The 72,089-nt window shown below is 41.2% G+C and overlaps 1 protein-coding gene across 3 annotated transcripts; it reads left to right on the top strand.

The window, feature by feature from the left end:
- Positions 1-22,164: 22,164 nt before the first annotated feature.
- CHRDL1 (chordin like 1) lies at positions 22,165-63,325 on the top strand. 3 transcript variants are annotated; one of them, XM_059824303.1, is made up of 11 exons: positions 22,165-22,261; positions 24,166-24,278; positions 28,208-28,301; positions 46,489-46,631; positions 47,639-47,732; positions 51,559-51,626; positions 52,900-53,074; positions 56,414-56,608; positions 58,370-58,537; positions 59,700-59,789; positions 61,055-63,325. In XM_059824303.1, the coding sequence occupies exons 1-11, from the start codon at positions 22,165-22,167 to the stop codon at positions 61,183-61,185; spliced, it is 1,368 nt and encodes a 455-aa protein (XP_059680286.1). In that variant the 3' UTR covers positions 61,186-63,325. The 3 variants fall into 3 exon arrangements, with proteins under 3 accessions (XP_059680286.1, XP_059680287.1, XP_009809720.1); XM_059824304.1 differs by having other exon boundaries at positions 46,486-46,631; positions 58,373-58,537; XM_009811418.2 differs by having other exon boundaries at positions 46,486-46,631.
- Positions 63,326-72,089: the final 8,764 nt, after the last annotated feature.

Raw genomic sequence — 72,089 nt, 5'->3', positions numbered from 1 at the left:
TTGCTGAGGTCTCTGTTGTCCCCAGAAGCCACCTGCTCACAGCATCATGGTGGAACTTAACCCCTGTAGAATTCTGGCGCTGCCCCTTCTTCCTTGTGGGAAAAGTGAAATGGTCAATGATGCTGACATCTATTTTGTCCAGTGGCACGTTTAGGACCTGCTGTTTTGAACTCTGCAGATTTGTCTCTGTGCTCAGTTTTGTGCTAAACATTTCCTTCACGTCCCAACAGCAACAGAGTTGTTTAGTCGGCTGGCTGCATCCATCCCACAGCCTCAGGGCGTCTGCGGCCTCCGCACTGCTAGTGGATGGCTGAACAGCCACGTCAGCAGAAATGCCCTCTTCCAAGGTGGGACTGGCCAGAAGATTGCACCTCATCCTAAGGAGTGCACGCCTGGACACACTGATGCATGAATTTGTGTCTTGCAGCTTAATTACTGCAACTCCCTATGCTTTGAAATAAACCACAGCTGGTGTAAAATACAGCAGATGTCTGCTTAGCAATGGAGAGCAGCCTGGTGCTTTGTTCACCCTAGTTTCTTACTAAGTACAGACTTAGGTTTTCTTTTCTGATGTTCAAAGCCCTTCATAATCTTCTTCCATAGCCAGCTCCTGGAGCACTGCAGCCATTGACAAAGGGGTAAGACAAGACTGGGGGAGTTTCATCTTTCCCAGGCAGTATTTCTGCACTATGGAACTTGTTTTGCCTTGCAGAGATACAAATAAACCAGATCTCAATGCATTCAGAAGTAAATGCAAAACTTCTCTTCTCAGCTTCATTTCTTCGCGCAGAAACATGCAGAGAATGCTAGTACCCGGCCCAACAAATCCAAGCCCTATAAACTAATCAAGCTATTCCTCTTATGGGCTAGATAGAAAGCAAGGCAGAGAAAGAAACAGCTTTTTTCTATTTTAAAATACTTGGGAGGCACACAAGTCCCACAGAGATGGGAGCCATCTAAATATATATAAAGACATAGCGAGATAAATGAATCCATCTGTTGTAATCTAGCAGTTTCATAAAACCAATGAAAAAAATTGACAGTTTCATGAAACCACTAAAGCGCTATTGATACTTTTGAGTTTTTAAAAATTCTTCTCCAATGTGTATGAATGTAGGAAATCAACCATCCCCTGTCGGATTCCTGAAATGAATAGAAAAGGAACAAGACTGTACATGAAGCTGATGCAAACAAATCCACAATGTGATTAAAGCAAATTGCCATTAACAGTCTAACACAGACTATTACAAATCCCTCCTCACACCCCAAAATACATTTCTGATTTCCATGATATGTCAGCACACACATCCACCACTAGCCTTCTTCCGTCCCAGGGATCTCAAAGCAGCTCACAGATGGTGCCTAAATGAAGCCTTACAACACCTCCATTCTATTTCTCTGCAGGGGAAACTGAGAGGCACAGAGATTTGCTTATTGACTAACAGCAAGTATTAAAACGTCCAGAAAGATGTAGGTGTCCTATCTGCACATATGCCTTGCTCTTACTACTAGATAGCACTTCCAGTGCAAGTCTGCTTGTAATTAGAGAAAATTGTTCTTTTAAAGACTGCACTAAGCAATCCGCTGACAGCTTTACAGGCAGAGAAGGGCAAAGAAATAGTGTTTTGCTTCATCCCAGTGAGTGATGCCTTTTCTCAGCTCTGTGTCTGAAGAGCCACGTGGCAGCTATGGAACAGCACTCATTAATATACTGTGAATTCACACCAGCTTTTGGTGGTTTCCAGTGTTCATATTTTGGTACAGCCAGGTGACAGGTATGGGAAACAGCCAAAGGTTTCCATGCATCAGGGAATCCTACAAAACATATAGGAAAAGAGTCACTGCATAAGCACCCAGTGTATCAGCCACCATCTCACAGGCATGTTGGTGTGTGCTCTGAGACCTTCCAGCAAAGCAGGCTAGTCTGGGAAGTGGGAAAACAAATGTGCATTAGCCAGCAAGCTGTACTAGGCCAGTGGAATACCCTTGGAAGTGTTTCCCATTAAATGTGCAAGCAGGTTCAGCTTCCTCCCTTCCCTCTCCTCTTCAATACATACACATACTCCATCTCAGTGTGATTTATGGTACAGTCCTGCTATGATTTTTCTCTGGGTAAACCTCTATGCCCAGAGTGCAAGCAGAGGGCATGACTCTGAGGAACAGGCAGCAGAGGAGATCTGACAGGCTGAGTCCTGAAAGATTTCCTCAGTTAAAGTACAGAGATACCCACGGGCCTCAGGGAGCTCCCAAAATACACATGTCCGACAACACTATCCATTAAAAAGGCACCAGCTGTACTACTCACTGTGTTCAGTTACTCTCCTTCTGGGAGAGAAGTGAAACTATACAACAATCAGTCCCACAGCCCGTAACACGAAGTCCTGACTAGGTATTATTGTACGTATAGAGCATTACGTACTGAATACAAGGCTACCCAGCACCTATGGGCATCATGTACGATATAATGACAGAGGGAGCTGGCAACAGCTGGTCACTTCTGGAGATCATGACTGGGTTACTATTTTAGCGTGCTCTTCTATTTTCCTTCTTTTTGTTTGAGTTTTTCTTCTAGAACTTGGTAACTGATGTCTCACTGTTATTATCAGTATTTTATTAATAATATACTGTCAGTGTGTATAAAAATTACATATTTCTCCCCACAAATGCTACAATATGAAAAAACAATCATCTGCTGTTAATAAAACAGAGACAAATGCCCAAAGGAAATTAATGCTTTTAAAAACCACTAACTTGAAGTAAAAAACCACTCTGCTGCATTTGAAGTAATTACAAGAGAAAAATGACAAAGATGGTTTCTCCTCAAAACTTGGCAATTTTTATGTCATGCTACTGATATTCTTAATGAAAAATGGTGCTTTTATTTGCTGCCACTTCTTTTCCTTTGGCCAATGCTGTAGCCAAACATCTGCTTGTTAAGTTAGTAAAATAAATTGATGGCTAGTAACTCATGAGTTCCTAAAGAAGATCTCCACAGACATTTCCAAAGGAAGACCCTCTCCAAAGCTTTGTAAGGATGCACTTAGGAGGGGAGAAGACTATGAAGAAACAGAAAGTTCCAGACAAAGCATCCATGTGAATGCTCAGACAGGTTGGGCTCTTCTCCTAAAAAGCCTCAATGGAGGTTTTGGGACAAGTTTTCAGCTGAAGGCATTCCAGAGCTCCAAGTGCAAGCTTCACGCTGAACCTGCCACTGTGACTGAAGAAAGCGGTGAGTGCAGGAAATGAGGCTAAAAGCAATGGTAAGGTAGCAGATAGTTCACTGCTCAAAGGAACCATTCCTTTCCCTTCTACCTTTAGAGAGCGGCAGGAGAAAAATAATCACGATTATTATAGTTACACATTCTGAGCCTCTTCCTGCTAACATGTTGACGCATCTCTACACTGGAAAAATTCTTAGAAGGCAACCCAGCTTCACCAAATATATCCCAACAGATGGAATCCTATATATCCAGGATTTAAGAGGCAAATCCCCAAAGAGCCTACTGTCCAAGCAGATACAATCCAGACAATCTTTAGCAAGTCTCCCAGGTCCTTGGCTTACACTATCTCTACATGCTGTGCCAGGGTAATTGAGAAGTGTCAGACTTTGGGACCGTCCAGGAGCAGGTACAAAAAAGGCATCATTATGTAGTCAGATTCTAGCAGCATCCCCACTGAATGCCTTTCCTTTCATATTGTTGACAATCTGTTATCACACGCCAGGGTTAAGACAAAAAAGTACTACTGGCAAAAAAATTGACAGAATAATGATTTGAAAAAGATCTCAAAGAAGCCACACAAATACATGTGTAAATAGTCTTACTGTCCTCACAAAGCAATCAGATCTATTAGGCTGAGGAGTAGAAAATGACGACTCCTCATTTTTTAAATGATAATGAGTTTCTTGCAGGCAAACTACACAGGCCTGGAGACCGAATCCTCAGACTATCCATAGACCACAGCAGCACAGAGAAAAAGAAGCAACTTTCTCCAGAGCAGTGCCTGAAGCCCAGGAATGCCTTCTCCCAAAGGCAGTGAAGAAGCCTGGGTGCCAAGACATTAGGAAACATTGTATGTTTTTGTCTGCCTGTGACACACTTGCACAAATGCACTCCAGCTTGTTTTCGGTTGCAATGGAAACTGAAGGTGTTAATTATTTTCTTACAGTATGGGGGTGTCAGACTGTGAGTTCAGCAGCACTGGTGTAAAAGTGAGGAGCTCACTGGGGTACGAATGATGTCGGGATCAAGTTCTGTACCTTTCAGCGTGTTCTGAAAATAAACCACCTCTGACTACTGCTGGCTTGCTCTTTTCAGACTCCATTAGTTATTGTACAATGGCAGGACGTAAGTCGAGGCTTTGCACGCTCTGTGCTGCTATTAATTGCTAGCAACAAAGACATTCATGACAACGTACACAGTAAGATGAACAAATAATTGTGCAACTATTTCCTAAGCAGTACTTCCTTACCACCACTAAGGGACAGTGTTTCCTACATTTCTACTAATAAGAATGACATATCTGCAAGTTCAATTTTAATTAGCAATGGTTAATGCCTCCTTTTAGTGCTTGAAGTGTTTTATATTCTGTGTTATGTTTGTTTAATAAGTTACTTCTTCATGACACAGTGAATTACAGGCCCATTTATTGTACTTTCACTACCACCAGCAGGCTACACTAATAAATCAAACAAGCGTATTAGTGAAGGTAATTCCTCCTATGAACTTACGAGCCTAAGAGGATGGCTAGTCTAAAATAACTGGTTTACAGTCAGGTTTCAATCAAAAGGCATAAACAGCTTTGCAAACCACATCACTTTTTGCATATTATTTTTTTCGAAATACATAATTTGTATCTGTGAAAACCTCATAAACTGCCCTCATCTGTGTTGGCAATTCAAATATTGGCAAATCTGCAACCCAATGCTCTTTGATAGGTACCGATTCTGTTTCCATTTATACCAGAGACACTTCTGCCATTGACTTCACTCAGAGTGAAGATAATGTCTGCTATATTCAGAGGCAAAACTTCACTAGCAGTCCCATTTCTTCAGGCATATTTTCTGTTCTAGAAAATAGTTTAATCGACTTGAAAGACTCCACTAAGTAACCTTCTCACCATCTGTGTTTCTGAAAAATACTCTGAAAGTCCCACTCTCACCAGAAAGTAATTCATATACTATAAGGCTGTGGCTTATTTACAAAAGGCGAAGATTTTATAGGACGATATAGCAGAGGTACCTGGTTATCCTTACTTTCACATTCATGCAACTAAGAAACGTCTGTGAAGTAGTTGTTACAGTGATAACATATGACTGTATCAAGCCCAGTGCTGTATGATTTCAAGACCATATTCCAACATCTTGTTTGGTGTCTCAAACATTCAAAGACATTCAAATTTGTTGGCTAAAAGATCAGTAGCTGTACAATCAAGTTGATACTGTAGCTGCACAACCAAAATGCAATCTCCTTGGTGTCCCTTCAGTGAGAGAAAGCACAAGGCACATCATATCCAATTACTAAAGAACAATTAAAAAGCCCCCAAAAAAATCATGAGTCCCATGAACAGAAGGCTGTCCAGATTCAGTATGCTGCTGAACAGTACATCTAACCTTATCTACACGGATAATCCAGTGCAGTTAGCCCACACCAGTGCTAGCAAGAGACAGTGGCATAGCCAAGCAACAGATATTTTTACTACCCATCGTCTAACCCTACCCTGTAATTAACTGCAGAGCCTGACAGATTTCTGCCTGATTAGCTGTTTCAACTAATGAGAGGCTCCAGACTTGGCTAACATGAAGCCTGAATTACCTGCCATTCATGGACTAGTCTTTGTGACTGCCGGGAGCGGATCGCAGGTGCAGAACTGTGCTGCAGAAGGGACACAAAGAGGAAAAGGGGGCACGCATACAAACTGTGCACAACTCCTCCGACTTCAGTCACACATATTGAATGTTTTGGATGGTTACGCACATGGGAGCAAAACCTGGCAGTTCCTGTATGGTCATTACTCAAGATATAAAATGTTTGGCTTTTAATTAAGATCTACAATATCAATGTCACAAAATGAGTCTGGAATTACAAGAGCTGGAGCTGATCTGATTGTAAAAAGCTCAGCTATTCTATTGAAGGCCAATGCTCGGTCATAACCAGAGAAAAGTTGAGGTCAGGAGTCCAAGTTTGGGAGTGGAGAAAATAAGAAGCTGAAGGAAACATTATATCCTCCAATAATCCTTGCAGGAGATATGATTTCAGCATGAAAGGATGCAGCCCAGCTTTAAAGTTTCCAAGCAAAAATCATTCTACTATAACTCCACTGTGAGATAAAAGCAGACATGTGATCTAGTAATAGTGGCCTCTTTCACTGGTGTTTTTATTGGTGCTGCCCTCCATATTAAAGAAAACAAACACTCTGCTTTTAATATTAAAGATAACTCCAACAGGTCTGCTTTAGAGAACCTTTCTGTGTTAATCCATTCCTTGTAATACAGTTAGCCTTGTGTACATTTGGAAGGTGGCCTGTAAAAGGAAAAGCAAACAGAGGATTGGCTCTTTTTAAAACTTTTACCCAGCTTTTGGGGGTTTTTGTTTGGGTGTTGGTTTTTTTTAATATCAGCTGCTTCTCCTTTCTCTTTTAAAGGGACATGGTAGAAGAATAAATAAGGCTGTGAGCTCATATGTGGTTCTCCCATTTCTTAACTGAGGAAGAGGGAGATTTGGATCGTCCTGAGACCTGAAATACCTGAAGGAATCCATAAATACATGAAAGAGCATGTTTATTGAGTAGAAATATCACGCGGTTGGTAGTACATCAAGCCGAAACTCAGGAGACAGGGTCTATTGCAATTCTACTCTGAGCCTGACGGGTACCTCCACACATAGCATTTCCTCTTACTGTGTCTCAGTTTCTCCATTTCTAAAAAAGATAACCTGAAATGTACACAAGTTTTGAAGTTCCTTCAGATACGACAGTGCAGTGTAATAGCAGTGCCAGCCATGAAATCACCAGATGAGGTAAGGTAAGATACCCCTCCTTGTCAGCAGAGTTCCCTGTCATCAGATGGGGCACATACGTTTTGGCAGTGCAACATGTAATGCTGAGCTGTGGAACTCCCGCTCCCTTCTCCCTCTTCATAATGTGGCTGGATTCAAATGGAAAGGATTTTTAAGGATGCTATAACAGTAGTAATTTTGCTCTCACTGTACTGCCAGTTGGTAATTTTCTTGTACTTAAATCACGCAATCAGTTATTGTTTAACATTCCTTAAACCAGTCTGTCAGCTAGTCAAAACTGTGGCACGGAAGGACCAAAAAGCAATCAATTGCTGACAGTTAATGAGTTCAAGCAGACTAAAGTGAAATTTTCCTGCCCGCTTCCACTAGCCATGAATTTGGCCTGCAAAATGTCTTATGATCAATCACTGGTATAATACTTGTATTTCTGAATGCACAGAAGAGGGTGGAGCCCTTTGGTGATAGAATCAGTAGGGAATTCTCCCCTCACAAAGCAAGATGAACACACTGACTGATAAATCACTTTTGTTATTGATATAATTCTGCTAACAGTTTAAGTTATCGAATGCTATAGAATAATGAACAGAAAACCAGGAAGTCTTGTGAGCAATAACAGGTGCCAGTGTCAACAGAAAAATAAGGTGTATTTGCTGAAACAGAAGTTATAAATATCTTCCTTTCTCTCTTTGGTCTGTGTTTGTCAGCTGCTTATAGCAATGGACATCATCATTTACCTCAGTTCTCACTGAGGAATACTTGGGTGAGCTGGGGTGCAAGATAGGGTTCTGTGGACCTGATCGTTTCTGCAACCAAAATAGGACACATATAACTTTGCAACATTAGTAACATCCAGATTCCAGTTTTCCACAATGGAGTCCTCATGTACTGCCTGAGGACAGAGTTTTACACTACATATTTGCCCATCAGGACAACAATCTGGGGCGAAGGCAAAGAATTAAGAAATTAAAACATTGAAGAACCATCTCCTCTTGGGTTTAGAGTACCACAGCTGCTGCCCCAAACCATATCCTCCTACAGGAGGGAGACATTGGCCTTGGTAATTAGCCAGACATCAAAACCTTCCTAGGGAATTCCTCCTCCTGAGAGGCACACGCAGATCAGAAGAGGACAGGCTGTCTAAACACAGCGAGCCTCCTCTCCCTTGCTGGGTTATTTTCTTTCTCCCTAGGCGAGCTCCAGCCAGGGGAAACTCCAGCTTTAACAGAAGGTGGCTTGGTTTCCTCCCTGTTTTTATAGCAAGAACAAGATATAAAGGCACCCTTTCGATAATGTCCAGTTCTTCAAAGCCAAGTTGTCTGCAGTACTGAAGCATTAGAAACTTCAGTTCTGCTTTCACTGCAGTTTTATCTAGCTGCTGTATTTCTTACGGACCTGGAACACTGGTACTTCTGAAGCATACTGGTGTCAAATAGCAACAGACATTTCATGACTCTTGATTCTCTGCACATTCCAAGGAAATGTCGAGATCCTCACTCACAAACAAAATACTGTATATGTTCAATGAGTCAGAGATGCAACATCAGTGGTCACCAGAGACCCAGTCTGGGCTTTCCAACTCCAGGAGAGACAGGGACCCAAAGGAATAAAGGTCTCACCTCCGAGGAGTTGGGCTCCAGACAGCTGATTGCTGAACTCCTGTCTGCTGCAGTTCAGATGCCATGCCTGAAGGTACTTATAGGGAAGTTGTATCAGCATTAAAAACATCAAACTTGGATTATACTTGGACACATGCTGACAAACTATTTGCAATGGATTCAGAATAGCTGGAGATTGGCCACATCCACATAATATTCCTAAAGTTGGATAAAATTTAACAGCAGTAAATTAGGAAACTTTGCCAAGTCCAAAGTACTACCTCAAACTTGGGCCAAAACGATGCACTGGCACTCAAATGCTCTAGAAGGATTTTTCCCTTCTGCCAAACGCTGTTGATCAGATAAGAAGAGCAGGGCTGTGGACCACAGGAACAGGGATGCTGTTGCTGGAGGAGGCTGGGCTTTGGAAAAGAGCCTTTGTGGCAAAAACTGAGGAAGTTGCAATCAAAAACTAAAATACTTGCAGAGCTCTGTGTAGAGGGCAAAGGAGCAGGGCTGCTGGGGCATCTGCAAGTCTCAGCTGAAGAGCACTCTGGACAGTGGATGTTGCTCAGAAGCTGCTTCTGCTGAGCTCTCCTTACCCACCACTGACAAATCCACAGAGCAAAATGGGAAAGTGAATTGTTATGGTACGTAAAAACGTTCCTTCCAGAGCGGTATTTGGAGCATGGTGAGGGGCGGGGAGGAGAGGAGGAGACAGAAAGAACAAAAAAAGTATTAAAGAGGAGACACAAGCCGTTGGCACCTATGTCTTTTGTCAGATCTCAGCCCTAGTGCCTAGTGAGCTAAACTGTGAAATTTGTATTTATCTCACAGACCTCAGGGAGACTGCTTATACACGACAGTGCTCCCCCCAAGGAACTACATGTTGCCCTGTCTGGCCCACTAGAACCCCACAAAACCACAAGACTGTAGGCAGCCACTCTGGAGGAGAAGCACAGCCTTGCAAGAACCCTTCCCTCTACTTCAGGATTATTCAATGTGATATTTAAAAGAGTCTCCCCATCTCTTAGAAGTGAAGGGGGAGGATCTGTCTGATTGTATCTGTGACCCTGGCAACTCTTCACAAGCAGAGACAGCTGAGTCACTAATATTTAGAAAAATAACATAATTGACTGTATTCAGCCCTGTGCAGGACCCCTGCCGGGTATTCACAGTTGAACATTAGCAACTCGGTCATTTCTGGCAGCCTTTGTGAAGGGTTGCCAGGGCTGTAGATTCAATTAGATGACCTCCGACAAACCGATTTCCACTGCAAATATCTTTAAAAAAATACATTAAATCCCAAATAAATACAGTGAAATTGGAGGAGACAGCCCTTCCTACCTCATTGAATGTCCCAAATCACCCTACAGCCCCAGCTAGATGTCTTGCCTGGATGTTATGCATGCACGGGCTCTATTATCACCACTGCCTAATGTGATTTAGCACTGTCTGCGGATTGCACTCTTTAAATCTGAGAATGTGACAGTGTCGCAGTTGGGTGCAGATTAGGATGCAAAATGATGTTGAAAAGGTAAAAGCATTTCCATGTATCTTTCTTTTCCTTTTCATTGGGCAGGGGTCGCTATTCTTTTACCACTACTTTTTTACCCTCAGGCAGGGTTTTTTCCATTACTAGCCATTGAATTATTTTGATGTAAGAGGAACTAAGACGAATTGCTAGATCCAGTGTTTTGTACTACCCATTACAATGCACTGCAGCAGCGCATTACACTGAGTTGGAATACTTACTTTCTTCTCAGTAATCGATACTAAAAGTGATTTATGTACCAGTAAGGCAACTAGAAATGAGATTTTAAAATTCTGTTTATGCGTAGGGTTTTATGACAAGCCCTACAATAAAACAACCAATGTGGACACTATTTGTTAACACTATCATAATGAAATCAGCTAACACCTTAATTACACCTTGTAATTGCTTCTCATAATGTGTAAGACATTTTTAATTCAACTTTTAAACATCCCATTTGTATAAGTTCCTGTCCATCTCCTCAGACTACAGGAATTCATGTCAGTCAACATATTCTGCCCTGGTAAATTGGTTCTTAGCTCAACTTTTTTGTTTGCTTTTTTTCTATCCTAAATAATTCTGAACAGCTACCAAACCCTCACCTTTCTTGCACACATCAATGTTTGAGGAAATATAAAGAAACAGAGAAGTGCTGGATTCTCAAGATGTCTCTCCAGAGAGAAGTTTAACAAAACAATGTTTTAAAATAATATATCCCATTGTTTGGGTTACAATAAGATATGAATTCGACAGTAAAAAATTATAACAGGATAAGACCTATTATGAAATTATTATCCAGAGAGCCATCAACTAGCATCTTCTCAAATGGCATTGTAATTATTCTTTGTACGTGGTGCAAAATAATATACTAAGGGTATTTACAGAGAGGAAACTTTTCTTTACACATAGTGTAAACTGGTATATGGAACAGAGACACTGCATGAAGTTTAGTCTGATTTTTTTTTTTTCTCAATGTTCCCTGCTGAGCAGTGCCACAATTAATCAAGCTTTCTAGGTTTTAGTTAATTGCTGGACCCCAATAAATTGGTTTGTACTGGCATTGGTCCAGGTCTGATAATTTCACAGCCTTGGTAACTGCTGCATGTTCACACAAAAACCTTGCAAGCAGGGAGCTGGGATAAAAAGAATAAAAGAAACTCTTGTTCTGTGAGGTTCCATTAATACTTAAAAAGCCAGCCCACTAGCAACAGTGTCTTCACTGTTTGTTTTTCTCCATATGTTTTATACCGATGTTTTTAATGATGAAATGAAATCCCCCCCTTTCCTTATTTTAAACTTTTTTGTGTAGATAGTTATTCAAAGAGCCATTTCTAATTTCACCAGTATCCTCTCGGAAATTTCCACTGTTCCCATTCTCTGTTGAAAATTCATTGTGGCTTATTGAGAGAGCTCAGCTATTTTTTTCCTTCTCTCCACAATTTTGTTCATGTAAGAGGATCACCATCTTCTTGTGAAGAAAAGTTCAAGACTGGCTTTATGAACTCGACAAGAGAGGCAGGTGGTCCCACAGCCTGGCCAGACTCAGTGCTGGTGAGTGCCCCTTACGGTCTGTTGGATGCTGTGAGACAGAGGACAACGTGGCTTTTCCTAAGCATGCAGTCAGAATCAAGCTGACTGGCGTCACAGTTTAGCGCAAGTCAACACGTTAGGGTCTGTTATGAGTAAATACATAATTTTGTTATCAATGTGAAAGACAGGTCCACAGCTATTAGTTCATTTTACAACTGGGCTCAGTTACATGAAGGACTTTGCGTCCTCAGCCTTCGCTGGTAGCAATGGGATTTGTGAGTGCTCAGCCCCTGGCAGGCTCTGGCTCCGTGCTGGCACACATTTGACTTTGTTCTCCCTAGAGAAGGCTCATTTGGCAAGTGCAGTTTTACTAATGGGTTTCAAAAGCACTCTCACCCCAGCAAGTTTCTGAGCAAAAGAATTACATAATACCCGAGGTGTTCGGTAAGCTCGTTGTTATTGTCTTTGGCTCACCAAGGCGAGATTAGCAGCACTAATCACGGTTTTATAAAAGTATATTTGAATTGCAATTGGAGCCTCATTCAGTCTGCCTTGACTCCTTCTGTCAGGCCTTGGAAGACAGAACTGACTGGGTTTATCTGGTGGATCTCAGCTGTAAAGAAATGCCTCAGCAAGTGGATCTTTATCATGGTATGATCAATCTGTAAGATTTGTTACTGCTTTTTCATCACTGTGATTCTTTTAAACTCCTGCAAATTTCTGCCAAGTGTGATTCTAGTCAACAACTCCAATGGCAGGGAAGAATGTCTGTTGTTTTTATGTGAACTATACCACCTTCTGCTGTTTTCAAGAATGTGTGGTACTGAGAAAACAGTGAAGGTGACACTCCTCCCAGAAAGCTGAAAGAATCACTTAGTAGGATTGTTTGACGCTGCTTTTCACTTGCTGAAAATAGTCACCAAGACGCTATTGCATGCTATGTAGTATTACACCTTGGTAGAAGCAGTAATTGTACGTTGTGCAGGCTTCCTGCCCACAACATGCTGTCCATACAAGAGTTACAGATGAGAGTTTAGACTGAAGATTTGGACTTGATATCTCGAGAAAAAAAATGCCCCTTTCAGTTTCCTCAAATATGTGGCATCAACTAGGCATTTAGAGCTCTATTTTCAACTGCTTTGTTAATGTTATGCCTCCAACACCCATTACATTTCAATACAAGATTAAACAATGCAAAAGAAATTAATTACTACTATTAATAATAGAAAAAGACAAAAAGCCAAATCTGGCATGACTAAATAATTTTTATTTCTTAAAAAAAGGTAAATCAGATGGATAAACATACAAAGGGGATAAACTGGAAAACAGTGGTTTCTGTCAAAGATTACAATGCACAACTGACAGTAAGATGTACCTCGTCAAGCATTTCTGAATTGGAAATTCAACTATCTGGATAAGAAGGTACAAGGAAAGACAGGACAGACAGGAAAACTTTCTGGGAATGTCACGGAGATCAGCCCTTTCACAATTTCATTGTAGTTTTTGTAGATTCCTTGGGCTCTTTTGAAAGTTTGAGTAATAATTGCTTCCACCTATCTTGGTGATGACACTTTACTATTATTTCACTCTCAGTAAACCACTGAATACTGGTGTATTGATGCACCACAGTGAAGCTCATGTAGCTCATGAATATACAAAAAATTCTGTATTCCTACAAATTGTCTCGCAGACTTTCTTTGACATTACAGGTATGAGAAAGAATTATAGGATCATAATTACAGCTGCGCACACACTGCGGTGGTGATAGGTATTTTATAAATACCTGGAATGGATTGGATTGGATTGGATTGGATTGGATTGGATTGGATTAGATTAGATTAGATTAGATTAGATTAGATTAGATTAGATTAGATTAGATTAGATTAGAAACAGCTGCAGATGAGCACTTTGAAATTAATGCAAAATTCAGGAGGGCCTCACCTCTGAGTGCATATATAACTATTCTATACCTATACATTGGTATTCTCAACACCCCACCTAGCAAGGCGTCATTTGCTCTAGGATGGAATGAAAAATTGTGTGGTTCCCCTCTCCTGCATTTTCATGTTTGCTACTGGCAGCTCTTGCGACTCTCTTCTTACCGTGAGATTTAGCGACGTGTATTTTATTTGCATCTTTTGACAGAACAATGAAAGATTTTCAGCTATTCTTCAGTCTCAGCTGAATATGTCCACATCAAGGTAATGAGGAATTGGGCTGCAATTTGACATTTTATGTAACGGTGGTGTTGTTGTTGTTTAGCAAACTCTATTGAAATCTCCGATTCACTACGTCCATCTGTCTCACTGCTAAAGAAGTAAATTAATTTCTAGTGCTAGAGGACTGAAACCCCACTGCGGATGAAGTCAGTGCTACAGAATGAACAGGAGGGTGGAGAATGGTCATGACCATCCTATGCCATAATCAGAAAATCATGCACATCTGAAGCCCTTTTTGTTTAACAGTTTATGTGAAGACTGCTTGATGAACATCCAGATTGTATTCCCAGTATGATAGTTGGAGGGCTGATCCAAACCACAAAAAGTAATTTAGAGATTTTTATAAAATCCTGGGAATAATATTTAGCATCTTAAGATAAATTTTCCAAAGGGCTCCACTGAATTTATAGGAATGCAAAAAACACAGGAATTCATTAGTTTAAGAATTTCCTTTCGTACTTTTTCAGAAGTGAAAATTTGACCATGGATAATAATTTTTTCATGAAGGCAAAGGAAAAAAAAAGACAGGGAGGTAAATGAAAGTTGTGTCATGTGTCTAACATCTCTCAAAGCTCAGTGTCTGTTCCAATTAAGAAAACTCCACATGGTGTATAAACATGTTAGCATTGGCACAAATCTTTTATCCTGTTTTTTTTTTCCCTCACAAGAACTCAGAAATAATAGCAGGACACCTACATACTGCTCAGTCACTGTGAGGCACAGCACAAGGAGACGGACTTCTACTGTCAGTGTCACAGTTTATTAGCTGCTTAGCTTCCATTATCTTTAATGATAATTACATGGCTAAATCTCTGTGCTTTTAAAAACTTAGGGCATCCTTGAATCTCTAATGCCCACTATCAGGAGCAATTCTTTCCGCTCCAGACACCAGGATGCAGAGCATACTCAAGCAGTGAGTTCTGCTTGGCAGCATGAAGGGTCAAAACTACGTATTTTGATGCTTCTCTGGAGCTCTCTGTCTAACACGTGTGCAGCAGCCCTGAACTTCACAAACTGCAGTAACAGCCCACTGCTGAGCAAGAGCACAGGGCAAGGTGTTTGCTAAGTCGTATCAGTGCTGTGGTCTAAGGGGAATAAGAAAGACTTCCTAACATGGGGCCGTATTGGCTGCGAGACAAGGCAAAGCATAATGGGCTGTGGCAAAACACAAAGAGTACTGGCTTTTAATTGTACTTACTCCTCAGTGATACTTAGGCAGACCTGGGAGAAGAGGAACAGCTTGGGCATGTGTGCAGCACTACCAAGATCCAAGGGCGCTGGCAAACCCTGCAAGCTCAGCAAGGGTCACTCACCACAAGGCCACCTGTGAACATTTCATTCATGCACAATGTCCAGTACGTGTCATGTTATCCTTTGACCTAACAGCCATAACACTTGGTGCGACACTCTGCCATGTGAAGATGTGTAACAAGAAACAGAGGCAGCCTTTGTACGTGACCAAGAAAGAAGCAGACCCTGACAATTTTAAACTGCATCATCTCTCAAAAGCCCTCAGGGACATCCCAGCAACTGATGAACAGCGCAGCCTGAACAGCAGGATCAGGACTAGGAGTAAGATGAGGGCATCCTGCCCTTGGAAATCTGGAGTTCCATCATGTTGCCCATTCAGTGAGTCCCAAGTCCTCACCTGAGAAAAAGGTTCTTTCAGCCAATTCTCTACAATCTAAATCTGCCAAAGAGTGGGAAAAGGGCTCCATTTTGTATATATCTATGTTCAGCAAAGATCTGACACCTGAATTGGTATCTCCAGAGACTGTCAGACAACATCATCTTCTGAAACAGTCTTACAGAATGCAGTAGAAAGTGCTGGCATCTATAGCAACGTTCCCAAGGCACTCTTCAGGCCAAATAAGGAATTTCTCTTCAAAGAATCTCTCTGCAAAAGAATTCAGGTCACAGAGTCTATAGAAAATATTTCATTTCTCATTACGACTATACTGACCGTGTAAAAAGTACTGGAACAATTACTGCTGTCTTTATCTACACACACTGGACTTTGTATCAGCACAGAGAAGGAAATACATGCGATGAATGCTGTCTAGAGGAAGTTTGACAGAGTTGAGTAGCTGTGTTGGATAAGTTGTTCTGGAGGATGTCTACACAGTAAAACTGAGCTCTGCCCAGGCCCAAAGCTGCACCTACCAAAGTCATGTAGGTGCTATAAAAACAAACTATCAAGCCTGACTACAAGGACCTGTAGATTCCTTCTCACAAAGACTTGCAATCTCTTTTCTTTTCTAGACAGAATTACAAATCGTGTATTTGGTCTTGAGTAACACTGAAGGAAACAGATACTCACATTCCCCGGGATGCTGAAAGTCTTCTGAAAATGACACCATATGCATGTTCACTTCGGCCACTGTTACCCATAAAGAGAACACAGCTTCTAATCAATGACATCAAAAACAGAACAAAAACCTTGCAGATTAGAGACACAGGATGGACAGCCCAGCCTTCATCCAACTGTAGTAACACGGGAATTCAGAAAATCAAAACATTCTACTGGAATTTGGACAGCCCGTGCAATGCCCCTTTTTTATAAAGAAATGACATTTTAATGATATTACTAAGGTCACTTTAATATCTCATTAACTCCTCTGAAAGCTGATGCCGTATCAATTTAGCTCTAACACTGTAGAGAATGGATTGATTTTTGATTTGGAAAAAAACCTACCACATGCGGAGTCACCACCACAACTTCAACCTCCTGTAAGGACAGCAGGACAAAAGTGCAGAGCTTCACTTGTAATTGCTGCACTAAATCCAAGAAACAACCCTGATGATGCAATCTAGTTTAAATTTAGAGCTATCAAGGGATGTACACAATCTACTGCATCTTGCTGGACTGTTCCAGTAACACACTCCTTTCCTTTCACAGTATGATCTTTATTTCATTTGACTTCATTTACCTTCGGTGTTACACCCTTCACTTCTACATTTCCTTGCGGTGTCTGAACTCAGTTTCTGAGACAAGATCAGTGGCACCGGTGAAGTAGTATTAGGGTAAGATTTACTACTACTCCCACACCCAGTGGGCTCCCAGGTAGCCAAAGGCAGCTCCTAGGAAAGTCCCTCCACCCTATGTCGATGTCAGCGGGAAGACTCTAACTGGCTTTGGGGCTAGGTCTTTGCAGAATGCAGCAGGGTCAGTTCAGTCGTAGATCTGAGTGCGGATGTTACTCACATGCAATTTATCTCACAGGCTGAGCCCACACAGTCTAACCCAGCACAACACCTAAAGGAATGACATTACTACGGCCCCACAATTTAGAAGCACATGTGTACATGCTTAACTCTTCCCTCCGTGAGCATGGATGTACCTCTGCGGGACCAGAGCTTGCACAGCTCAGATTCTCTGCCTTTTAAGTGCAAATTACTATCATATTTCTGATTCAGAGTTATCATTTGTTTTTCCATTTGCACATCCCTATCTCACACAGTGGCTCTTCCAAAACTATCAGCCTGCGGCAGTAGCCACCACATTCGGGACTAAGAGCTTTAAGTGGTGATTTTTCCTTAGGAACATGGATTACTGCCTGTGCATAGCAAGGCTAAGAGTGGAAGAGTGACACAGAAGTAGGCATGGAGCAGTGTTTTCAAAATGCTTAGCTACAGAATGCAGTTGCTTTCTCTTTTCCTTTTTTAATATTAAGAGTTACGAAGTCGCATTTTACTAACACACAGCCCTAGTTACTCATGAAGTCACATTACAAAACCTGTAGTAAGTCAACTATTCTTTCCTTAGGCTAATACAAGGTTTCACCATACACTCCGTTTTCAATGTTTTGTCCAGTTGAGTTACAATGGAAGAAATGAAAGTTCTGCTCAATTTTCATCCTTCTGAAAATATCTACCAAGCCCGGGAGGTGTATGACCTCCCAGCAGTGCTCCCCAAACACCCCGGTCCCAAACTAGGGGAAAGAGGTTGTAATTTGTTTCTCCACATGATGTCTTTTCATACCTCACCCTTTTTCTCAGATCATTTGTCAAGGGTTCACTGATCTCTTCTTATTAGTTACAGGGGCTACAACAAGACAGAAAAAGAATGTTTGACCAAGCATATAATGTCATGAGTCATGGGTTTAATTTAGTTCCACCAGAATCTCAATGTGACCTTGAAACCTTCTAACACAATAAATCAGAGCAGAGGGTATCAGCAGAGGGTGTCTGACAAATCCCAGCGGACGCTAACTCCATCGGGTCTGCTCAGGAGGGCACCCCGCGTGTGAAAAGCCCATTAAAGAGCCATCTCGGTGCAGAGCCCTCTCTCTAAGAAAACCGCCCCTGGGGGGCGGTCAGCGGGGAGGGAGCTACGGCCGGAGCGGGTTGCGTTCACCCAGCCCGCAGCTCCGTCTGAAGGCACCGGAGCGAGACCCCGCCCGCCGGGTGCGGGTCCTGCCGGCCCGCAGGTGGTTCCCGCACGGCGGGAGGGGAGACAGGAGGGCGGGCGCCGAGCCCCCTGCCCTGGAGAGCGCGCCTCTCACCCCGGCCCCCCTCGCCTTCCCCCCGGCCCCCCGTAGCGGAGCAAACTCCACCCCGGGCCGTGTCAGTCAAGCTGGTGTGCCGGGCGGCAGGAGCGGGGCGCGGGAGAGGAGGGGGCCGGGGCGGGAGGCGGACCGCCGGGGCGCGGGCTCCTCCACTCCTCCTCCCGCCGCCGCTCCAGTGCCGGCGGGGCTGCGGGGCAGGACCCGCCGCCGAGCATCCTCCGGCCGCGGGGCCTCGCTGCGCTCCCCGCTGGGGCAGGAGGCGGTGGCAGGTGTCCCAGGCCGGCCAGCCCGGGACCTTCCGGAGCGCCCGCCCCGCAGCGTCCCCGGAGCTCGGGCTTAGCGGATTCCTCCTTCCCCGCTCCCGTCCGTCAGTCGGGCGTCGGGGGCTGCCGCCGGCGGCGGCCGCAGGACCCGTCGGTCCCCTGCTTGCCCCCGCACCACCGCCACTGCGGGAGCGAAGGGGAGACCCAAAAGCCCGGGCGAGCCGCGGGAGAAGGTTATGGCAACGTGACTGGGAAGCGGAGCCGCCTGGCCGCAGCCCTCCCGTACCCCGGCGGAGCGGAGAGAGCGGAGCCGCGCGGCTCCCCCAGCCGAAGCCGCTATTCGCAGGCAGTCTCCAGGGCCCGCGGCTGAGCGGAGCGGCCTCCAGCCCTGCCCCAGGTTTGTGAGCTCTTCTTTCCTAGGCGAGACCCCGGGGAAGGCGCAGTCCCGCTGCCGGGGCTGCGCCCCTGGGCGCGGGCACTGGCCCGGCGGCTGGGGCTGCGGCACAGGCAGCCCCGCGGGGGTACCCGACGCCTCCCGCGCCTTCAGTCCGGCTTGCTTCGCCCTGCCGCTGGCAGGGGCCGGCCGCCGCCCCGCCGTCCCGCCGCCCCTTGCCTGGCACCGCCGGCACCTGGCCGGGCCCCGGCGTGCGCGCCGCGGCTCCGCGGCCGGGGCTCCAGGCAAGCGCCGCGGCTCGGAGCGGGGCTCCGCCGACGGCAGCCCTCCACCTAAAGTCCCCTCCCGGCCCCGGGCGGGGCTGCGGGGCGCTCCCGGGCTGGGCGCCCAGGGCGCGACTGTTCTGTTGGAGCAGCGAGAGCCAGGAGCCTCTGGCCGCGGCTGACTTGGAGACTCGCCTGCCTAAAAACAACCCCCTCGACGGCAGCAGTGCAGGCTTGCGGCAAGGCTGGCAGGAGTAACAGCCCTGGGGAGAGCGGCGGGAGATGCGGCCCCGGGAAAGCCGGGGAAAGCCCGCCCGTCCGGGCTGAGCGGCCGCGGCCTCCGCGCCCGGGCCCCCGGCGGATCGCCTCTCCGCCGCCGCCTGCTCGCCAGCCGCGGCCGGTGGCCCCGCTCCTTCACGGCGTCTGCCGGCGGGGCTCAGGCCTGCGGCTTTTGCATTAACCGTAAAACGTGGCGAGGCCGGACTCTGCCACTTGTCGTTACTAAAGCGGGCTCCTTGGAGGGCGAGGCGTTACAAAGACCCGTACGCCGTAGACAGAGGGTAACTCACGTAAGAAGTGGCTCGCTCTCATTGTTTCTACTAAGCAGAAAACACACCAATAATGAACAGGTTAATCCTAACTGAGATTATTTAAATCCAGGAATATTTTTAGGACGTTGCCCTTTGGGGAAATAAAGGGAGTGTGCTAATAGTGAAAAGTATGTGTTTATATTTGGAGTAACAACAATACAGAAATTAAAGAGAATTAAGAAAGACATCAAAAGTCCCCATCCCATTTCTGTTATTAACTCCTCCATTTCACATCACCGTGCAGCATTTCTGAGCATAAGCAGTCCAAGTTTTAAAATGTTCTTCCTTTTGAAGACCTGACATTTAAAATGGATGGGTTTCTGAGCCTTTCTACTTGAACTAACCAACCTAGCTAACAGGTAAAGTGCTGCACAGAGGATAATTGTGCTCCATTTATAAATACTGTTTGCTTAAGCAACCCCCAAGAAGGCCAGGATATTTAAACATTCACCTTTCTGCTAGTCCCAGTGATGTGCTACTGTTGTTCTCAATGCGTGCCTGATGTCCTGGGACTAAATTGCGAGGGTTTAATTTTAAACAAGTTTTTAAAAGGTTGGTTGGCTTAAAAATGTCCTTAGGTGATTTGAACATGTTGAAAGGAAAAAATGACTTACACTTTTCTTCTGAAGTTGGAATATTATTCTCAGCTTCCAAAATAAATGGAAAGTTTTGTTTTGTTACTGCATAGGGAGTGTGCTTTTAAAATAGCGTTATTTTTTTGAATGTTTTCAGATGCAATTTGCATTATTTTGAATGAGCTTACTGAGTACAGACAGAGTAGTTGCATAGATTTGATTAGTTAAGGAAGATGTCCGTTTTGGTTGTGGTTTGGGAACGTAGAGAACCCTTAAACAGTAAAGGCAATAAAAGCACTCTGATAAAATCAGATCACCCACCCTTTGTTACAGTATCCTAATCTCAACAGTCTTCTTAATCGGAAGATTTTCTTTTTAAGTGGTTGTTAACTTACTGTTTAGTTAATTTCTGTAAGTTATCCACCACTTAATTTTGAATATACATATATAAATTATTATTTCTGCTTTGGTTATCTGTGAGCTGAAACATATTTGTGTACAGTTCTATTATTTACATGAAATCTGAAGAGGTCAAATTAGTTTACAAGGCAGATGATTGTTTATTTTTCCAATACTGAATCTTTTTTTTTTTAATTTTTTTAAAAACTAATTGTGAATCCACATCAAAACTCTTAAAATCAAACCCAAATCTTTCTAACATTGTAAATTATGGACAAGCATACTCCGGGAAGATAATATTTTTGCAATGAATTCTGATAAACAGTAAAGCATCAACATATTTCTCAGTTTAGAATATTAGGTTGGCTATAAAAAATAAAGAAATTCTACCTTAGTTAATTATTTTCTCCCTTGTTTTTTTCATTCTAAAGTAATTCACCTTTTAAAAGCCAGAAAAAGATAAACAGAACGGCACATGCAGCAAGTACGATACCATCTCTGCACCACACAGAGAAGAATACATTAAGCTTTGCTCCGTACGCAAGATTTTGCCATTAAAGATCTACAAGAATAAAGATGACACGTCATTCCCCCATTCTACTTTCAGATGCCAAGGCAATGGAAGGGTTAACTCTAGAAAAATTAATTATACACAATCCCGGAACAATAGTAGTTGGGAGAGGGGAGGAGGGGTGAGTTGCGTAGTGGTGGAAGCCTGTTAGATGCATTGAGGAGAACTCCTGTTGACTACAGCATGGGCAGCGTTTCCCCCTAAGCGTGGGTTTCCATAGCGCAGGGCCAATACACTGAGTGTACCCAAGGTTAATTTTACGATGAGGCAAACATGTTACAACTGACACCTGTATTTCCTAAGTTACATCCAAAAGAGCTGCTCTACAAGAAAATCTCCCAAACCAGTTTCTTGTGAAAGAAGACTTTAAGAATTTAGATTGCTTACTTGCCAGATTTCTCTGCTTTGGAATAAAATCAGGACTTTATTAGAAGTAACATCCACTTTTCAGCTTTCATGAACGGGAATGTGGCCGCTTTTCCAAAAATGAAATGGTCTGAAGCCAGAGTTGTTTCCATGAAATGAGGATCCATGATATAGACGGATTTTTTGGTTCTGGCAGTTTAGGATTTCTGTGTGCTGGATGAAATCATGTCAGAGAATTTAAGTATCTTACAGGATTTTAGTTTAATTAATTTAATCTTTTCTTCCCAACAGTTCAACATTCTCTACTTTGGAGGCTCTTTCTTTTCCTTTTGTCGATAAAGATGAGAAAAAAGTGGATGTTGGAGGATTTTCATTTTATCTTTTTTGGTGTGCTCTGTCTCCTTTTCATAGATGGAGGTAAACTAGAACAAGTAAAACGTAAGTAGACTTCAAACAAAGCTGTCACACTCACCCAAATTTGACATTTTCCTTCTATTTGACAGATGTGGTTCAGACAAGAATGTCCTAAACTGTGGAACTGTGTTCAAAACCTTCTCTAACATTCTTCCTCCTTCTAATCCTACATGTAGTAGAATCAGGTCACACCCATGTTTGGGGCACATTTTCCTGAAGCTCTACAGGTTTCATTGCATCATAAAGAACATAACGCATCAATTTTAGAATCTGTTTTATTTCAAATATCCTGAATCAAGAGGGTGCTTAATTCCATTTTAGTGACTGCTGTAAACATCTGACGGGTTATCTGGATTTTGTCCCATGTGTAAGACTATTGTGCTGAAGTCTTCAGCTAGTGAAAGGTTGTACAAGACTGTTCTGTTGCATTCCAAAAACAACCTCATATGAACTGGATTAGATGCATCCTTTGAGAAAATTAAGAGTCTAAGCACTGTCAAAAACTTGATAAGAAGAATTGAAAAGAATACAAACAAAACAAAGGGAGTATTTCTACAAAGCCTGTCATCCGTGGGAGATGTTAACACATTTCAGAAAGCACAGCAAAGAGGAATAACTACCCAAATAAGTCTAGGAGTTATTGACTGCTACAGCCTTGTTACTAGCTCTCTGGAATGCTCTCCCCACCTGCACAGGGTGGGTTTTGGCCTTCTTCTTACAAAAGACATTGCCCTTGAGAAGTAGTTAAAATTTTCAGCCTCAGTATCAGCAGCTTCTGCTTCTAAGGAGGTAGATGCAAGAAAAAAAAAAAAAAGGAAAAAAAAGAGAGAGCGAGTTCCAAAAAGGCCGCCTTCTCCACTGAACTTGCTCACAAGAAAACAATGTGCAGGTACCCCTGTTCAAAGAAAGCCCAGTGTGAGAAATTATCAAACTCCACTTCAGCCATCTGCTTTTTCAGATCCTGCATTTCATTTGTCATGCTTTTGTGTCAAGTGAAAGCAGATCACTCCACAGTTGCTACTAATAATCCCTACCTCTTGCTACCTTCTTTTAGCCCAGTAAATGTGAAGAATGTCCCTTGCTTGGATTATCACTTGGAAGACACAGGTATTTTATTTGATACCCTAAAGTATCATCTATCCAGAGGGTGATGAATTAAGCTGAATTTGGACATCATTAAGGTAACAGGAAGGACTTCTCTCATGGAAACACGTAAGAAACACCCTCTTATTGAAGAGAGTTGAGTTTTCAGTGTGAAACCATCATGTGACAGGGAGAGACAGGGCAGTAGTGTCTGACAGATATCTGCAAAACTGCATCTGCAAGATTAGAAGTGCTTAACGAACAAAAAGATCTTAAAATATTTTGAGTGCTGATGCATATTTAAGTCAGCACAAATTTTTCTGAAATACTAGGACAAACTTCTTTTTTGTTAAGTTGTTAAAATAAGGAGATACTGAACATGCAGTCTAAATACACTGCATTTATCTTCCTTCTGCAGTCCCCTTGTTCAAAATCTCTCTGCTGTACAACCTGGGATTTTCCTGAGCTGAGCCAGTTGCTTTGGTTTTGCAATGAAAAGGTTTTGTCCTATAAACCTGTCTGAGCAATCAAACACTTTAATTTTGTTACCTAAATGGGATCTTAGCCTGCGTTTTTGCAGGTGAAAGGATAAACTCACCCTGTATGAAAGCCATTTTGTGAGCTATTTCAGGAGCTGCAGTTTTGGAAAGATGGGAGGCCACGTCATTTATTTTGGTTTGCGAGGTTAGAAACAACAGCATATGAAATTAAGGGCATTTCCTTTGTGTGATTCTCCAGGGAAAGAAAAAATAGTTTACAGAAAACACTGCACACCTAAAACCACTTTGTAAGCATGGAATGGGAACATTCATTCATAGCTCTTTCAATTCTTTACTGTTTTACAGATTCAGATACATACTGTGTGTTTCAAGATAAGAAGTATCGTGTAGGAGAAAGATGGCATCCTTACCTAGAACCCTATGGCCTTGTTTACTGCGTTAATTGTCTTTGCTCAGAGGTAGGACTGCTGAGTTATTGATCCTACAACTTCTTCTACTTGCTTAATTGACCAGAATCCTTTATGTTGTATCTACAATTTGACAAAGCCCAAACCTGTTTTCACTAGTGGGTCCTGATCATGCTGCAGGAAATAGAGGCAGGTGATCCTAGCAAAGGGAAAACAATTAACAGAGAAGGCCAATACTGGCAAAAAATACTTGCATGGAGTAGAGAAAACAGATCATCAACTAGCCAGAAGCTTTGTCAATGCTGAGCATTACATCTTGAATAATTGGACCCTGCTACCGAAATATAATCTTTGCAGTTCCATCGATATGGATGATTATCCTGAACCTGAATTTGTTAGTGTTTTGATCTATGTACATTGCCCACACCTTCAGAGGCATTTCCACAGTCAAAGCATCTGCTGCCCTGAAGTGCTGAAGGATATCACCGTTTGTAAAAATCTATGATAGAAGAATGAGATGATGAAAAATGAGAACAGGGTATGGGAAGCAGAGAGAATTGGGTAAGATGTGAAAGGACAGGTCCTTGGCTACCATCAGTCGACACCTGATACGAAGACACAGCAGTCATAGATCCATTAAGTGTGTCATATACAGCTGGGGGGGGGGGGCAGGAAAATGAGAACAGAATATATCCCTTGGAGTACTTTAAAATGACTCAACAATAAGGGATCTTAATCAGTAACACATGAGACACTCCAGATGCTGAGTTTTGTCTGCTGTATTTAATGCAGAATAAGGTTTTCTTGGCTATTTTCCCCCCTGCAAGTGTAAAATATTGGGCCCCTGTGCAGCATTTGCTCTGAGGGATCTGCTACTACAATTTAGTGCAGAGATGCACAAACAGTAGTCCTACAAGCTTGGCTGCATCTCAGATCTGAGCAGCAGAATGCATCTGAGAGAGAAAAAGCAATGTAGTAGGAAGAAAAGGAAAAGTCCCTGGCTATAGCAAAAAGGAGTTTCCACTCGCTTTTGCTGATCTATATGCAAAGTTGAAAACTCCCTCAGAGTCCGTGTGTGGTAAAACACTCATTAAATTGCTGGAAGGCTGTGTCTTGGGTGGGGATGAAATTCACTGGAAACCCTAGAGATCTGGATACAAATCATTGCTCAATGATTTTTAGGAAGATGTTAGACACTCTGGAGGGATGGAAAAGTGCATGGAATGCTCCTCTAGAGAACAGCACTGCTGTGATCTAGGCATATCCACATACTGTGAGGCTCCAACAAATAGAGTGTATTTTATTTCTTTCTTTCGAACATGGGCATGGAAGACCAGCATGACAGTTCAGGGCAACAAGGTTAGTAAAGAAGGAAGCTGCTTGTGGCAATTATCAGTACATGCAGCTCAGAAGTGGTTCTAGACTCTATTTCCTTGTTCGCTCTGTTTTACCTTTGTGGGGCCTCTGGGATGTGACTCTTGTTGCCTGGAAGGAAGACTCCAAATAACTACTGCAGCATCCAGCCATTCCTTTGAGCTTTGTCCTGGCCAAAAGAAATGCCCTCAGAACACTGACCTACAGTAAAAGCTCCAGATCATCAGGAAACTCTCAATAATTTATAATTTTAACAAAATCAAGGCTAGATAAAGCATTAGAAAACATGCCATGACATAGCACAAGCACAGACCTTAAACCAAATATTACAGCATAAAAACTGAAACTTAAGTGTCCCACAGACAGCAAATAGGAGAGACCTAAGTGTAACCCACCTATGATTCCTTGGCAGTAAATCAGTTAGGCAAAGGTTCTGTACAGAGTCTGAAGCAGCAACCTACTCCCTCACTGCAGAGAAAAGCAAAAAAATCCCCAGGGGTCTTCATCACCAGTGTGACGAGAATTTCTTTGCTGGCTTCAAAGATCATGATGCATGTGATCTCTGCACAAAACAAGTCATATCAGCCAGGCAACAGACTGAGATCTCCGCTCCAACTCCAAACAACAGTCTGTCCGTCCATCCCCCCAACACACACACTTTTAATGTTTACGAAAAAGGCGAGGCAAATTAACTAACTAAACAGAGGCCAAATTATTCAGCCTGGGATTAAAAAAAAAAAAAAAAAAAAGCCTTCCTGTTTTTGCATGTATGTAGTATTGTATTTTTACAAGTTACAATTTACATACTTAAACCAGAATAAAACTAAACATAATTCAGTGTTCTCACCCTGTTTCCCCTTTCTTTTACAACCCCTCCTCCCCCCCCCCGCCCCGCAATACACAGTGGAGACTGTTGACTGTTATTGTCAGGTAAACTGGAGCACTCACAATTTGTCAGATCATTATTTTACTCTTTAAAATACAGCAGCTTTTTGCTTGTGTTTGTAGTCAGAGCTGCAGACTTCAGGGGCTAAAATGAATGCTCTCCACACTTGGCACTGATAACGCAGCTTGGGAGGAGAGATGCATTGTTACTCTTTGGGTATCTGATGCAGAAATGCAAACCGTGGCCCTGACTCAGAGAGGCATACAGGAGCGTAAGTCCTACTCCAGTCTGTAGGGCTTGGTCTCCCAAATACCACTGTGAATCTAAGCGCAAGATCAGTCTTACCATGCACAAGATCAGTTAAAATGGTTCTGTCCTGCTGCAAACAGTGGAGTACTGCAGGCAGCACTGAGGAGCGAAGTCAGCCTGCAGAATTTTTATCATAGCTGATCATGCACGGAAAGTAAACATTCACCTCAGGAGATTTCACAGGACTAATAATTAAAAAGGGAGTGAGGCCTATGGAACAGGTCAAGTAAGCAATATGGAGCCAGGCCAGCAGGCAGTGCCAGCCTCTCTTCTACAGTAGTGCTTTACAGGCTCTCAGATGATGGTCTACCGGGCAAGGAGCTGTGCAGACCAGTCCCTGTCCTGCAAAGAGTCTACTGCCTAAAATTTGCTGCTCCTCTATAAAATCAGTATATTTAATTTCAATAATCATTTGAAACAGATGGTGATATAATTTTTAGTGTCTCTTTCCAAAGCAGATGCACAAATGTAGTTCGTGGGTAGTAATGATCTAACAGTATGATTCTAGCCCGTGGTCTGCAGTTATTTAGGAGTCAATGGATTATTTTGAAGAGATGGCTAGAAAAGCCTATACATATGCTATCTAAGGAAGTCTGCACCTCCACTGGAAACATTTCAGTGCTCCAGAAGGCATATGAAAATGAAGTGGGTTTATTCCTGACACCACCTAAAACTACAGTCGTAGCATAGTATCAGTGTTCATGCTGAAAGATCTTTCTTGCTATAAACATGAGCAACTCAGAGCTAAATTAGGAGGATGAATTATAGATGGGAAATGGGAATTTGAAATGGATAGTCTTTTCTGGTTACAGACACTGGAGAATGAAAAATCCCTGTGTTTTAATTATAAATCAAACTTAGATGTGGTCAAACAGAATATTATGTTAATGACATGAATAATGAACACTATTCCCTAGACTTGCTTGTATTTCTTCGAAAAATGACTACTTACCAACTGGTGTTTTTTGTCGACTGGGGAACCCATAAAATGAAAACAAAAGACTCTCCACAGTTTTCAGGAACAGTTACAGACCCTATTGTCTCTTGCGGTCTTGAACTAACCCTCAGTAGGGGATATCTCAGAGACCTACCATTCATTATCTGTGTCTTAGTTTTGGAAATGCAATTCCTAAGCATAATCTGCTCAAAAGAAAAACACAAATGAAGATTGTTGCAATCCATTTTTAGGCACTTCCTCTGATTTTAAGGTTTGTATGGATTTCTGCTACATTCTGATCTTCAGCATAAATTCAGTGGCAGTGAAAGTAGTCTGGGCTTACCCTGGTGTGAGTGAAATCAGAATGTTGTAAAAAGGCATTTGTTTTTAAAATATCTAGATGCAGAACAGAGAACACAGAAATTGGTAAGACAGCCCATTTCATTAAAGTATTGTATTATGTTCCACCTGCAGAATGGAAATGTACTGTGCAGCAGAATAAGATGCCCAAGTCTACACTGTCCTTCCCCTGTGCATGTACCACAGCTGTGCTGCCCACGATGCCCAGGTAATTCCTATTAATGACATATAGTCCTTTCTGAAATAGGTATTTAATATGCTGAGTAACAGCAATTCAAATGTCTGTGCTGGAAAACTTATGTGAAGTAAACATCCTTCTATATCCATTTAGGTCATGAGAGGCTTGTCCTACAGTAAGTTACAGTATTTCTTGTGGTGGTTTCTTTTTAGGAAATCAGAAGTATAGATTTGGGAAGGGATCAGGTAAGCTACCAAGTCCAGTCCCCTACAATCCAGGCAGAAGGTAGCAGAAGTTTCATTGATGGGGTCCATGAACTATCCGCTCCCCACTCCTTCCCTTATCTCTAAACTCCATCACAATAAAACACCATCCCACAAACTTCCTAGGTTTCTGCTTTTGGTGCTTTTCATAAGAGCAGGCTAAAATACGTGGTTATTTGCAATGGTTCTCTGTTAACAAGCAATTCAAAATTGCTGTGGCAAATGTGCATTTGTATAGTATCGCTGTACAACCAGTCTGGTAACATTTGCCTTTTACATCTCAAATCCAGGCATAGCTTCATAATTAGTAGAGACTGTTGTAAATCATAGAAGCAGTGCTGTAGAAGTTTATGACTATATAAATCCAATTGGATACTGTATAGTAAATTCCTCCAGACTGTACATTTATTATATGCTCATTATTAAGAGCCACTGTATGAAAGAGACTAAGCAGGATCTTTCACGAGGCTGTTACAACATTCCCGACATGGCCTAATGGCTGGTAGATTTGACTGGAGCTTTTCCCTAAATGTCTGTCTTAGTGGCACCCCTCATTTCCACTTATAAAAGAGTATTCATGCAGCATCATAGAAAGGGGGTTTATTTGGCTTTCTCCAGAGAGTTTCATTGTCTGAGGAAAACAGCTGTTCCCTGACCAAAACCTGGGAGCAGGAGGCAGTATGCAATGGTGGAGGGACATGAGCGCACAAGTCACTTTGCTGTTCAGCTGGGATTGGAGGGTGTTCATCGCACTTACCAGAGAATAAATGGCACCCACCCATCAATTTTTGGTAGGATTCATCTGTCCTGACAATTGCATACATCTGTCTATCAGATGTGTATATCAATATCTGATCTAGGTATCTAGAATCCTTTCTTCACTAATGATGAGGAAGAAGTATTTCAAGCGCATAACTCATCTAATGCTATGATGCCACTCTTCTTGTGTCCTGGGATGAGAATCATCCCATTCAACTTTCAATCTAATGTTTCAGCATCTAGCTGATGGTACAGTTTCATCCATGACGGTCTAATACATAAGAAAGAAAGTTTGTAAGGTAGTATGCTTTATTTGACCAACTAGTAGTGTTAGATTAAGTGGTAAGATGCCGGGAACACGAACCCCTCTTCTGTTTTCAGATCAAAAGAAGGACTGGTGTGCCAGTGTGCCCAAAATCTGGTCTGTTTTTCCAGCTAATCTAAACTTCAGTTGGCAAGGGAACCATCTAGATATCCTTCATCTAGATATCCAGCTGTTGGAAACATGCTGTCCCCAGAGGGGGATTCATCCTGTTACCCAGAACAAGAAGAATTTTTCCCTGGAGATGCCTGTCTCTCTCCACTGATTATTGAGGGAGCACAGGCAAATAGCTTACACTAGATGCTTACTTTTTTGACAGCTTAAGTTAAATCACAGAAATCCCACTCAGTATGTAACTGGCATTTGGGGTCAGAAACTTTTTCTGTTTTTTTTTTACTATCTCTGTACAGTATTTAGTATAGAAACATAAATGCTTTTAGATTGACTGGTTTTGCTTCAGGTGCTCTTTGGCAGTGAACTATTTGGCTTTTTTCTGTTCATGAGGCTGTAAATGGCATGATACCTATCAAGATTTTAAAACAGTCTACAATGACATAGTGAGGAAGAGTAAGGGCCCCTGCAAACTCTTAAGTCCTTATCAAATTAACTTCTTCCTATTCACAGTCTTCAGCTAGAATTTTGTACTGTGTTTAAACTGATAAATCTGGAAAATTACCATAATGAGCTCTTCCTGAATTGTGATCCGTTATCTTCTCTTAACTGCTCCTAGAGTCTATCTATAGTCTATCTGCTTCATATGGTGGGCCATTCAATTGCTAGCTGGGCAGCATCTCATTAAAAATGAGAGTCCCACTAAGGTTTATTTTATCCCTAATTGAATCTGTAATTCAGATAGATCTGCACCAATGTTAGGAAAAAGAGGACTGGGAATCTCCTGTTATTTCAAGGGTCATTTGCATTCTGCTTTCTGCAGTGATTATGCATATCATATTTGGTGCTCTGTCTTTAGTGGTAATGTTCATGCCTGATCTGAATAGGAATCTCAAGCGTTCTTGCACATCTTATGCCAGCTTTCCATTCCTATGTGTCTGGCATACAATGTCTTTTGTGCAGCATCCGATGATAGGCAGGAAATGCACTTCTCTGGTTTCCCTGGTTATTTTTTAATGGAATGTGCCAGAGCTCTGGCCATTAGCCATCCATTCGAATTACTCTCATAAATGCTCATTATATTCTGTCATGTATGTTTCCCCTCAGTTTCTCAAGCTGCATTTCAAAACTGAGTACTGCTAGTCACAGTGACTTTGGGCTCTTCCTCCTGCCTTTCTGCAGGCCTTGTAGAGTGTAACTGCCCAAATAACTGCCTCCTTATTTAATGAAGCAGAGGTAATGCCAGGAGGCAGCAACTTTCATTGGAAACTGAACTTCATAACTACCTGAGTGGAGGAGCTGTTGAAGGGATTCCTTTGAGAAAAGTTGGCACTGCTCTCCCCTTGGAATTAATGTCTCCTGCATCCACAGTGACACTGGACTTGCTGACACAAAGAGATGCAGTGTTTGTATCCTGTCTCCCTGGCACCAGCCACCATGAATCTTAAGTAGTTGTCAGACACATGTTATGAAGCATCTTCTACTTTACACCAGTGTTCAGTCCTACCAGCTTAGCAGATTCACTGCTAACTTTTTTTTTTTTTTTTTGAAACCTATTCTTTCTAGCATTGGCAAAATCCAGACCGTGTGTCTTATACAGAACTAGATATTCCCCCCTTTTGCAGCTCTGAAAAGTATTTTACTATCTGAATTAGATTCATATCATCACACATATGTAACCAAACATACTAGGTTCACATTCATTGGGACTCTTTTTACACATTAGTGAAATCCAAAAGCACATCACATGCTTCCAAGCTTCAACTCCTTCCTTCCACCTCAGGATGCTCCAGGCATCATCAGGGAAGAGGTGATTTACAGAGTCAGGGAGAGAATTCACCATCATTCTTAGAGCTGGGTCAGCTCTTGAGCTAGAGTGGACTTCCGACCTCCTGTCATGAAAATAAACATCATGTACAAGTTCTTCACGCATTTAGCTGCAGCTGTCTTTTATGGCACTACTATGGACAGTGCCTTTATAAATGGAACATTTATTGTAGATTGTATCATTTCTACATGGAACGATTGTGAATGAAAGCATTTGGAGTCTAGTTAAAGATCTAAAATTTTTGAGTACACTCTGGAATATGTGCATCTAAGATGGGGGAAGCTTACATCAGAAGCAAAAATGCACAATTGCGGGATTTAGAAGGGGTTTCCATATTTCACTGGCTGGTTTGATTTCTCAGCAGATAAGGCTGCACGCTGATGTATGAATCAGCCCATCTGGCTCCAGTATTTTTTAAGCTTGCTGCCCCGACTAAACACACTGGCTTCCAAGAACGTTCATGATTAGTAACACATTTAGGTTTAAGCTCCTTTGCTACTATGATTTTTCTGTATCAAATTCAAACCACTTTTCTGATGTACTTTTCATTGTTCTTTAGATATTGAAATAACAAAATGTGAGGTGGTACCTATATATATAGCTGGACTAAATACAAAGATGGACCAGATCAGGTATCTCACAACAGTGGTCTGAGAACATCACCTAAAAATAAAGGAGGCTATGTCTGCATGGTAGACTGCAGCATGACTTAGTAATACCTGTATCTTCGAACTAGCTATTTTAGATCCTGGAAGCAGCCTAGTTAGGACAGCGCAGAACTCACTGCACTGCAAAACAAGCTTAAGAAGCAGGAAAAACATGCCTGCAATGAGCTCAGTGCTACCTTCTCTCAATTCCTTCCAGTAACTGAGCTAGTCCAGGTAACACACTGCACTCTGTAGTGTAGATATTCTTAAAGACTCAGCCTTACAAGGTGCTGAGTATATACACCACCTGTTGACCTGATATACTTCTTATATGTAAACACAGAAGCATGTGTATAATACAATGCATCTTGCACTGAGTTACAACCAAAATCTTCAGCCTGGGCAGTTGGAATGCTCTGGTGGAATGATTTTCCTCTGCAGAATGCACACACAGTACACCATTTGATGAAGAGGTTTTGGGTTCTACCCAGCTCACACAGCAGAGCTCCCAGGCTCTCAGTTCTAGTCTTCTCACCCTTCCATTCAGAAAAACCCTATCTGTTTCACAAATATTTGTGGAATGGAGGAAGGCATATTGTGCCCAGCTCTTCCGTTCTCTATAAAATTCTTGTTGCTACCACCTACACGTCTCATAATATTAAGTGGGAAACTCATGGCCCAGATCTCACTGAAGTTACAAGGAGTTTTAATTGCCTTAAATAGATGGGTGTAAGGCCTGAGTAGGAAAGAGAAAAAACCATATGAATATGGTAATATTAAGAGATGTTCAGATGGTCTTTTACTGAGCAGATACTGTTTTCCATGCTGTTAGTAAAAGAACAGTTGTTACCTCCCATATAAAATGTATCTCTGTTGACTGATGCTACACCTCTGAAATTGAAGTCAGAAACACATCATATCCTGAATTCCAGACTGAAAACAGACCCTTATAGCAATACTCAAGATCAAGAATTTTTATGAGTAACCTGGCAAAGGGCATATCATCGTTCTAAAAGTTGTGCCTGAACCAATATGCGTGGTTCAAACACCTAAGTATTTAATGAGAATTTGGAGATGGATCCAGACTTCACATATAACTTGCAAAACTTCAGAACTCTCCACTGTCTGAAAGACCAGATCTCTGCCCTACCATGAAAGATCTTCAAGGTTCTCAAGCCTGACAAGTTGCAAACACAGAAACCCTTTTCCTTTCTCTATGTTAATCTGTCCCTCTATTGCCTAAAACCCCAGGCAGCAGAATTTTTTGATGAACTGTGCTGCCAAAACACCCACTTTCCATGTTACCCCATACGAAGATTTGAGACCATTGGTCATGCAGCAGTATAAACAGTCTCTGAGCTTGTGATTTCCTTTCTCTTATATAATGGTGAAAGGATTAAGGAAGAAGGCCACAGGGAGATTCTTGAGAAGAATGATACGCAGATAGCATTTCTTTCTTTCATGATTCTTCTTCTGAAATTCGAATTTGACAGCAGCAAATATTATAGCTACTGAAGGTTGATGCATGCTGTATTTTGAGACAATAATTAAAAAAAGGCATCTTACAAAGGTGCCTCCTAAAGGCCTAGATGTAGTCTGTGAGATGAAAACAACAGAGCAATAACAGCTGTAATTTTATGGAAGACTAGATAAATTATGGAGAAATCTTATAAAATCCATCACTTGTGGAAAACAACAGCCTGTAAGTGATTTCGATACTGAATTCTTAGTCCCCTATACACAGCTGATGGGAGCACTGTTCTTGACACATGAAGAGCACTCTGGCTAGCAGGGATTAAGGAACAGTAGAGGACAATCTCTGTTTAAGTCATTGATTGAGAATGGTTAAATCTTGGCAGAAATGTTCAGATGAAAAAAAATCTAAGGCACCACAAGCATCAGTAAAGTTAGGTATTGAAAGTACAACATTATAATAACTGGGGCTCCCTTCACACACCTCTTTTGTAGCCATCAACAATTAGCATTGGAGGAGTTCAAACATCTGACCTACAGGTCACCTACAAAGTCTAATCTATCAGTGACAGCACAGTATACCATATATACAACTGAAAGTCCCTGGAAGTGTCTCCATACAAAACACAGTGCTAAAAAAGTGAGGAAAAAGAAAACTCAGTATGCAGAAAGAGATTTCTGTACAATTACTTCTGGAATAAAAGAGTGAGGAAACTTCAGGAATAATCACCGTTAACAAATCAACTGCAAAGCTTGAAAGCCCTACTGGTTTTATTCTTTGCTCATACAACATTATCCATGCTTCTGGAAGCAGCTGAATTGTCTGAGAGATAATACAAAAAGCTAGACTCCTAAAAATCTTGACCATTTGAAACCATTATCCATGCTTGTCTGAACTGTTCATCCAAAGAATAAAATCTATATATTCCGTAACTGATGCATGGTATATAACAAGTTCATAACCACCTTAGTAATGAGTCCTACAAGGATCATCTTCCTGACACTGAGGAATAGACAGCTGGCACTTAAATAACAGTCCATTGATGGCAATATGAGTTTGGAGCTATAGGCACATCTCAGATTTTAGAAAAACTGGCCACATTCTCAGCATCCTGCCCACTTTGTCACATGTCTGACATGAGCCTCAGTTCATAGAAGAAATTCTGCATACTCAGCTCCCCTTCAGTGTTCACCTCCGCCTTCCCTCGTTACTCTGCCTCAGCATCTGAATCTCTAGAGACCTTTAATCCATGCTGTTGCACTGTCTGCAGGCCCAGTAGCTATGCTTTCACTGTCCACCTCTGCACTTTTCAGGTAATAAAAAAGAAATTAAAAATAACCTGTGACCCAGGCTCTCGGCAGTCACGGTACAGGAGGCTGCGGAATAGGTATGCCAACATACACAGCAGCTGATAGCAGTAACTGGAGAACTACTTACTATTATCTATTGATAAGAGCAAATTTCAAATTCTTCCAGTCTGCATTTGGTTCCTGTGGAGGTACCATAGAATTACAGAGCCGTGCTTGTTTATGGTTACTCCACATATACAAACAAGGTGGATATTCATATCTGGAATATGAAAGACTCGCAGAATGTTACACAGCACCAGAGATTAGTGAGGTGCTCTGTTTTTTGTATAGTCCCAACAATGGGCAGCTGTCAGTTCAAATAAATTGTTTATTTGGAAGTAAATTTGATTTGGAAATAAAATTATATAGGCATTCCTGGGAGAGGTCTAATTTTTTCCTGTTGACATGCACTCAGATAATTCAGTTTGTTTTGTGATTTGCCTTTGTTACTAGCTTCATAAGGAATGTTTGCTATCACAGCCAGATTGAGGTTATCACTTGTTTCCATTCTGCTTTTTTGACCATAAAACTTCAAACAATCTATCTGTAAATCAGCATCCAAGATGCACTGAAAAAATATGTATCTTCCCACATGGATGACAGAATTAGAACTTCCATTTCTTTGGACTGACATGATAGGATAGGATAGGCTGCTCAGAATTTTTCCAAGATAACTTCCAAGAGCTTCAAAGATGCTTCAGAGAGAATTCAAAATGCACCAAAGCTTCACTCAATTTGTTTCCTTGGCTGGGAGAGTGATTGGTAGATTCTTATAATAGTTCAACCTTAGAGCAGGAATTAGAATGGAGCAACCTAGAAAGTGTTTTATGACTCCTTCAGAGTTTTGCTGGGCAATTTTTTATGCCACTATAAAAGAAAACACAGGAAATTAAGTTGCAGAAAATATATTAAAATAATGTGAAGAGCTTGAATTTAGCCCTAGAAAGCTAAAAAACAACCAACAGCCTGCTGAATGTTTAAACTGAAACTACATCTTTGCCTTGAATCTGTATGAAAGTTCATACTGTCTAGATAAGGTGCTACTAGTTCCTTCAAGCAATGAGTTTCATACACTTTCTACCGTCTGACCATATTAAAGACTAGCCGTTGCGATTAACTCTGAATTACCTTGGAGTTTTTAGAGCTTAACCTGGTCCTTGAAGTTATTTTAATGTAAAGCATTTTGTGGCTTAATATCTTTGACACCTGCACCTCTGAGAGGCACATATGGATTTTGTTTAGAGCTTGTGTTTGCAGTTTTTGGATAGTGCACAACTTTTCAATCCAAATTTATTGTCAGCTTCAGCCACTGCTTTAAAAACAACATCGTTGCACTGTTTTTGTTTTTTAAAGGGACCTTCACACATCATCTATGTTTCTTTAAATCATAGATTGATAATAAGTTGGATTATGATGCATGACTGAGGGAAAAGGCTAAATGCAGATGGACTGAGGGTTGATCCACAGTCTACTGTAGTCAATCAACAGATTTCTATTAGCTTTGATAGTTTTTGGACTCAGCCTTCTATGGAAACAGATGCAGTTATTGACTGTGATATAGTCCCCTCTCTAAAAATGCTAAGGAGTATGGTAGAAATATGAGACAGAGTAGGTGTTTGGGCCAAGTTCCAAATCTATTTAGTTCAATGGAGTTCAGATCAGACCTTGAGGTGACACATTCATGTAGAGTGGAAACAAAAGTAGAGGGAAGAAATTAAGCAAAGGAATTTCTAATAGGAAAGAAATCCATTTGCTTTCTGATGCTGTGCTATAATCCCCCAAGGACCTCCAGCCACAAAGGTTATTTAAATAATACTAGGTGATCCCTAGAAGATAACCTTGCACTGAAGCAGTGTAATAGGTTTTCTCTCTCTAGGGTTCCTGTATTCTCATGAGATGATGAATCAGGATTTAGTTCTGGTGATGAAGTAGCTCTAGAATATTTGTGGTTTACCCTTCTCGATGTGATAGTGGTAAAAACATTTACCCTTTCAGCAGCTGGTGGTTTGGACCTTGCAACAGCCAGTTTGCAATAGCAGTTTGTCCCACCACGTGCTGATGGCACTCAGGGCTCAGTTTAGTTGTCCAGCCCTGAAGTTGTACTAGGAGCAGGTCAGGAATATGTAGTAACTGAGTTGATGGCACTGACAGGTTTCCTGCCTTTCTGAGGCAAATGTATGCAAGAGGCCTCTACAGATACTGAGGAGAGTTTGGTAAATTTCTGGGAAAAACAGAGCATGCGTTATCCCAGGTCACCATAACACCTGTGTTCCACAATGTCCCTTGCTGCCTATAGAAAGACTCCCTGTCCTCTCTGTTTTCTTCATCCCCTCTGCATTTGGCCCCTCTCACCAAGTAGCCCCAGCATAGCACACTCCTGCTAAGATGGCCGAAAAATGATCACAGAACATCTCCTGCACTGAGGGCCTTTTTGGGAAAGTGCACCACAGTGGCAGAATGAGGAAATCCAGATTCCCAGCTATATGCTTCTTTGCACTGGCCCTTCTGGTACAAATGGATCAGAAGATAAGCATTAACTGGATCTTTGGGTAGAAAGCAAACTTACTGCTATCACTGTACCTTAGTTTCACTGGAACTGCAGGAAAATAGGCAAGTGCTCTGTGTTATATAAAAACAGTGCTATTTGTGCATGAAATGCGCTGCATAAACACAGAAGAATATTATTTATGTGATCTTTTCTTCATATAAACATGAGGATCTTTTTTTAAAGAATATTTCAAAAAATACAGTTTGTTTTGAATACATAGCATCAGGGTTAGTTCAATCAACAGAGTTGTTCCAGATTTATTCAACATAACTATGATCAAAATCTCACTGACTGTCACTCTCCTAGCAAGCTGCATAATCTCTTTCTGCAGGATGCTTCCCTCACCTCTTTAAGTCTTAGGCTGCTCTGTTTTGAATTTGTAAGGATCAGATTATCAACACATATTTATTCCTCCATTCCAAATACGTGTCTCATACTGAATAGCTGTTTCTTATATATAATAACCATATTCCATTTGCTTACGTGTAGTAGATTGAAGAACCTAACATAGAGGATTTCTGCCTGGAGGCAGGCTTCTTTATCTTTTACTTGGAATGTTACTAGCACTTAGATTTTTCCAGGACTGGGAAGAGCTTTGGCCAAACCCCTTGGAACATAGACCCCAAGGCAGCAGGGGTCAAAGGACTCATTACCACTTTTTCAGAGCTCTGATTCCTTAGGTGAAAGGAGGCTATTTCAGATATTGTTCATCAGAGCAGCTCCACAACTGCTTTTCTAGCTGTCAAAATGGCTGTTCTTGCAACAGGAAGAGGCACATACCATTTTAAAACTGGAGAGAGGAGTTTAGCCCAGGTCCCCTCACAAAGTGAATTTCAAAGTGATTAGATTTACTCGCTTTGTGTTTCTCTCCTGTACTTCAGGATGACAGAGGATTCAAACATGTTCCAACTGGCTGTGCAGTCAAAAGTAACTGTAAGAGTAAATTGCAGTCACTCGCTCTGGGCCTGCTTCAGTAAGATGCCAGATTGAAGTCTGCAGTTTGCAGTCAGTAGGAGCTGCAAAAGAGCTTCAGATTCTCAAGTATTGTACACGTATCCTTGGTGACACAGAAAGATAAGTAATGTCAGTTAGTAGGCAGCAAACATGCCCAACTACAAAGGAGAGTCCAAACCTGCTGCCATCCGATGTGATACTAATATATCACTTGTTGTTGCTTTCCCCCTATACCAATGACACAGGGCGTTACTAGCGCACACTGTCAAGAATGAAACACACCACTTCATTCATCAGGACCTTCCTTTTAGTTTAGTTTCTCCTCCATGAGGTGCAAAAGCATTACCTGCTGAAGGGAAATGTTTTGAACCAAAGCACAACTCATGTGCTTTGAATTAATTTTCAATATTTCTTTGAATTAATTTTCAATATTGCTGCCCCAAAATTGAAATTAAAACATTACACCTTGTTTACTTAAGAGTCCTAGTCTCCAGAGTTATTCACTGAGGAGCACTTCCCTCCAGAAGTCATTCCCTAGCATCACTGGGACCCATTTGAAAGAAATAGACTAATATATACTGTGGTGTAAAAGACGCATGCAAGGTGGGACCTTAGGGTATATTGTTACCCTTGAAGTTTTCAAGGAATTAAAAAAAACCAAAAAAGATCCACAAGTCAGCCCGTTGTTATGGGTGTTTGGCTAAAAAAGACAAGAACTGTTTTTGCTGCTGCCAGTCCCAGCTCTGCTTTCAGATAAAAGCTGAAAGTTGGAGTGGGAGGCACAGTTCCTACTCTGCATGTGTCTGGCTCAGGATAGAGCTATTGCTATGAATGATAGTGCTCAGGCTAGCTAATTTGGGGAAGTCTTGTCCCATACACAAACACAAAGTGAATTCCATTCTAAGACAGATGCACAGCTCCTGTGGGTGACAGCCTGTTTCATCTTAAAAACACATTTCAGTGGTGGAGGAAAACACAGCATTTTTTACATTGTGGTTGGCCTTTGGCAACTGCAGCTGTCATTCTGGGAGCAGCTGAAGAAAACTAGAGAGGTAACAAGGTGCATAACATAAAGAAAGCTTCCAACATCTTATCTGCAACTCTCTCCTCCCTGCATTTCATGCTTCCAGCTCCTCGCATGAATTGCAGTAGGTGCAAGTTAGCATTTTATTCTACGTTGCTGCCTGGATTTTTTTCAACCCACTTTGTAAATTGCAACTCCACCTGCAGGTTTTTATCCAGAAATGTAATTTCCTTCACATGAATAAGTTATCCCATTACTGTTATTCCAGACTACTTCAGTTAGTATTTTGGGGCCTCCTAGAATTAATCCTTCACAGTGGAACCTGAAGTCCATTGTGTTAGCCTTTAACATTGCTATGAAAAACACCAGTAAAAAGACAATAAATAAGAATCATCCCTGTATCTGTCTACTGACTTATGTGTACGTTACCCTAGAGAATGATTTTGCTTCTAGGAAAAAGACCTGGACTCCATGAAGGACAAGAATTACAATATTTTTTTAACAAGGAGACCTAGAGGCATGTGTAACTCCTACCCAAGCAAACATTTTTCCAAAAACAGATGTCAGGTCATCAAAGTGCTGCCCACTTGTGTTGGACAGTGTGTGTACCTAAGCTGATTCAGGTTTCATAAAATTTTCAATAAGCAAAACAGGGAGAAGTACTCTCATACTCTAGTCATGTTCCCCTCTGGCATTAGAAATGCTCGTGATTTGCACATTTCCAAGAATTGTGGTTTATTTTGACCTGCATAATTGCTTTTTATGTGTTGCTTCTGAACAGTTAACCTGAAATTCTTATGCCAATTTTAAATGTCAAGGCAAGTAATATGGCCTCACATGATGTTATGTTACAATATGGTTGGACTTGATGGTCTTACAGGTCTTTTCCAACCTTAGTGATTCTGTGATTCTGTGATTCTGTGAATTTGGGTGACCTGATTTCTGTACAGAAGCAGCTTGTGAGATGACCAGTTAGCTGGTGTCCAAAGACAGTTTCCTGCACCAGGATACAGCCTAGAGAGCTTTGAAGTACCTGTTGCAACTAAACTGACTCTCCCAATTGTGTTCAGTAAGTAGCAAAGCTCACTGGGAATACAAGTGAATATGCAGGAGAGATGTCAATGCAAACAGTTGTCTCAGAGTTATAGCAGAATTCAATTGCTTGTCTAGTGAATAGGGTTCTAAAACAAATCCTCAGTCTCTTGGTCTGTACATGCTTATGCTCCATGTTGATTCAGAAAACATGTTTCATAAAACCCTCTCTGGATTCAAATTCATAATCTATCATCTGTCTACTTATAAAAGACCAGAGAGACTATCTGCAGAACAGTTCCCAGTATGGTAAGTTTGTTAAGGCATTAGACCTCATGATTAATTTCATATTGTTTACCACTTGATTGTTTTTGTAAGGGTGGTTAATAAAACAGACAAACTGCAAAACCCAAGCCAGGCTGAACGCCTAGCATTTCTGCTTGATGTTTAAAGCCCATCTTTTTCAGTAAATGACACTAGGTGATTCTGAATGTTGCAGTTTAAAAATAGTTTCTAAGTCAGCAAGCCAAGAGTCTGTAAGATTTTAAAAAAAATGATCTTTGCCAGATGTTCTGATACTAAAATAAGCAATAGTGAGAGTGTTAAGTTAAGTACTAACAAGAATGGCCAGAATATTGTGCAAGAAAGTATCTCATAGAGATGCAATAAAAACCCACAGGTCCTTTCTGAGGTGCTGTGCAGGGTCCTAACAGACCCTGCTGAGAGGTATGCAGCAGCATGAACTTTGCCTAAACACCTTCTTTGTTTAATCTGTACAATCTCCATTTCAGGACTACACTCGGTTACCACTTCAGCATATTACTGGTTGCAGATCAGTAAAGCTTGGCACAATGACTTCCAGAAAGCCAAGATGCTTGGTCTCATTTTCCACAATGGTGAATACCACCCAAAAGCAACTGATTATCTTGTCTTGAAGGTCAGATGGCACATCATAAATACTTTACTGATTATCATGCCATGACTGTACTGATTCTGAGGTGGTTTTGCCAGTTTGTTAATTAGTGTCCTAAAATTGTTTGTTAGCAATCATACCTGCACCTCCTGACTTTATCCAGAAGGATCCAAACTGAAAACTTAATTGACTGTAGTAAGGCCTGGATCCTAAAGCCCTTCCTCAAGTAAGTCACCCTACAGTAATGTTTCCCAAAAGGCTAGTTTGCTCATAGCCAGTTACTGCTTTTCACTCTCTGCACATAAATACTTTTACAGAAGTTACCACTGTTTCAAACACCAGGAATGGCCCATGGAATTTGTCTAAGCTGTTCAAGGGATTAGTTGCAGATAACTGATGCTCTTCTGCACCGTATCCAAGTAAGGGTAAAGCATCTCAGGACCAAGCTTTTATAATGATCGAGGAAGGAATAGTTGTAAACAGAAAAAGCTACAAGATGGTGTTTCCAAAACTGACTTTGATCCATGTGACACAGCGTCTGTTTCTCCCAGGAGACTGGAAAGCTCCAGAAGCCAGGAAGCCCTGGTCTGTGTACATAGCATGGCTGTCCTCAAACCTGGGCCCTTGGAAACCTCAAGTCATGGTCAGACCATCAGGAACCCAGGCAGGTTTCTGTGAAAAATCTGTGATTGGAGTAGATTCCACTGAACCAGAAAATTTCCATAAAATGTCTGTGGTGTATCAAATTCATATCTAACTCTTTTTGTGAGACTATCAGGAAGGCATTAGTGCTGCACTTCACACTAAGTTAGCATCCCTTCATGTCAAACTTTTTGCCATACATTTTCTTCACACGCCCTGTCAAATGGACTATAGTTCATGGAATACGTGAACTATACCTACATGCAGTGAACTTTTATATCATCAGGCTGTACTAGAGATCTGAATTGATACAAATCTTGTTTGTATAGATCAACAGTTCCTCCTAGTACAAGCATCCGTCTCAAACGTAATCTTAAAAAGCAGCGTTCAAGCAGTCACCTAGGCCGAATCCTGAATGAAACCTTTCTATTGACTTCATTGAGGCCAGGATTTACCTGGTGTGTATGGTACGCCAGTGAAAAACAGCCTAGGTAGACAACAGAAGCTGGATAGAATCCCATGTTTGGAAGAGAGGAATGCTTGGATACAAGAATTCAAGCATAGCCACCATAGTCTTCAATTGCTTTTAAAGAAATAATTGTTTTGAAGCTAATCCATTTTTGATACAGTTGTATTCTGTTGCCTGTTTGTAAAACCTGAAAGACTTCTTCAGCCAGGTTCAACCTTTAAAGCTCCTTACAGGATAAGTTCAAATCCATAGCAAGTCATATAAAGCCTAGGTTGCACATCTTAGCCCCCTGCCATTACCTAATGCTAATGTTGGTGATAAATCAGTGTTGTCCATATTGCTAACTCGTGGTCTTACCTTGATCCCACTAAAATTGCAGGCAAATGTAAGCATAGCCTGTCAAGTCTGAGCCCTTAGAGAATAAATGCCAACCACAGAAACAAAGATACTTCCTTTTCAATTGATGCTGTAACATCTTTACCCTGTATGTTTTATATTGCTTCCACTGACATGCTATGAATGCCAGAAAGAAAAGCTCAGATTGAACCCAGTTAATTAAAAGGATTCACACAGATGGTTTGCCTGGTACTTTACAGAGGCAACTAATTAAAGCAATGTTAGTCAGCACCATTAAAATGCCAGATAAAGCTTTGGGAACAATCCTGATGAGGAAGCAAGGGTTTACAAATAGAGCTTTGAGCAATGCAGTATATTTGCAGTTAATTAATCTAATTCTAACATATCTGAACTAAGGCACAGAATAATGCATGCTGATATCAATATTAATGCCAAGATTTTTCAAAGTTCAAACCTGGCACTTATTAAAACAATCCACAATGACTCTAATTTCACATTCTACAGGAGAATATGATATCATGAGGGAGTCTGAACTCCTCTAATTAGCCATGATTTAAAGAGAACTAGAAAAGAAACCAAGGCAAGTCCTAGTTGTAGAAAGTCAATCACAGACTAGCAAAGACAGAGAGAGAGAGAAACTGCACCAGACAGAAGTTATATTTAGACGTGCAATATAAACAAAGCTTCTTTGCAGTTTTAGACAGATGCTGTGTTTGGAGAGGATCAGTCGTACTCTCAGATATGCTGTCTCCGATGTATGACTGTATATATTTTTTTGCAATAACAGTAACAGGGTCTTGATCTGAAAACTTCTTCTAAACCTTATTTTATGCAACCAAATAGCCCCATTCACTTAATGTGCTAAAAGATAATCATATGCACAGGTATGTGCAGCATAGGACCTAAACCGTGGTCTTATTCCCTGTAATTGAAACAGGCTTTTCTTATAATTATTTCATCAAATAAGACTTCAAAATAGCAATAGAATTTCATCTCATATTCCAAAGACAGGCAGTATATGTGTTTTGGGCTGCATGTTATGATTTAGCTGTTATAGGCCTAACTTCTATGATCAACTTAAAAGAAATATAGATGAAAACAACTACCTACTGCAACTCTCCACTGTCATTTTCCAAGCAGTAAGTTTCACCATCCTCCTTCCCTAATTTAGAAGCCGCAGTTTAAAGGCATTTGGTGATTTCATAGTGACCTGAGCAACGTGGCATATACCAAGGTAAATCTGCAGTAAAATTTACTCTCTTCAGCCAATACTCTGAAGAGTCACGATGAGTCATTCAAGTGTTGGTCTTTGCAAATGTCAGAGCACAAAGCCAAACACTGCTTTTGGACAGGCATCCCCCATGGGCACAGCAATGTCCTGCAGAGTCTGCATGAACAGGGCCTCATATCCAGACAAGAACCATCTGTATTCTCCTTTCATTTCTCCTTTCATTTTCATTTCTTTCCAGTTCTACTGCTCTTCCAGTTACCCAAGGGGCAAGGGGATAACTAAGGGTGTGGCAAGCTCTCTCTGCTTTTTATGAGATGACTCTCGGAAAGCCCAAGAAACTATGGTGACATAAGTTTTGGGAGGTAGCACAGTCCTGAGAAGTGCCTCTTTATTCGTGTTTTCCAATATTTGTGCCTAATGGGACAGTAGCTGAATTTGTCACTTCAATTTTTTGATGACTTTCAAAGGATGTGTCTTAATTAGAGCATACATCTTGCCATTCCAGAATGTGTATGACTAGCAAACCATACAGCAAGTGCCAAAAGCACTGCATTTCTATGCCAAGCACAGGTGTTGTCAAAGCTCTGTACTACTTACAAGATTTTGGAAAGGTATCATTAGACACCCTTGATTGCACTGAAATAATGATGTATTTGGTGCTTCAAGGGAGGAAGTGCAAACACCATGTCTGTTTCTTGAAGAGAAATGAAATGTCAGACAAGGAACCCTAAATGGCTAACTTCTCCTGCCATTCTCCTGTAGAATGTTCTTTGCTGACCCACTAGACTCTCAAATACTGTAGTACATGTATGTTCCACAGCCAGATTCGACATTTACCATTCAGAATATTATTAATACTTGATGGACCAATGTAACTAAATATATGCTTTTATGGAAAACTCTAAATGTCAGTGTTTAATGCCAGTGCATGCCAGCAGAAAACTGCTCTTTCACTTGACCTCCCAGCTGAAACATGTGCATTCTGTGGTGGCACAGTATGACAAAAAAATCTCCCCAGGTTTATCTGATAGATAATGAAAGGGGCTACAGCAAAACCTGAATTTTCAGGTCAGGTTTCTTTTACATGAAAGCCCAAACCCACTGAATGAAATTTCAGCTGCATTCCTAAAAATTTGCAGTGATTCGGGCTTCAGAGAACAAACACTCCACTGTTACTTCCATAGAGCTCTTGTTCGAAATGCCGCTTCCCGTGCTGAGATGTTAAATTCATGTGAATGTAATTGTATAGTGCCAGATTCACTGCCCAATACGTATCAAGTGACTTACATTTCATAGGTAAAGTATAATCCCTTTGCACAGTTTGTCTACTGCTAAGACTTAAACAATCTAGGGGATGTTTTAACGTAACGTATGGATAGCTTTATGTCTCAGAAGAAAATTTAATTCATGTGGTGCAGAACTCGATATGATCTTGAGTTGAAAAAGGTTTCAGGGTTGAATTGACACTGCCATCTTGTGCCCTTTGTCGTATGCACTGAGTTCTGCAAACAAAATGCACTCATTTGCACATCTGACATTAAAATGCATGTAAGAGAAAAATCAGCTTTTGGGTGGCTTTTGAAGTCTGCCTTTGACAAGTTTTGCCTGTTTTGAAAACAACAGCAGCAACGAATTGTGAAGGCCACTAGGAACAAATGCTTACACAGTACATAGTTCTCTCTTGACCCAGTTCCATCACTAGTTTCACTGCTCCTCTATCAGAAGGTTTGTGCCTGTGGATGGCATGGAAGTGGAATCATGCATGCCCTATGGCACAACCTGCTAATCTGCAACTAAGTCTTCTGTGGGCTACACTACAAATCATTAATGAAATGATACCAGTACTAAGAAGGGGGAAACCATGATAGAACAGTGCTATTGATAGTGGGGTTCTGTGTGTATACAGGACCTAATGCCTTCTATATTAAAGCATGAAAAAAACATGTAAATATAACAAGTGGGCACATAACTGCACCTACCTACCCTAATACCAAATGCTACAGCAGACAGAGCAAGAGAAAATACAGCAGCATGAGACATGGCCATCAGTGCTGGCATTGCAGTTGATCATCAACATCCTAAGATTAACTGGGACAGTCAAAGCGTGAATTATTAAAAGTTCAGCAAAATAGTAGCATGAGAATATAACTTCTACTTTGTAGCATGAGAAAACTTGTCCTTTTGTAATAAAGAGAAATGAGGGAGAAGGGAAGCTTTTCTTCCCCTGTATTCGTGATATTGTGAGTTGCTGAGAACATTTGCATGAAGTGTTCCTTTCCCATTGCTTCCAGAAGACTCCCTTTTCTCAGTAAGCAGCAAAATCACCGGGAAATCCTGTGAATACAATGGCACCACCTACCATCATGGCGAAATGTTTGTGGCAGAGGGGCTTTTCCAAAACAGGCAAGCAAACCAGTGTGCCCAGTGCAGCTGCTCAGTAAGTAACATGATCTGACAGAGCCCTGTTCTGTCTATGCTTCATTTCAACTTTCTAGAATACATGACACTGAAATATAAGCAATACATCGCAAAGGCTGGGAATTGAGAATTAATGCTGAAACTCATGAGAGTGCTCAGAGCCAGCCTGCAGCACCTGGTAAATGCCAGGCTACCTCTTACTCAAACACAGTGGACAAAGCTTACTCTGTCAAGCATCTGCTGTAAGTGAGCTTACAGTGCAGAGGCAGCAGGTAAAATATTGCTACTTGGCATATATAGAATATTTCACTTCAACATGACTGGAAAACATAGCACTAAGCCACTGACTGAAACTGAATTCATTTGGACTGAGCTGATAAGTAAAGAGCCCCACGGGCTGGCAGTGGACAGCTCTATAAACTGGCACTGGGCCACAGAGATGTCACCAATTCAAATCCAGTATATTTGAGCAGTCACCCAGTGACTCTTCAGAGCCAGTGTCTGAACCAAAACATCCCTCTCAATCCAACCAGCTCTTCAGTATCAAGTATTGGCAACTCTGGACCTCCTCTGATCAAATCATCATCACATTCTACATTAACTACAAATTTAACAGGCTGGGTACTGAACAGACTTCATAACTTTCAGTTACTGCTAAGCTATTCCTCCAGTTCAATGGTAAGATGCAACAGAGGGAGAGCGGGGGGTGTGGAAATTTACACTGTGTGATTTTAGAACTGACAGTGTCGGGTACCTTTTCAGCCTACAATAATTGCAGTTCTCCCCGCACTTTTTTACCGCTTCCCTTTTCCCTGTTTTCTTAAAGAAAGAGACCTTCCTCTGCGCAACAACAAATTTAAAAAAAGCTATTCAGACTTTTCATTGGTCTAGTATTCTGCTTTTGCATACTAGAGTGGCATTTATGTAAACACACATACTAGATTTAAGCATGTCCATAAAAAATGCATATACAGTACCAGACAAATCGATGACTCCTTCTAAATTCTCCTTGTGTTTTCCTGGCAGGAAGGAAATGTGTACTGTGGGTTGAAGACTTGTCCCAAATTAACTTGCTCTTTCCCAGTTTCTGTTCCGGAGTCCTGCTGTCCAGTTTGCAGAGGTAAGTTCGAGTACAACCACAGAAGGACAGGCTCCGAGTTTACTCCTTCCCCTGTCAGAGCCCTGTCTGTGCACCAGCACTGTCACTCGGGACACTATCTGCAAATTTCCCATGTACTTAAATCCAAGGCATGTTGGGAAATTAAACCTTGAATTCCAGCAGGGTAACATTGCTCCCTTTGTTTTCCTAAATTGAAACAAGGAGAGAATGCACTGATGATAAAGTTGCATCCCCATAACAAGGTAAATCAAGGCTTCAAATGAAGTATTGAAATAGCTGCCATTACTCTGGGTAGAAAAGCTTTGCAATAAAAGAGGAGCTTCTATCTGACAGGTTACCAGACCTGCTCAAGTTACGCAAGACACAAGAATTTCAATTCAGAGGGTAAGGCCAATTACTCCAGTTTAAATTAGGTGTCAATCTATACTTAGGTGACTTCAATATTTTACTAGCAATTGCATTTTAGATCTTGTACACACCGGGAACTTGATTCTAGGGGCCTTCCCAGCCTTTCTGAATGTCTAAACCTAAATGTCTGTCTAAAAGCCCGTCTAAATGTTTGAGAATTTCTATATGTATTTTATCTCACTACTAGTATTGTGGCATTTGAATCACCACTTCTAGGGTATCTAAGCACCTATGGCCAGTTCTCAAAGATGCAGATAAGCACCTAAAGGTACCTATGGTTTTCAGAAGTGCCACTCCATTGATATCAGCGATGCCAGGCTGCTTTGAAAAACTGTCCTGCTTGCACTGTTGTGCAGCTGTATCCTTTTGAGATTCTGGTTGTTTGAAGTCAGTACTATTGCATGGTAAAAATAAGGAGTATTATATTGTTGGTTATATAATTTTGCCTATGGTGCTAGAGTTGTGAAACACAAACCAGCATAGTCCCTGTCCTAAGGAGTTTACTGAGTACACATGCTGGACCAAAAGCTCTGAGCAGTGAAGGGGCCGAGCCAAAAAGAGGGTACTTCGGAGTGTATCAGTGCTTAATAATGCAGCGTGATGCAGAGATAGCACAGCACACTTTGAAGAAACAAGTTCCTGGATAGAAGCTGTGTAGTCATGTCAGTGCAGCAAGCTGTCTAAGCTACTTAACCTGCGGAGATGCAGTGCTAATTAAGTGTGGCACCCATGTAGGACCTGAACTAATCTCTTGGCAGGGCAATGCTGTGTGCTGCATAAATACATGAGCTCAGTCAGAGCAAGGATGAGGATCTCTATGCAGTACTCCTTTGCATGGAGATTGTTCCTCATTTTTTGCTGCTTTGCTATGTTACTCGACAGTATCTTCACAAATCTTGAAACATTTTGCCAGGCAAACAGCTTATAAAGCTTACTGATCTCAAGCAGGCAAGGTGATAGTCCAGGCTTCCCAGGGTGAAATTTAGTGGTATACTGTTTTAAATGTAATACACTGGCAGTTATTTAAAGTAAATCCTTGCTAATCATCTGATTCCTGGTATCTGTTCCATGATAGTTATTTGAGCTGTATTTGAAACCAACCTCTTCCAGTTACAAAAAACAAAGTGACTTTCAAAGAACGAAGTGTCAAACATATAGCTATGCTGTAAACTAGCCTTACATTGGAGAAATCAGTCACTTCAGCCAGAGAGACAGTCACTAATGAGAAATAAGTTCATTAGAATTTCCATATAAGAGGTGAGAGTAGATTGGATTATGCAGTAGAGACAAGCCAATGTCTCCACTGATGCAGGGTTTCTTTAATGTATTCCACTGTCTGTTACTCGTACTTAAAAATCTCAAAAAGATCATTTATCTCAAAATCAACTTTGTCCATTTCAATATGGCATAAGCTGTTTTATCTCCCCTCTGTGATTCTTATGAAATGCAAACCTAAACAAAACGTTTGCATCAAGATCTAGCACAGCTCATGGGGAGGAAACTGTGAGTCAGTTTCTGCTCCCTGCATGGCCAAATATATTAACATAATATATTAAAATTTGCTTATTTTCCTATTCATCCCTCTGTTATTGACTAGAAAAGGCTCCAAGCACTACGGTTCAGATGCTGGTTTATGTCAGGATCCAACTTGCCCTTAAGTTAAGGGGAAAGTTCTCATAAACTGCATAAAGGACAAAATGCTAATACATAGTATGCACTAAGGTAGTGGATCCATGATGGATCTGACTGCGTTAAATCTGGATGAGTTAACTCCAGAACTGGAGGCATACCTGCCTCAGCACCATGGCTCTCCCAAGCCAGTATCACACACTACTACTGCTGCAGCAGCCATCCTGCTTCAAGGTCCCAAGCCAGTGATCCATCTGTGCCATTAATGTAAGGCTCCTGATGTGGTGGTACTGCTCTGCATTCCAGTGCAGTGCTTGGCATATCTAGAGCTAGGCTTTGAGCCACTAGCAAAGCGGTTTTATCTGTACTTGTATCTGAATTCCAAGGCTGGGATAAATTCCAAGCTCCCCTCCACACTAAATGATTTCTCCTGTTCTTGTACAAGTTTTCCAAGAATCACATATCAGTTCAAGTTCCGTGGCTTGTCTTATCAAGGAACACCTCTAAATACATCTCTAAAAACTTCTTAAAGCCACATTCTTTCTCTAGCCTGAACTGATTCTTCCCTGCTATAATTTCCACCATAGCTTATGCTTAGTTATGTTTGTATTTATGAAGTTGTCTTTACAAAGAAAACAGCTGGACACTACTCCTGAATAGAAACAGAGCGATTCTTCTTCTTTCCAACTTTCCTGTCCATGAATCACATGTTTGGCTGTGAGGAACCAGAGCCTGGCTCTGCAAGTCCCTCACACTGATTCTCAAAAGCATTCATTACTTCTGCATCACATGCACAAATTGCAAGCACGCTAGCAAAACCTTTTCTCTTTTAAAAGACAAGTCAGAATGTCCTTGCTTTGTTACGAGCGTCCTTAGTGCTATGAGCCTTATTCTATAGTACTTTTATTGGCCTGATTCAAAAAAGCAGTGCTGAACATTTCATACTCTCTACATGCAAAAAATAGAGGATCCTATGAGCTTAGATGGGATCCTGTCTTAGTGGGCCAAGTTCTCGTACATCCTGCCATAACTCATTGCATGTGCCTGGCTTCCTGGAAGAGTTGCTGTTTTGTCTCTAATGAGTCATGCACTGTGCATGGCCATCATTTCTATTTATGAAACAGTCTGTCTTTGACAAACAGATGAAAGCACCTCCCTGGTTCATAATCATACCTGGGGGTGAATCATGACTTACCAATTTTTGTTAAATAAACCATAAATAAGAGGGAAGAAACAACCATATAGATATGGGGACAGGAAATTTGCAGGACAAAATATGGCTTACTTTTTCTTGATATGTATAATACAATGTTATTTATTAATGGCTACACTTCAGAGCTAACCACAAAAACCTAATTCAGGATTCAATTCTCAGTCAAGGTACATGTCAGTTGGGCAACAGTAACTGTGCTTGTGGATTCCCTCAGCCCACAGTAGATGGAAGGTCACACAATTTAGCCTTTCTCTGTAAGCTAAGTCATGTCTCCTCACCTTTGCCTGAAATCACACAGCAAATGGTTGCTGGAAATTACCTTGCCCATAACATCTTGTTAAGCCGCATAAATCTGATAGTACATCTTCATCCTGAGTTTTGCATAACGTTTGGGAAGAGATCTTCCTTTTGGTCTCTACAGAATCTAGTACAATAAAGTCAGATTACAGATTGACACACTGATGCAGCCTCCACCCTAAATTTAGCTGTAAAGCTGGATGAGATTTTTCCCCTAAGTATCTCCCAAGGTGTTGCACAATCACTCCCCTAACTGATACTGCTCTGCTTCACATACAGGAGATGGAGAATTATCATGGGAACATTCTGACGGAGATATCTTCCGGCAGCCAGCCAACAGGGAAGCCGTAAGTGTGACCTACAATTTAAGGACATATTTTACTGCTGTGCTGTGCATGCTAGTACATTGGGGAAAAAAGAGAAAAGGATAATAACAGGTCTGAATATCTACTGCTTCATCCTGGGTTGTGTGAATCTAGCCTAAAATAGGTTTCTTCCACTTCTGCAAACCCCTTAATAAACTCAACCTAAATTCATGAATAACGCTGAATTATAAACTCCCATGAGCTCCTGCGGGCTCTGGATTTGGTCTTTGTTGTATATGCTCTATAAGAATAAAATTTCACAGTGTTTTGTTTGCTGTGCAAGCATCACTTTTAAATCATAACTGCAAACACTTACTTCCCAGTTGACATATACACATGTATGTATTTACTTTAGGGGCTTCACTACCTCTGGGGCTACAAGTATCCATTAACAACTTACTCCTCAAGAGATGATTTTTATGACAGCATTTGGAGAGAATATGAAGAGATTTTAAGCATTAGGTGCACTACCTAAATACATGAACCAACAAGTCTTTGGATTAGTGAGAAGAATCATGCCTTATAAAATAACTGCTGTAATAGACACTATTGCTTCACGCCTATGGGTATTTTGGAAAATAAAAAAATCTCTGAAAACAAGCAGTGTTTTTGCTCTAGAAAACACGCTGCACACTACTACTACTACTACTACTACTACTACTACTACTACTACTTCTACTTTCCTTTGCAAATTAAATGAGACTTCCCAGTCTGTAAGGCAGATTTTAGTAGGTTCTGCTCAGTCTGTGCAAGGCTAACCCTGGCCTTGCATGAGAGTTTAAAGCTGCAAGCAAACAAGAAGCTGGACAGTCATTCTGGACACGCTCTGCCGCTGGAGCCCTAGTAGAAAGCAATCTTCATGGGGAAAACTAGACAGGCTTACAATTCTTCTCATCTAATTTTAAAGTAGAGTAGACATCAGTAAAGTAGGTATCTAGCTCTGAACACAGGTCAGGTCAGGTTCTAAAATTGCCTCTCTGTCCATTGACTTGATTAGGGATTTCAGATGACCAACTTAGATAAAGACACCTACACTGACATACAGATTCTGGTGAGATGAGGTGCAACTGCGTATGTGTAGGTGACTTCATCAGCATGTTAACTATCTGCAAAACCTGAATGGCCTTTATTTAGTATGGTGCCATTCGTTACATTTAATGACATTTGTTGATAGCTTCCAGTACAGCCTCTTTCCCCATGTTCATTGGAATGAGACATTTACTTTCTTGCTCTCTTTCTGTCTCCAAACAAACAGAGACACTCATACCATCGCTCCCACTACGACCTGTCACCCAGCTCCGCGAGGCAGGTAGTCAATATTCCACGATTTCCCAATGCCAGGAGTAACCGTGGAGTCCTACCGGATCCCCAGCAAGCTTCAGGAACAATAGTACAAATCGTCATCAACAACAAGCATAAGCACGGACGAGGTAAAGACAAGTACTTCTTAAACTGTTACTCTGGGTCAGGAATCAATCACCTATAGCTCAAAAAGAGTTGTGGAAATATACAGCAGAATCCTGGAAATTCACACCGGTATCAAGTGACCAAATGCAAATCAGGGAGGCAAAAAGCAGTAAGCTATTAAAGATATGAAATTAGCTCTTGACTGAGATCTGTTGTGCCTACACATACAACAGTGCATTTCACTTTGCAAAGGCACCACACTGTCGTGTTGTTCTCTGAATTACTTTGTGGGATTGTGCTACGTAATTCTGAGAACACATGCAGCCGTTACCAGGGAAGTGAGCATTTTGTGCCATACAGGACACCACGATGCCTTCAGATTCACTAACTTGCTCACACAGTGACTTGTCCAGTAGGAAATTGTTCGTGGTTATTTCCTTTACACTGTCTCCTGTTTTGTAACTTTAATAGCTGTAAACAGCATACGTTTAAACTGCCCCACAAATCTCAGACCATAAAGATTTGCCATAGTATCAAGAGGTTTTCTGCCTCCAAGGCTTAACAAATTATTCTCAAGAAAGACAATATCATGACTTCCCCCACCTTAAGCTCGTTGTCGGAGACAGTGGGATGCAAGGGGTGCTTTTCCTCCTCCATGACTAATACTAGAGGCAGAGTGGGCAATTAACCTGTACTGGATGCCTGAGCTGTAAAGAGGTGAAGTTAACCAAAGTACTGAATCTCACTCTAAGAATCCTTTAGTGCCTTCTGATAATATAATATAGGACATACTACATTATGGGGACAGCAGAATTTTGAGCCCGTATGGCAAACCTTATCCAAACATGACTAAGCCATATTCTTGCTGCATTACAGGAAGGACAAAAATAGAGAGAAAATACCAATTCTCCAGTTAGTGGGACAGCAGGTTTTGTACAATAAGAAGGGTGGGATGCTCAATTCCCACAGTGGGTGCACCTCAGTGAACAGAGATCTGTAGGAACAGGCCTAAGAAGCCATGAAAGAAATAGGTGCAAAACCAAATGTTCAGAAGAGCATCCATCCACAAATACCAGTCAGTATGCAATTAGAAACTACCCACAAAGAGTTAAAGGCCCTTGTATTAGGGCCAACTAATCTTTTAAGGTATTAACTAACAGAAGGAATGTTGGCCATAGGATCTTTATTATCCACCTGAACAAGCATGAAAAAACATTCAGATCATGCCAGTGTTTTATGCTGAATCTAGGAGCAGGAATCTCCATGCAGTGCAATATCTTTGACATGTAATTCACACATGAAGACATCATCAAAGCAATTTCTACCTGATTTGTTTCAGCAAATAAAGAGCATACAGACAAATAGCATATTTCTGGATGCAGTATATAGTAACTGCTGCAACTTCAGACACTCGCTGCCTGGACACTGTCTGAGAGATCTCCGTGATGGAAACAGGAATGCTGATCATGTATTTTCTTTTGTTCTTGTGCAGTTAACAAGGGTTTTATTAATTAATGCATATGCCCCTTGAGACGCATTTCAATAAGTTAAAAAATAAACACATAACAACTCTCCTGACATGCAAATACTGTGCAGTTGCGTGGATATAGATTTATCATTCTAAACATGAAGGGCACTACAAACAGCGCATCAGGGATCTAGAAGTTATTTGCCGTATTTTGGCTGCTACTGGAGGCTTCATCTGCTACTTCAGAGTAATTATTTAACTGTTTTGTGCTAAAGAAACCCTTAAAACAGAGAGAATATGTATCTACACAATGCCATGTATTATCCCTTCCCCTGTCAGGGAGAAATCATGAAATATTTACGTCCATAAAGGATCTGGAGAACGCTACCTGGGGAAAAAAAATCGATATAAGCATAAATATAACTCATAATATAGTGTTCAATCATGTAAGAAGCCTGCTGAGCAGCTGACTACTTACCAGTTTTCTCATTTCTAGTTTTTTCTCCCATGTTCTTAGTATACAGATAACACTTTATTTGCTTTTATCTGACAAACAAAACAGTTACCTACCTCTAAAATAAAAATGTGTCTTAGGAAAGAGTTAAAAAGTAGCAAATTATAAACCAAATGATAGCATAACCCCATGAAAGACAATACATTGCAAAAAACACTCCCCATAAATCTCAGTAACTCAGTAAAGTATAAGCCAGTTGGTCACATCTGTTACCAGTTAGATGTAAATTTCAGATTACAGATAAAAATTAAATTGCTTTTGAAAGTTAGAGGCAAAATAGGAACATATTTTACAAATAAAAGAATTAATAAAAATGATGGCATATTAGAAGAATTGGAAATATTTACAACATATCCCAGCTTCACTTTAGTTGCTTTTAGAAATCAGGCAGTGCCCTTTCTTTCCCCTTGTTAGGATTAGTTTGCATTTTTCTTTGTGTTTATAAAATATTTAAAAAGAAAGAAGTAAGGTTTATAGGACAAATGCAAACATGGTGTAAAGTGATATAATTCCCATTAACTGCCGGGTGACCCAAACTGGCTTCCACCAGGCATGGATTTTTCCACTCTCCTTGTGTCAGCTGTATTTCTCTGCCTCCCAAGGGCACTGATGAATAAATATTCTGAGGTGCTTAGATGCTGTTGGAATGAAATTTCAGTCCCTTATGCATCCTTTCACATTAATGTTTTCTTGTGATTCCAAAAGCCAAATGTGTCTATATACCAATAGATATACATATTTCCACAAAGGACATTAAACTTCATTTTGCAACATTCCCTTGCTTTGTTCTGTGTGTTGTGTAGCAGGAAGTCTCATGCAAAAGCAATAAAAGGCCCAGGTGGCACTAATCCATCCTACTGATAGTGTGGCTCTCACTGCAAAAGCCATGTTCAGCTAACGGTAAGAAAAGTTGTGCAGATGACTCAGTAGCAAATGTCATGATCCTGTCATCTGCAGATTCAGTTCTAGAAGCTAGAGCCAGTGTAACAGTCCTGTGTGTGGACTGTAATTAGGAGGGGAAGGAGGAGTGAGTTTTATAAGCTGGTTTATGATGCACAACTGCAGAGGAGTTAGTCAAATACTTGACTCAGCCATCTTCACTGTTGTCCTCAAAATAGTGATGGATACCATTGTCAGCAGAGTTGGAATCAAGGCAAAACTGCTCAGAAAAGGGTGATCACAGGCTCAGACTTACTTTAAGTGGCAAAACTCCAAGTTAAAGTTAACAAGCAGAGAAATGGGCCAGAGACACTAACAAATTACATACAGAGACACTGCTTTCAACAAATGTGCATGAATCAAATGAATAATCCTAGAGAGGTAGCCAGTGAACATACCTTTTCCAGTTGTACTTTTTCTTCCTTTTCTTTTCTTCCGTAGTTTGTGTTTCAAATGGCAAAACATACTCACATGGTGAATCTTGGCATCCTAACCTCCGAGCCTTTGGAATCGTAGAGTGTGTGTTGTGCACCTGCAACATCACCAAACAAGAATGTAAGAAAATTCATTGTCCAGAACAATATCCCTGCAAATACCCTCAGAAAGTAGAAGGAAAATGCTGTAAAGTCTGTCCAGGTAAAACAAAGTTGATCACAGACCACCTTTTTGCTGTGCATGTTAAGGGGCTTGGCTTAAGCCTTCTGGTCACAATAAGATGTGATGAAAATAGCACTAGCTGTGCCCATTGTTCTAATGTGCGTGCAGAGGTCCCACTGTGAGACAGGCAGAGCTGCCTGCCCAGTCCTGCTGTTCACTGCTGTTCCTCAAATGGGGGGGCTTGCTGCCTGGGGCTTATATGTGCTGATCAGTCACTGCCTTTCTCTCCACTGTTAGCATGACTTCCTGACGCTCATTTCCAAAGAGAATATTACAGAAACGTACACAGAAAGTTCATTACTGTCAATAGGCTTTCCAATCCTTCCCCCACTTGCAGCGCCCACAGAACCTTCAAATCATTTTCTAGCTTGTGAAATTTGCATGGAGATAATATCATTTCTGCTTTTTAAAATGTACCAGAAGGATTCAAAACCTCGGATTATAACTTGATTGGTGTCAGTTATGTAACTTAATCCTAAAAATAAATACTAACTTATCACAAATTTAGCATTGTTTCTATGCTGCACTAATAATTAAACTTATGTAGACATTACTTACTAAAAACAGTGCCTACAACTAGTGAAAAATCTGCTAATATGAATCTGCTGATTGTCTGCCAAATGACCAGCCATGTTGCAGATGATATAAAGGGTAAAGGAGTGTCCAGGTCCATTCTGTGCCTTTAAACTTCTTTTCCAATCTGTATGGCCCATTTCTATGTTTGTTTGCTGATGCATTGGGCAGAAATGCTCTGAGGAAATGAGTTGTTCAGTCGTATATAGAAATCCTTCCTAGAATGCACGCTTCCCATTTTCTCTTGCTAGCCTTGCTTACTGGGAAAACGCATGATGCAGTGGCAGTAGGCAGGCAGGAGGGGCGTGTATCTAGATCCTTTTGGATACTTGTGAATCAGAGATCCACAGCTTTTATTGGGCTCATCTGAGATGAGAACAGTCAGCAAAACCTGGTTAACAGGCTTCAATAGAAAATTTAATAGCAAAAAGAAAGTTACTGTCTTTTTCTTTGAGATTCTATGTGCCAATTTTTAAGAAAGCTGAACCTCTTCCTGCAGTCTGTCTTGTATGTGTGGAGATGTATTAATTATTAGGATTTTCCACAAACAGCAGTCCAAGTTTCTGAGTTGCATCATCTCTCTTACATTCTTGCCCAACTTCCAATTAGCAACAGAATAATTACAATTTCTACTTATACGCTCTACAACTTTACCAGGTGGGCAAGAGATAATGTGCACTGTGGCTAGCCCAGGCTTGCACTGGCCAGCTGGCTGCTGCCAAGCGAAATGCAAACCTTGTAGGTTCTACCTGCCCTTTTCCTCAGCAAAGCAATCATTTGGGTCTCTTCACTCTGTCCAACCACCAATTTTCATTTAGTTATTTTATTACCTCTGAGACTTCTACCGTTATTTCAAATATGCCTGAAAAGTGGACAACAGGTTCAAAATTTGGGAGGAGTCTCACAGACCACATGGTTTTACACAGCTCATTTCCTTATGAAACTGGATTATAAATACGAATACTGTCTTGCCACCATAGACAGGCCATCACAACCTAGCAGAATGGAACACTATTAGATGTCTGGGGCCTAGCTGGAGATGGATTTGAGTGGCCATACAAGTGAAAATTTGACTTTTAGACTAAACCTGCTTGGCTATCAGTGCCAAATAAGTTCTGGAGGACTTGATTACAGCTGTAGTATGTGTTTTGGGCTTTTTTTAAACAGAAGAAGTGCCAAGTCAAACCTTTGACAACAAAGATTACTTCTGTGGGAAAGAGACATTTCCTGTCTATGAATCCGTTTTCACAGAGGAAGGAGAAACCATCAGAAAAATTGCAGTAGAGACTGAAAAGCCACCTCAAATAGAAATACATGTGTGGACAATTAGAAAAGGTGAGTTGAGCAAGTTCTTTCTTTAAACAGTGTATCATCTGCCATTAAAATCCCAGGACATTTTACAAATCCAAGCATCCTGAGACTGGTGGTCTTCTGACTGTTTAGGATATCGCTATTACAGCCACTTCCAACATACTCACGTTTTTGCTGTACGAAAACCATTAATAACACACAAAGCTCTAGTTCTGCAAACTCCTACCCTTCATTGTGAGCAAAAGCACAATGACAAACAGGTTGTCAGTAATACCCTATGTAATATATTGCAAATGGGTAGTAGGGTTTGAATCAAGTGCCTGGAGGTTCTTATTTAGGATGGACCAAAAAGCTTTCCACTGAAATCAGTCTGCCCTATCTGCCTTAGTGATGCTACACCCATGATGGTCTAGAATATGGGTAAAAATGTGTTAAGGATGGAAACAATATCTTTTACTAGACTGACTGGTAAAATTAGAAAAAATAGAAGAGCATTCAGAAGCCCAAGCACTTCTGCAAATCCCAAACATTTAGTATAGTAAAAATCGTCTCCAGCCTCCTAAAAATTCTATCTACTTAACCTACTTTAAGCAAAAAGCATGTGATCCTCATAGGAAACCCTCATATAGTGCAGCCCTTTACATGGAAATGATACATCTCTAAAATACACTTTAAAGCACAAAGACAAGCCCAAAGTGTGAGCAGAAAAAAAGTCACAGAGGATCAGATGGTTAATAACTACCGTGTGTGTTCAAGAAGCCACAAAGCCTTGTGATGATTTGACAGTGATGTTGCCTGCTAGCTCATGACAGGCAAAATGTTATCTGACTGCAAAATGATACTGTTTTTCTCCAAGACACTGGGATTTTGGCTTCTGTTGTAATCTTACATTTACTCAGACTAAGGAAGGGTTCAGCTATGTTGGAAAAGAATTGACTAATTCTCACACCCCTCACAAACTCTCTGCAATCATAAATCCACAGAAGGTTTTATAGGGGAGTAGCAAAAAAACAGGGGGGTGGCAAACAATAAATAAGAATAGGTTGAAAAAACACGTAATTGGTAAGGATTGTTTCACAAGGTGACTCAACATGGCACTAATTCTACATAAAGGCAGGACAGCAACCCAGGTTTAGAACAACAAGCACATTTCCAGTAACATGCACTTCTTATTTCTTTGCTGAAGGGATTCTGCGTCACTTCTATGTTGAAAAAGTGTCCAAGAGAGAATTTGAAGAACTTCCTTACTTCAAGCAGATAACAAGAACAACCCCTAGTAAGTAAAATTCTGTCCTTTTCAGGTTTCTATTCTCTATATAATCATAGCCTTGAAAAACATTCTCTTTTACTCAACACAGTCAAACAGATGTATTAATTTTTCCTCCAGTACATGGCTCCAATATTTTAAAAGTTTAGATTTAAATAATCAAAATACAGCAATTTAAAATATAGATACATCTAGCGGTAGTTCATGTCCCTGCTGTCTTAGTCCCCTGTATTTTGATAAAATACAAGATAGATAGGCTGTTTTCTGCCCATACTGCCATAAGTCTGAAATATGACTGATGTCAGCACAGCAGCACAATTTGGATTTAGTTAAGTAAGATGTCAAGTTACTTTTAGAAAGTCATTTAGAAGGGAAAAAATTCAGAGATGATTAAAGGAGTTCTCCTACGTACATGTATGTTATATCTGAAAGAAGCCTTTCCTATGTTTTTGACAATATCTTCATTATTAAAATATGGTTTTTGAAAGGACATGTAATTCTTTTATCACTCTTGATTCAATTTCTTTTTTGTATTTCATCCAGCTTGGGATATGACACTTAATTTGATAGTTGAGTTAAGGTATAGACATTTTTAGTTCCCAGTTCTTTTGCATTACAAGTTGTCATTTTTTCTGAGGTCTCTAATTAGGCAAGGAAGTATTTTTCCCAGGAATAATATATTGTTGATAAAACAGGCTTAGTGAGAAGCAGACACCTTTTCTTATAAAAAGTTTCCTGATTTTTTGCTGTTAGCCTTTCGTAAGCTTGTCATTGTTATCTGTAATATAGAATTCTAGTTACCAGGGCACCAGCCATTTCTATTGACATTATCAAAAATGTATAGAATATCCAGCAAACACAGTTTGTATTACACACAGGTAGGCAGAGTTCACAGTGCATGAAATGCTTAGACTTGTTGCTTCCCAGCTTTTAAATACTTTGGTTTACCATCAGAGTTAATTTTTCACATCACTCTATCATAAAGCAAAGTATCCAGCATCATAAATAGTTGAATAAATAGGGTCAACTTACAGTACTACTTAATTAAAGAAAGGAATAATATTCTGGTCCTTGTTTATTATTTTTAACAGTTATTTTGCATGGAATATGTTACGTGATTGTAAGATACCTTGAATATTTTCCATGGGAGGACTGGACATTCTCTCTTTGACCATTGTGAATCAGTTGGTCTGGAGAGTGCTTGTAAATGTCTTCAAAGTTCCCTATGCCCTTTTCTAAGTCAGTATCTGTCTCCTTTGTATTTTTATTTTCAGGCCAGTGGAAAATATTTAGCGAGGGAGAAGCTCAGATCAGCCAAATGTGTGAAAGCAGAGTGTGCAGGACTGAGCTCGAGGATTTGGTAAAGGTTTTGTACCTTGAAAAGTCTGAAAAGGGTCACTGTTAAGGGAGACAGCACTGGAGGGAGAAACACAAGAAAACTTATGAAAACTTGGATCTGCAGCTGGACTGCAGGCTTATTTTGCTTAAGTCAACAGTTGCCCTAAAACCCAAAACTATAATGCAGTAATTATTCACATCATGCACAGCAAATTTGCTGCTTTATGTGTAGTGGTCTGTGTCAACCATTCAAATATCTCCTCCCAAAGACTAGGAGGCTCTGTATTACTGGTGGGGGAAGGAGAAAGAGAGACTGTACTTTCCCAGAGTTGCATTTCTTTACAAGTTAAAAAGAGAAAACGGAACATTTTTATTATTATTATTATTTGGCAAGTTATTCAAACCAATGCAAAGAAGGACACCTAATAAATGTGCAGGAGCTATGGAGAGCATTATTTCCTGTGCTGAATTTATACCATTTCTGGAGTTGAAATGACTCATGGATTTTTTTTTAGTAGTGGAGGAAAAATACAAATGATACAATACTTGTGCTGGAGACATAAAAAACAGATTTAAACTAACGAACTCCTAAGCAGCCTGCCTTTGGGATGATGTCTTGTAGTTGAGCAAACTGAGTCCATAAACTGAACAGCAGGTGCTAGTGGCAATCACTATATTTTTGTAGCAATTTGAGCAAATGTTCACTTTTAAGTGGTTTTCACCGCTTCCTCCACCCACTTCTCTAAAAAATGTGAAGTGTTAGCTCCCTATCACAGCCCTAATAACTTCATTCTTCCGGGCCCTATTAACACACGGTCTTGGCTGATAAACTGCTTTCTAAAGTGATGTGGCAGGTGGTGGTGAAGTACTTGCAGTACTTTCAAAACACCTAGAGGGTTAAACCTCCCGATTATTACTCCTTAAGAGTTGCGACAGTGCTTAATTTATTTGTTCTGATTTGTTACAAACCTAATCTTCTGCATTTTTCTGAGGGTGACTTCTCAATTTGCACGCTTCAAGGACAGCTCTCTCCCATGACAAACACCAAACAGCCACAGCAGACCTTTAGAACGCAGCAGCTCTGTGAAAACTGTTATCTTTGTGAAAGACAAATCTGAGAGATTCTGTTAAATTTAGTATAGCATGCCTAGAGTGTGTTTAAGAAAGGTGGCTCTCATCTGCAGAAAAAGTACAAGTATAAATTAAAAAATGGTTTCTCTGAAGAGTCACCAAAGTACTGCATTGGCTCGTGGCTGCAATGTTGGATTAAATCCCAAGCAGCAAGCGACTCTGCCTGCTTTTGCTCCCATTTCCTACTCCAAAGCAGACAGGAATACTGCTGTTCAAACACACGCTAGGAAACAAAGATTTGTGGAAATGGTCTGAGCCAGAGGTTCTTCCCAGGGAGTGAAATCAACAGTGACAGCAAGGATTTTGAGGTTTGTCATTCTGCCAGTGACAGCACTCAGGGGTGTACCCATTTCTAAAGGGATGAAGGTGTGGGAGAGCTCAGTGCTGAATGCCAAAAGCCCGTTTGAGGCGGAGTTTCACCATCCTGAGGGGATCCTTGCCCTGAGCAGCAAACCCTGGCAGCCTCCCTCTGCAGTGCAGGCCTCAGGGCCAGGCTTCTTCGTGCCACCCAGGTCCTGCCTGTGCTGCCCGCAGCGTTGGGAGGAGTGTAATGCAGGGCTTCTCAACAAAGAGGGGCAAGTGAGGAGAACAGACATGAAGGTGAAGGAAGGGCTGAAAGGAATTAGGAGAATACATATAGGGTGATCTCGGGTCCTTAGCAATTTTGCCTGTGTATAACCCCCCTGTTGTCCCTAGGCCTGGACAGAGAGCAGATAATATTTAGGAATACTTCCCTCCCTACCAAGCACTCAACGCGGTCCACTGCATAACAGGAAAACACACTAAAAAGGGAGCTCCTCCAGCAACTGTGTGGATTTGCAAGAACGAAATGTTCTCACCTGGTATCAGTAAGAACCATGGGGGTCTCTTTCCAAGCCTACGTGGGCTGCAGGGAAATCCTCCGTGGTCCCTCCACAGCCGCAGGGGAGTCTCTGCTGGGGGCCTGGAGCCCCTCCGCCCTCCTCCCGCCCGGCCCTCGGTGTCGCAGGGCTGTTCCTCACACTTTTTCCCTCAGCCCTCGCCGACCAGCAGCGTTCTGCCCTTTCTCGAACGCGCCTTCCCCGAGGCACCGCCATCCTGGCCGAGGGGCTCAGCTGTGCCCGGCGGTGGGGCGGCAGGAACCGGCTGGAACCGGCCGTGACCGGCACAGGGCAGCCCTCAGCTCTCCTCAGAGAGCCCCGCCGCCAGCGCCTGGGCACGGGTGCCTGGTAGCGCTGATACCATGCTATAGTGCACAGTCTTAACCAGCACCTGGCCGTTAGGAGTCCTGCATCACTGTTTTAACTACAAGGAGAGCTAAGTGAACTGTCCCACCGCCTTTCCGCGGGACTGTACCCGCTGCCTCCATAAACCCTCTCCTGGGGTTTGAAAGGGGTGTAGCATACCCTAACGGAGGTCCTAAGACCTCACTGAATGGGGGTTACTGCAGTGTAACTGCAGAAGAAGCAGTTTGACATCAGCAACACCCATGGCACGTGGCATCCACTGGGTTGAAATGTGCTGCAGAAGTGCAAAATTTTATTATAAATCTAATAAGTCATGAATTAACCTTATCGTTCCTTTGGTGAAGACATTGTAAGGAAGAGGTTCTGAGGAACTGTAGCAATCGGGTGGGAAGACCAGCAGTTGATTCCTCACCTCGCAGGCATCGTCTGTTTGTAGCAGTAGCTGGTGAAAAAAGACTAAGTGGAAAGTGTACAGTATTTGTAATTTTTTTTGTTAAGAAAAGGTGGCAACCTGCTTTTTGTATTTGTGACAGGACAGGTGGAATCCAGATTGTGTATTTATTTTATAAGAAACACTTTTTAAGAAAAGCAAAAAGAGATCATAAGCATCATTTAGTAAAATGCAGTGTTGCATTTTTCCAGTTTCTGGTCACTTAAGACAACACAATACACAGTGTCATGTTTTTCGTTCTCTTCATGGGATGTATGTCTGTTACGGTACTTATTTATGTACTTGTTGTATCACTTTGACCTGGTTTGATAAATTAATAAACTCTGAAGTTGATAATAAAACAAGACGTTTTGTGTATGACTCTGTTTGGTCAAGATGTTTGGTTTCAGGTCCCTGTTTGCAGTCCTGCTGCTGCCGCCTCAGGGGAAGACTGAACCCGTGCGCCCGGCTGGGTGCAGTGCGGGTCTGCCTGCTGTGGAATCAGGCGCCGAGCTATGGAAGGGTCCGATTCAAGACTTAGACTGCTGGACAGGGTACAAAGCAAGGCTTCAGAGCTCACCCACATCCTTAACACTTCAAGCGTGCGCTTGAACCACACGGACTTCAGCAGTGCACCTAAGGCACCAGTTTATCAAAAACCTAAGAGACAGTCGTAGGTTATGAGCAGTTCTGACTTACCGCTACTTACAACCGGGCCTGAGAAGCTCTGTGGAGTGCACTCATGGGAGTCCCAGTGAACTCAGCAGGATTGTAGGGCCCTCCACAGACAAGTTTGCTTCAATTAAATAACCGTTGCAATATGCTGCAGTGTTTAATCCATAGGGGTGGTAATGTTGCTCCCATTTAAGACACTTTCAGACCAAGGCAGTAAAAGCTTGCTGTAACTCAGCATCCACGGGGTCGACACTGAGCCCTGACTGCTCACTGTGTCTGAAAATCAGACACATAAAGCTTGCAGCAGGACAGCTGTGTCCCCAGCGCTGCAGTAGTTCATTCTTTTGGGTCTTCTCTCAGAAATGTCTTCTGCAGAATTTTGCAAACCAACTCACACTAGCACTCATCTGAGCTAAACTGAAAAGTTATAGAAATTATCACCACCTGGGTAACGCGAACAGACAAATTAGAAGGATCAGCAGGATGCTCAAACTATCAGCTTATTTAAGTTGTTTAATCTCAAGAACCACGAGTGTTTGTTTTCAGGACTTGTTACTAGGGCAACAATAGTATGCTGGGGAGACAGCATAGGACCTGCAATATAGAGATTTTCTGCTCAGAGATATGTTTGACCTTTGGGAAATACCCAACTTAATTCAGCTTTCACCTACCCAGCATGATTAATTTTGAAAATCAAAGCATTGACATCCGTATATGGAAGCCAACTAAAGAAGAAATCAAGCATTGACAACTGAGAGAACAGTACAGGACATACTGCTTTCTGGGCAATGCATATTCTGACGCTCAAAATAATTGGGGAAATGTTGATGGAATCGATCTGTGCTAATGACTAAAAAGAGATGGTCCTAAGAAACATAAGAAGAAAGTGTAAAACATTAACTCACACATGGCTAGCAGTGCCACTAAAATGGATAGTATCAGCCTTGGGAAAGATGATTGCTCAAAGTGGTTCCACCGTAAATCACTTTGAATCAATAAGTACATCAAATCTGGAATTCAGGATGTCTCTGGAAATTCTTCATGAAATTAATTTCTGTTATTTCATCACAACCTGCATATTCATCTTAGCCACCTTTTAATTTTAGCAAAGTGCCTGTTACAAGAACCCCTTCCATGAGGACACACCCTAGGCATGCATACCTGCTCTGCTCTGATCTCCTCCTCTTGCAGCCCCCTTCTCCAAGCCTAACTATCTGAGAGACGTTAGCCTTCCTAGTAGTTGCAGACTGAAAGCCACTAACAGTCGGGGTTGCACAGCTGCATCCCCATTGAATGTATTCTCTTGATTTCATAACATCCAAATGCTTTTTAGCAGCACACTAAATCTTATTTCTCACTTCACTCCTATTCCCCTTTCATGTAACACAGATCACCTCTGACTCCACATGAGTCCATAGGCCAGGAGGGGCTGGGTACCAAGAGGACAGGCCTATTCACTGCTATGTTCTTCCAAAATACACCTACACGAGTACAAGAGAAAGGATTTGTCAGCCTAACACTCTCAACTTCATACACTCTCCATTAAAAAAAAAAAAGGTCAAACCATTTCACAATTCAGATGATTAATACTTCCAAAATAATTGATAGCACATGAAGTATTTGCGTAATATTGGTGTGCTCTGGTGCCCATTGTGTTATCCACCTAAGATAAAAGCCAAGATTTTGGAGATTTATTGTGGGAGGGGTGAAAATTGACAAAGTTAATCCTTATTTCCATTTATTGCTTTTGTTTGGGGTTTGAAAAATGTCTTCATCTTCTGATCTGAGGTTTTGGACCGTTTTACTTCTTGGATAAAGTATGTCTGCAACTACATGAGTATATGAGTATGAACCCACAACCCTGCCCTTCTCACATAACACCAACCCAACTGTGAGCAAGAATGCAAAGCATCCAAAGCAAAAACAATTTATTTTAACCCGGCAAGACAGTTTTTAATGTAGACACACCGGATGACAGTTCAGCATGTTCAGAAAAGGCAGTGAGCCTGATTTCACTACCACTCAAAGTAAAAACTCCCAATCTGTCCTCAAATGGCCTCAGCTCAAGAGACAGAGATAGTCGTGCATCACACTAAGCTTTAAGTGTAGCTAACTGCTTCTCAAACAGCACCCACAGTTAGTTGATCTCTCCACCAAGATCAATTCTATCTCCTATAGATTTACTTCTCCTGTTCTTCTCTTCTTTATTTGTTTGTTTCAGGATCAGGACACCACAAAATCAGGTGTGTTAAGGCCACGATAAATTAAAACTGCATTCTAGTCCCACTGCAGTAAATAGTAGCAAAACTCCCAAAACCTTTAAGAAGGGGTCCCTGAAGAACTCATACTGATACGTACTGTACTGGCACTAAACACATTTTAGTGTGCTCTAGTATTTAGTGTGTACCAAAGGTATATTTTATACTTTCCACAGACAGATTCCAAGCCACTTAATGTTCCTTAGACAGCGCTGTTGCTCTAGCCTGTTCTTCCTCAGCTCAGTTCTCCCCTCTGCCAACAGCTAGGATGGGACAACGAATTTTGAGTCCTAATTTTGGAGGCATAAATAGGAGTCAAGTGATGCTTAAGGTTTATGTACTGGGGTATTTTTGTTCCACATCTCTAAATGGGAAGATTCAGACTTTCCCGTTATTTTCATGTCCTGTACTAAAGTGTTGTGCGGCATGGCCAGGTTGTATGCTGTTAAATAAGCAGTTCGAGGTAGATGCAGTTCAATAGAGACTGAAATAGTTTCTATATAAACTTTTTGTAGTGTACTCAGGGTGGAATGGGAAATGCTGTAGAAGCATCAAACAAGAAAAGTGAGCTCTTGGGCCAGTTTTTTCATTAGCGAAATGAAAAGACATTATGTAGAAGTATTTATAGTTACGGTTGCATAACTATCTCATAAACTAATAGACAACAGTCACCAACTAATCAATCTGCACAAAGATCTTCCTAGAAAAAGGAAGATTTGATTGTAAATATGGTTATTTAGTTAACAAAAAATATTGTTAGAGACACATGTACAGATCCAAGTGATGCTACGTTCCAGAAAGCTGTGTTTTGGTATCTGAGATAATGTTTTCAATTCTGTGCTATTAGAAAATATTTCCTTGCTTTGAATGCCATATTATATATTCACATAAGCTAAGTCTCACAAATTCTTTGGGTTTAGATCTAGCCAGACAGTGGTATCCTTTCAAAAATGGTCCAATGACAGCATTGAAAAACATCAGATGATGTTTACAATCAAACTGATTATCCACTAGGTTTAACTTTGCCATTTATATTAATGAAAACCAGTTGTAAAATCATGCAACCAAATCCTACCAGTAGCCCTTCTCACTCACTTCACACTGTGTAAATTACTACAACCAAGTCTAAATTAAAAAGAAAAAAGTTATTTTGAGCTTCAGCAAATGTGCTAAACTTCTGGAAATAAAAACCCTGCTGCTATTTTGTTTGAAAGACTTAGTTTATAAATTATGGATTGTTTTCACAAGTGAGAGGAAAAAACTGCATGAATTCAAAGAACATTCAACATAGAGTCTCTTTTATTTTGCAATCATAAATAACTGAAAGATTCAATTGATAATAACGGTCAAAGCCTACAGAGACTGAAGAACTTACAACAGCTTTTCCCACCCTGATTTTTCTTCTTAATTCAAAGTCAGACATTATTTAGAGACCTTTGCACTGATGAGTCCCTGCTGAAGAGACTGCGCTCTTCCCATGACATCAGCTTATAACAAGCTTCCAATTTCTTTATAGTCATCATGCGTTGGGAATTATTTACCCCATCTAAATGATGTCCATGATGAGATCACTCTTATTAAGACAAAGTTATCATAACTACCATGCTCGTGGTGATCACGGCTCATATTAATACATGGAGTGCCTAAGAAAATGTAGTCACTAGTTTACTTTTCAAGCAAGAAGTTAAGCAAACCCTAGAGAAATTGAGGAGCACAGAAACTCTTGACAAACTGCATTTGGTTTCTAAATGTTGAAAACTGGACCTCTTTTTCCTGGCTTCTCCACCAAGTAGTATATTTCTTAAGAGACATTTTATCTTTTTGTCTACGATTAAAATACTGAAAGGAGCAGTTGCTAGAATAGTACCTCTAGAATGAAGCTCCAGCAAAATCAATCTGCTGGAAGATTCTTGAAGCCAAGAATCCAGTAAAAGGCAAATGGGCTTCTCCAAATCTTGGATTGCAAGGCTCAAACGTACCAGAAACTCACTGCCTGCCGCTGTTCCCTTAAAATACATTTCCACGTAAATCTACATAATAGTCACGATAAACTCTAAAGGTTTTTGTGAAACTCAGTAGAAAAAGATACATCAAGTAGTATTTCAAAGGAAATTATCAGATCAAATTCTGTGTAAATTGGTTTGATTGCACTTTAGAGGGACATCTGACCCGATAGAGGAATGAGCACTTCAATCTGGACAGAAGGCACAAGAAAAAAATTAGGAAAAATATGACATTGTCTGTTATAAGTGTAAGGAGAAAGATTTTTCTCATCTTCATTTTTTTTTAAATTGCAGTTTTCAGAGCCATTGCAAATCATTCATTGCTAGTCCTGTGAAATCTTAATAGATTTCCAAACAGAGGTTCCCAGGGGACTGCTTAGCCCAGAGGATTAGTAAAGAGAATAGAGTAGTTGTCACTTTGAGTTCTGCTTCTGGGCAATGGGATGAACCCAGCAGACTAGCTTTTATTTCCACCTCAGAAAACGCGTCTGAAGAAATGCTTGTAAATAAAGATTGCTCTGGTCTGATACATGAAAGGTAGCCAAGGTGAATCCCAGGATCTCTTCTGGGGCTGCTTCAATGAGCCAACGTATCTTAAAGCCACTGCAACTGGTTTATAACATGTTTCCTAACATATATTAACAAATAAATAGTAAAAAAAAAAATAGACTTCTCCCTTGTATCAAAAAAACATGATTTCTATCAAGTGTCCCCTCTCTACCAGCATTCTTCCACTCCTAGAGCTAAGGACACCTTCTTCTTGTACCTATCCTGCTCTGAAAAAATTCTGGTAAAACAAGATTTTGTGACCAAAAAAAGCAGGAGAGCTAAAATCTGCTTCCTAAGAGCTCTTGGTGCTCTAGCTGAGAGAAACTCTGTAAAATTCCAGCTCTGCTGCCCTGGAAAACAAAAAAGATCCTGGCCCATTTCTGCAAAAACTTGTGAAAAGCCAGTCTGCCCCTGCCAACAGCATAACTGTTATTTTCACGAATTGCCAACTGAGAGAGAATCCCAAAAGAAAGTTGGTGATCAGGCTTGGGAGACCTCAGAATGATGTAATGTTTGACAATAAGCTTTTGACTTAAAACAGGCAGTCCAACAAGTTGAAAGTGCATTTAATTAAAACATTTTATAGATCAAAGGGTTTTCCTTTCTGACAAAGCTTCAGGTGCCACATAATCATAAACTTCTCAATTTGAGGTTTGACTACTGCATAGGAGATGCCAAAATGAGGGAGGAAATGAGAAAATGTGACATAACCCCTTCAAAATGAGCTTTTAAGTTAAAATAGACTGACATGCTCTTTTTTACATCCTAAATTTTGCCCTATAAGCTAACTACTTTGGATATGCTTCTATCTCTTTTCTCCATTATAAAATCTCATTAACTCCTCACTGGAAACACACTATCTTCCACTACCTATCTTGTATAAAACTCATTTTTCCAAAATAGTAACAAATAAAATAGGGTGAAAACAAGCTTAAGGCAGTGATGGAACTCTTTTATGAAGTGAATAGGTGCTCTCTGTGCCAATACAGTCTGTTTAATCACAGCCTAACATTTTAATTATGTATATAGCTAAGCAGACTTGCTTGCATTGGCTTAATTATTCTGCATGATAGTATGAACAAAGGGCCTCTGTTAAAGTAATCAACAAAAATTTTAGCTGGCTGAGTTTCCTCAAATGTTCCGAGAGCAATGAAAGATCTGATCATTAAGCATTTACTGCCCCTGAGAGCTATTTTAAACCTGTTCCCTTCATATCACAGCTGGCCCTTTGAGTAGCCTCAAATTCTTTTTATCTGAAAGCCCTCGTAAGGCAGAACAAAAGAACGTTTCTCGTTTGGAATGAGCTGTCTGTGTCATCTGTGTGATGTTCACTAGCAGGAGATGTCTATCTTAATGAGCTTTCAGCCAGGAACAGCGCTGCCACTTTCTAACTTTTGTCCAGTTCACAGGACTCCTGATGCAGGGCACACTGGATGTGTTAGAATTGTAAAGGAGCCCCAGCAACTGCACATTTCATAAGGATCCCACAATAACAATTAAGCAATAGTTTCTGCTGTTGTGGGCCTCTCCTGCCAGATAATTTACCACGACGGGAGCTATGCAGAGAACCCACGCTGAAGGTGAGGACACATAACAGAAGTGAACGTTCATTATCTTCCAATGAAAGGGAAGTTAGCACCAATGGGAATTGGGTTTTAAAGGACCAAAGGGTTAAAGCTTTCACATTTTGGAGGCACTTACCATTAATTTCTCCTTTGCCCAACAGAAGCCAAGAGTTTTGAAATACACTCCATTTTAGTGGACCCTGCGAACCAGATCAGTGGCAGCCACGTAAACACTCCAAACCTACCCACGTATATGGTAGAAGAGAGTCCAGTAATGCTAGAAAGTTGTGCAGAATGTCTGTCTTTATTAAAAAGCTAAACGTTCTGTCATTGTAAAAGCTTTCCACGTAAAATCTGGAAGCTTGGGAAGAAAACCAACAGCCAACGTATTACAACAAGGGAGGGTCTCTCCGGTACCCTGCAAGAGTTGAAGTCCAAGTACTTTATGATCCCACTTTCCTCTGTGAGTCTCCCTCATCAGATCACATTTCCCATCACACACAACCTGCTCTCACAGAGATGACACACCACAGGAGCACCTGTCCATACTGCATCTTGAAAGATACAGCTCACCTGCTCCACCGAGGAGAACAGAGATGGGGGGAAGAGAACTACAGGAGTCATGAAGTACGACGGTGGGCATTTACATAATAGAATCATAGAATCATAGCATGGTTTGGGTTGGAAGGGACCTTAAAGATCATCTAGTTCCAACCCCCCTGCCATGGGCAGGGACACCTTCCACTAGACCAATAATTTCTATGTTGAGTCGTTTTTCAAATACCCATTTTCTCAATGGATATTCTTTCTTAAAAAAATATGCCAAAATGTTGGTGATAAACCTAGGAAGAAAGAATTCAGTAAGTTCTAAAACCCTGTTAACTTATTATATGAGAGGCAGATTTACTGGGGGGGAATAGGGAGGTCTACTGTACTTGCAGGCAGTCCAGGAGAGTATATGTTTCATCCATGTGACTGAGCAGAAGCTGTAGGAGTATATATTCCTTGTTCAAGGAATATGTGGATGAGGCATTGTGGGACATGGTTTAGTGGGCATGGTGGTGTTAGTTGACGGTTGGACTTGATGATCTTACAGGTCTTTTCCAACCTTAGTGATTCTGTGATTGTGTAACA

Source organism: Gavia stellata, chromosome 14, assembly GCF_030936135.1.
Source record: "Gavia stellata isolate bGavSte3 chromosome 14, bGavSte3.hap2, whole genome shotgun sequence".
Lineage (NCBI taxonomy): Eukaryota > Metazoa > Chordata > Aves > Gaviiformes > Gaviidae > Gavia > Gavia stellata.
This window is presented reverse-complemented; position numbering and strand designations above follow the sequence as displayed.

What these genes read in the sequence shown, in the direction of transcription:
- CHRDL1 (XM_009811418.2), top strand. Translation starts at nt 22,165, where the DNA reads ATGAGAAAAAAGTGGATGTTGGAGGATTTTCATTTTATCTTTTTTGGT. An exon ending in CTGCTGTCCAGTTTGCAGAG is followed by an intron (nt 47,733 to 51,558) that starts GTAAGTTCGAGT and finishes CTTCACATACAG; the next exon opens with GAGATGGAGAATTATCATGG. An exon ending in GATAACAAGAACAACCCCTA is followed by an intron (nt 59,790 to 61,054) that starts GTAAGTAAAATT and finishes TTTTATTTTCAG; the next exon opens with GCCAGTGGAAAATATTTAGC.